The 61,989-nt window shown below is 42.4% G+C and overlaps 1 long non-coding RNA gene and 1 other non-coding gene across 3 annotated transcripts; one reads left to right on the top strand and one right to left on the bottom strand.

Moving 5' to 3' along the window:
• Window positions 1–33,658: 33,658 nt before the first annotated feature.
• Window positions 33,659–56,672, top strand: LOC106557137 (uncharacterized). 2 transcript variants are annotated; one of them, XR_015696035.1, is made up of 5 exons: window positions 33,659–33,785; window positions 38,315–38,398; window positions 40,876–42,260; window positions 53,676–53,831; window positions 56,299–56,672. It is a non-coding gene; the product is annotated as an uncharacterized LOC106557137 (long non-coding RNA). The 2 variants fall into 2 exon arrangements; XR_015696036.1 differs by lacking the exon at window positions 33,659–33,785 and adding an exon at window positions 35,101–35,590.
• A 3,463-nt stretch (window positions 56,673–60,135) lies between these two features.
• On the bottom strand, window positions 60,136–60,207 carry TRNAT-CGU (transfer RNA threonine (anticodon CGU)). The gene has a single exon. It is a non-coding gene; the product is annotated as a tRNA-Thr (tRNA).
• Between the last annotated feature and the right edge of the window lie 1,782 nt (window positions 60,208–61,989).

The following is a 61,989-nucleotide window of genomic DNA, read 5'->3' on the forward strand; positions in this document are numbered from 1 at the left end:
GAAGTACGGCCCTTTCAAGACTTGTGGATTTCAACTCCCAGAATTCCTGAGTCAGCCATGCTGGCTCAGGAATTCTGGGAGTTAAAGTCCGCAAATCATAAAAGGGCTACAACCCCTGCACTAAATTCGAATCCAATCTTCGTAAGTCTCCATCAGCATGAGCAACTAGCCAGAATGTATGACAAGATCCTGTGACAGTAGGAGGTTTTAGCTCCTCATTCTGGCAGAAGAATGCCTGAAGAAGTGGAAAGGGGCATGACATTCCCAGGGAAGCAAAACAATGATAGGAAATAGTATGCTGCTCCTTTGACTCACAAGATTGACAGCACAAATCATGAGGCGTATGTGTAACAAACCGGTACTTCTCTAAGTTTGGGGTGGGGGGGGGAGATGAAATTGGACAATTTTACCTTCTCTTCCAAGCAAGGCCCACCTATTCATTCAGTAGAACCACACAATACAATTTTTCCTATGCTATGTTATTTATACTGCATTATATGCTTATATAGGATTGCACACTGTTTTTCCATTTGGAGGGAATGTTTGGCACACCCAGCAATGCTGCATCGCCCCCAACACTTACTCTAGCATAATCCAGGAGGAGTTCCTGGCTAAAAGCTAGCCTTGCAAAAAACATTTTAATGAATTTAATTACTTTCCTATTTTTGAAGATTCTATTTGAATTCCACCAAGGATGACTCATCCTTTCACAGTTGTAGCATAATATTTTCTTTAGAGTTGTTCCAGATGAGACCAAGCGTAACTATCAGTTCCAACACATTCGAAGTGTGCGATATCATATCACATATGTCAGATAAAATGAGTTTTGGTCTCTGGCAATAGCAATGGCACTTAGGCTTATATACCGCTTCACAGTGCTTTACAGCCCTCTCTTAAGCAGTTTACAGAGTCAGCCTATTGCCCCCAACAATCTGGGTCCTCATTTTACTGACTTTGGAAAGGTGGAAGGCTGAGTCAGGCTTGAGTTGCTAAGAATGGAAGTTCTGGAGTGAGCAGTGAAGTTAGCCCTGCAGTACTGCATTTTAACCGTTGCACCACCACGGCTCTAACTTATGATTTGGTCTTCAAAATACTGACAGCATTTAAAATGCCTGCTCATACATTCAAACAAAGCAATTGTCAAGTTTTCAGTAGGCTCTGCAAGGTCTACTGAATAGAAGACAAATTGTTTTATTTAGTTGGATAGTTCTAAAGTTCAGATATGGGATTTCGCCCTTGCAATTTGACTTTGAAGCCTCTCTTTCAAAATGTTAGACCCTTTTCATCCACTTAAGATCAACTGTCTGTTTGTCTGCCTGCTTCCCTATCTATCATCATCATCTTTCTTTCTTTCTTTCTTTCTTTCTTTCTTTTTCTTCCTTCCTTCCTTCCTTACTGTCCTCTCTTTTACCCACCTACCCACCTACCCATATATCTATCTATCTATCTATCTATCTATCTATCTATCTATCTATCTATCTATCTATCTATCTCACATTTACAAACTGCTCACTTTCATCACAGAGAGACTGGGCAAATGTAGAAATAAAATTTTAAGACGTAAAAAAGTGAGTATTAAATAAAAAAATAAAAAAAGAGGGAAGGGGAGTTAAAATTGAACATTAATAACTAATCACATGGCAAGGGAGGGCATGTGGATGACATTCACTTTACTACTTTATCTCCTTGTTCATTTGGATGGCGTGGCTATCCAGAGCAATGACCAATTTAGATCAACAATTTATATAGCAGCTTGCCAATTTGCTCCTTCCCAGGTTTCCTTTTCCCCATCTCCCTGCCACAGTTAGAACATTTGACTGGGACTACTTTTTTTTAAATGCAACAGGAGGGGTTAGGAGTGCTATATTCAAGTTAGGTTGTTTGGCTTGAGATTTCCTCGCTGATATGTTTTAATCTGGATTTGTTTGCTGACTGACTTGTCCTTGTGAGAATTTTCAAAAGGGGCAGGGGAGACAAAGTGCATATTTTAAGGCAAACATATGAACAGACCTAAAATAGTAATGTGTGAAAAAAAATTCACAGACCCTCCTCTTTTAGAAAATAGGATTTTAGTCCCTCTCCCCTCGTGTTTCTCTTCTTTTAGTAAAATATATGTCTTTCTTACAAAGAACAGTATATATGTGTTGTAAATATTCATTTCACCAATTAATAGGAAATGAATCTGCATGGCACTCATGCCCCCTTTGTGGTCAACGGGAACATACCGAAGTAAATTACTCTGCAAGGCCCATTTAGAGTAGCGCCAAACAGGCTTCTTCAGGCATCTTTGTTTTCTTGCAAACTTTTCACTTTGGTTTTATATACAGTACAATGGAAACAGTACATCTGTGCTCTCCTATATATTTGGCATGACACAGCTTCCCCCAGACCATCCTTAATGGACATGCTGCTTGCACAGTATGAAACAGAGAATCCGGTAGTTTTAAAACAAGCAACCAAAATAGAACCCTAGATTGTGCTTAAAATCTTACCATTTGGTTTGCTAAGAGCATAATAGAGAAAACTATTGTTTGGATTGCTGTTGCAGTTAGTGGACAACATCCATGACAAATCCAGAGACGTTCAGGGGGATCATATGAAAATAAAATGTTTCCTTAGGAGCTGCTGCATCGGAAGAGGATGCTACTAATCCTACACTGAAGCTTCTGGGATCATGACCATTGCTGCAAAACTCCTTCATCCTGCACCAAAATCTCATCCCAGTGAGGAGAGGACAACCTCAAGAGGTCCAGAATGAGTTGGGTGGTGGCCACAGATCTATCTTCCCAACATCATCTTGTCATCCCCAGCTTGTTCTAAAACATCTCCTGCTAGAGGCTACCATCTCATTGTGCAGTGATTTGATTACCACAGAGCGTAATCTCCCTTCAGAATTACCACATAGATAGATACAATAGAGTGTGTGTGTGTGTGTGTGTGTGTGTGTGTGTGTGTGTAAACAGGAGATAGATGAAGTAAAACCAGTTTCCTATATCCATGAGTCTGTGCTCTCTTCTTTCAGTCCATCTCACTTGAAACCGAGTTCAGAGAAAAGAAACCCCGATTTTGGAATTTGTTTTGAGCTTGATACAACTGATTAAAGACTTCATTAAAATAAGTAAAGCCTAAAGCGCTTTTGAGCATGGGGAGATGAATGGGAAAAGGATTCAGCTCCCTTTCCAAAGTGCCTCAATTAAACGTGAGGGCAACAAAAGCATGAACAATTGGGACTGTTGCAATATACCTCATTTAGCTTTCGATTCATCACACGTGGCTTCATTTTCTTTTTTGTTAGTTTTTTTTAAAGGCAATATAGACGGCACTCCTTTCCCTAATCTTGTCCACTTGTGTTTGTACAATGCTGTGAGAAGAGGCCTCTTTCATCCTAACCTCTGAGATCAAGCAAGGCCAGAACAGGTTCCAGATTAGAGGCTCTCTAAAGCAAAGCTGCTTCTCACTCTGTGCTCTTGGAAAACACACACACACACACACACACACACACAGACCCTACGCCATCAATTTAGCAACTCCTTTTTGCTACACAACAATGCCCTACTATTTGCTCTGGCAACAGGGTTGCAATGGTAACCATCACATAGCTGGTTAAAAACTGAGCATGCAAGATAGATCTGATTTGGTCCACGCACTGTTTAGTAGCAACTGGAAGATACTGGATGCAGACATTGGATACAGCTTGTCTCTTTCCGACTCTATTCAACTCCCACTCTAGCTCACTCTCTTGGCATCCTTTTTTAAATAGCATTTCAGTGCTTTAATTTCTATCCAGTGCCAGAAATATTTACCATGCTAAGAACCTTTCAGCTGACAAGGTAGACTGGATTCCAGACTAGATAGAAATCAACTCCAAAGGAAGGCTAAAACTACTGTTACTGAGATAAGCTATAACAACATAATCTTGCACGTCTGATTATGCTGTATCTTCTCCTTCTGCTTACAGTTCAGTGAATTAGGAAGGCAGCTGCCTGAGAAACTTTTGAATGTCATTTCATTGTCCTAGAGCAGTGATAGTGAACCTACAACAGGTGAGGTCAAAGTGTCATGCCAACATTTTTAGCCACAGGTCAACATTCGCCAACACCTAACAACAATTATCCTTGAAAGCATGCCCCGTGCTCGCACAATTTTTGGAGGCTGCTGAAGCCATGCAAGGATGGGGTGTCTCTTGTGCAGCCTTCAGAGGTCGTACAAGAGGGCTGTGCTTTGATGTGGCCTCCAGAGCCTCTGAAAATTTTGTAAGAACAGGACGTGCTTTTCTGCAATTTTCAGAGGCTGCAAAGGCCACAGAAGAGCATTTTCCCAAACTTCGTTCAAGAACGAAGGTCTTGTGCAACATAAAGCAGCCTGGGGTAGGTTGCAGGGGCATCAACAGAAAAAGGGTACTGTCTGAAAGTAAGTGGAGGATGGCAGATCTTTGATCTTTTCAAAAAAATAAATTACTACCTATTCTGTGGGTGTGGCCTATTTTGAGGGTGTGGCTTGGTGGTCATGTGACCGGGTGGATGTGGCCAACTTGATGTCACTCACATCAAGCGGTGCCTTGCCTGGCCTCTCCTCACCTGAAAGGCCTCAACGAGATACAATTTCTCTGTCGATTTACTATTAAACATCCAAAATATTCTATTTAATCCTATGTACATATGCCATATGTGTACATACATATTACATAGTATAGTGTATATATACTGTATGCATATGTACACACACAAACACACACACATACAGAGCTCTTCTAAAACTATACACATTGAACCTCATTTACTGCATTTGGAAAAAAAACACCCAGAGTCCACTTTCTGCCACACATTAAACTATAACTTTTGTATATTAGAACACTACACATGCCTTCAGATGTTATTCTCTAGCTTGCACGTGACTATTATCTGGTGAAAATGTGGTGAAACTCACTTAACAACGCTCTTGCTTAGAAACCAAAATTTTGGGCTCAATTGTGGTCATAACTCAAGGACTATCTCTGCCTTCCTCTGAACGGCAGCCGTGTCCTACTAAACTCCTTCTCCTTTCTGGCAATTTTCCTCTTTGTTAGAGGCACCAAAATAATCCAGATAATATAGGATTTCCTGCTGAAGCAGGGGGTTGGACTAGATGACCTCCGAGATCCCTTCCAGCCCTAGATTGCTGTGTTGTTTCAAAGTGTCTTCTGAAGCCAAGTCTTGTGTCAGAGTTCCTGCTTGCCTGCCTGTCTCCCTGCTTCTCTCTCTCTCTCCCCCCCCCACTCTCCCTCTTCCTGGATTCACTCCCAAGTTTTTAAAATCTTCCCCTGCAAACACACACCTTCAGCCTCTTTCTCTCTCTCCCCTCTTCCTGGATTCACTCTGAAGTTTTTTAAAGCCTCCCTTCCTGTGCATACACACTACTTCAGCCTCTTTCTCTCTCTTCCCCAACATCCTCACTCACACACACCTCGCCTGGGTGCAGCCACTCATCGGTTCTTTCTTCTTCAGGTTCTTCTTCTGAGAACTTTTTGGCAGCAAAGGAAGTGGGTCGGCAGGGCAAGCATGGTGTGGACAGGCAGGCCGAGAGAGGGAGAGGGAGAGAGGGAGAGAGAGAGGGAGGGAAGGAGAGAGAGAGGGAGGGAGGGAGAGAGAGAGAGAGAGAGAGAGAGAGAGAGAGGGAGAGAGAGAGAGAGAGCGGCGACCGGGCGGGTGGGTGGGGGCAAGCGGGGGCAGGCCAGGGAACCATACCGGTACGGGGACGTGGCCAGGCCGCCACGCTACCGGTCCTCAAATGTACGGCCAATTTCCTCTAACAGTACAGCCGTACCGGTGCATACTGGGAGGAACTCTTCTCTGGTGCACATGCATAGAAAAGAACTGAGCTGAAATCCTGAAGATTTTACCTCCATTCTTGCAGCCAGCTGAAGGATTTCAGCCTCCCTTTGCTTGCAACATTCCATGCCAGCTTCCCCACTGACTTTCTGGGGAAGCTGGCAGAGAAGATTGCAAATAGCAATCATATGGCCACAGAATGCTTGGCAGTTGGTTGTAAATGCAAGCTGTTTGTCAGGCCCCTGAAATGTGGTCATGTGTCTGCAGGTAGGCAGCCCAACATTTTACCATCTAGAAATGCTTTACAGGCTATTAAGCATTCTCTCCAAGGTCACTGTAACTTTGAACTGTTGTTAAACAATGACCAATTATAAGTGAAGAACTCTGTGCACATGTACAAGAATTTCTTTTACGACCAAATGATCAGAAGTCTTATGTTCAAAATTATCATATTAGAGGCTAGGCTAGGCTTTTTCTTTAAGGCATGACTATGCAATTATACACTGTGAGTGTATACTTTATTTGTTGAAATTGTTGTGCTGCCAGTTACCAAAGGCTCCTGAGACAAAGATTGGATTTTCACCTGTAGTCCCAAGCTTCACATCAATAATAGGAAAATTAATTAAGGATTTCACACAGACAAAAAGAATACCTAAATAATAGAAAGTAAGGTAACACCAGGTCTTGTAGCAGCTCTCATCAGAGCCTCCTGGCATCCACATATTCAGAAGTAGAACGATGCACTTTCCAAATGGGATGTGGCTTCTGGTTGCATCAACAGTAGCCAAACTACACTAGCCCTACTTTTGGATTCAAGGCAGAGGTAGTATTCAGCAGGTTCTGATCAGTTCTGGAGAACCGGTAGTGGAAATTTTGAGTAGTTCGGAGAACCGGCAAATATCACCTCTGATTCCCGAGTCCCAGCTGATCGGGAGGAAATGGGGATTTTGCAGTAACCTTCCCCTGGAATGGAGAGGGAATGGAGTTTTTACGTATCCTTGCCCTGCCATGCCCACCAAGCCACACCCACAGAACTGGTGGTAAAAAAATTTGAATCCCACCATTGATTCAAGGCAAGGAGAAGACAAGAAACCCCCTTTAGCTTTGCTGTTGTCTGGTTTCAAAAAGAAGCCTTGTGTTGAGTCTAAGATCCCCCAATTGTTTGATTGTTTATTTATAGCATGTCTTTAATTCAGATGGTTGGGCTGGGAGACAGCAGCCCCAAATATCCCACTGAGCTTCTGGACAGAGGATGGACTACAAGCTGAGTGTCCCCAGTGCCCTTCCTTCTTCTTAAAGACCACACCACTAACTCTCTGGAAGCATTGAGGAAGAGAGTAGTAGAGCCACTATAAAAATTAAAGGGCCATCCTGAAACCATCTTTATACTGAAATGACACGCTAAGGGAAGTTTCAGCTTTGTGGATTATAAACAGCCCACAATTTCTTTTTCTGTTCTGATGTAATGGATGAAGTACCGGTAGCCAATGGTCAAATCCTGATGCACATCACGTTCATTCATCCTTGGGAGTCAATGTCAAATGATATGAACCCCATGCAGCTGAGACTCTGATATACTCACCAAGCTCTGCGCAATCTGATGTTCCTTCTCTCCTGCAAAAGTAATGTGGGCATTTCCCTTATGGTAGATATCCTTGGGAATCCCCCATCCCACCCGCACCGGGTTTACAAGAGATCATTGGAGGTTCTGGAACCAAATAATCCTGTTTCCCAGATATTACAGTCACAGCACTTTCTGACAAACAGGAACACACTCTGGGATTAGCTTCAGAATCAGTTCCTGGAGTTGCTGTACATAAATTCATTTCACTTTCATTTTGACAAGCGGGAATTGTAATCTTTCTCAAGCAGCATATACTGGTAGCAAATGATATACACCCAAACACTTTCAGGTTGCAACATTACCCTGTTACTTGGGGGATCAGGCCTCATGATATGTCCCAAGTGGCCAGATCATTTCACAACTTCAATAAAAACACTATCAGACTCTCTTTTTGCTCTCTTATAAACGCAGAGAGAACTTGAGAAAACTTTCCGTATTCACCTAGATCAGTGTTTCTCAACCGTGGCAAATTGAACATGTATGGACTTCAACTCCCAGAATTCCACTGCCAACACAGATGGCTGGGGAATTCTGGGAGTTGAAGTCCACATGTCTTCAAGTTGCCAAAGTTGAGAAACACTGATAGATGAAGTCCTGTTTGACCCTTTTACTTGGATAAGGCAGCTTGCAAGGTAGCAATATCTGGCACAATGGCATGTCAAATGTGGCAACAGACAACAGGCAATCGCCGGCACTATTGGCAATCCATGAATTTCTGCAACTGTTGGATTTGATTTCCCATTGCTTTTTTCTGTTATTGTTTGGTTGACTATTTAAAGCGGCTGGCCTTTAGCCCAGTGGTGAAATTCAATTTTTTTTACTACCAATTCTGTGGACATGGCTTGGTGGGCATGGTGTGGCTTGGTAGGCGTGGCTTGGTGGGTGTGGCAGGGGAAGGATACTGCAAAATCTCCATTACCACCCCACTCTGGGGCCAGCCAGAGCTGTTATTTGATGGTTCTCTGATCTTCTCAAAATTTCTGCTACTGGTTCTCTGAACTACTCAAAATTTCCGCTACTGGTTCTCCAGAACCTATCACAACCTGCTGGATTTCACCCCTGCTTTGGCCATATTTCAGAATTCATTCAATACTTTTGTAGATACACATCTGTATATTCAGATGTGAGTTACAGAGTATAACGTCTGATCACAAGTCCATACTATTCTTTGGCAGATTTTCCAGCCCAATTTAAGAGATGCCACAGATTGACAATCGAATCTTCTGTACGCAAACCATGGACCGGTAAGCCACCACACCGCACCATGCTTCTACTCTTCATCATCTGGAATGATCATGCTTTGCACATCCCACATGGTCACAAAGAAACCCACGCTTTCACACTGAAAAGTCAAAGTGGGGAAAAGCTACTCTTCCCATACAATTTCAGTTTCATGCTTGCTAATACAAGAGGATGATTAAAACACACTAAACTGAAACTGATACAGATGGGATGACCCAGAGCGGAGGTGGGCAACTTTATGACCTGTGTATGAACAATGGCTGGCTCAGGGATTCTGGGAGTTGAAGTCCACCAGTCATAAAGTTGCCATAGTTGCCCATTTCTTTGTCCAGCATATGGGTGGATATACAGTATGTGTCTATACACGCAAACATCCTTAATCTGATTAAATCAAAGTATTTAGATTAAATGGAGAATATATGAAAGCCTTACCCCTTAGCCCAGTGTTTCTCAACCTTAGCAATTGTAAGATGCGTGGACTTCAACTCCCAGAATTCCCCAGCCAGCACACCTGGCTACGGGATTCTGGTAGTTGGTCCACACATCTTAGATTTGTTACGGTTGAAAAATAGCCCATCATCCTTCTTTTTGAAGAAAATTCCTTCTGGTAGAAATTCAGTATGATTCCAGATGTCCTAGCACAAGGCAAACCCATCACAGTTCTGCAACAATGCCACAGCCTCAGCAGCTTCTGGAATTTGTTCCTTTCATTACTGTGCTTGCATACTTGGACTTAACCCTATAGTTAACTGCAAATTTAATGAAGACAACTTTTGTTTGCACACAGAATTGGTAACTTTGGATTTAAATAGTGTTTGTTATAATGGATATATAAAGAGAATGAAAAGGGACACGGTGGCTCAGTGACTAAGACACTGAGTTTGTCAATCAGGTCAGCAGTTCAAATCCCTAGTGCCCTGTAACAGAGTGAGCTCACGTTACTTGTCCCAGCTTCTGCCAACCTAGCAGTTCGAAAGCATGTAAAAATGCAAGTAGAAACGGAGACATCTTCGGACAGTGCCAGCTCTTCAACTTTGAAACGGAGGTGAGCACTGCTCCCTAGAGTCGGGAACGACTAGCACATATGTGTGAGGGGAACCTTTACATTTACCTAAAGAGAATGAAACATTGCTAAAAATTCATGTCTGTTGCTAGTTTTTACCAATTTCGTGCCTTCCAAGCTATGTTGGATTTCAACTCCCCCAAATCTCAGCTTATATGGCCAGGCTAAATGCCATTGCATCTGGACAAAGTTCTTTCACAAATTGGGTTTAATATTGAGTTTCCTTGAGCTGAACTCTAGAACTGGCTGGGGAATTCTGGGAGTTGAAGTCCAGACTTCTAAAAATGGCTAAGGTTGAGAAACACTGCTCTAGTGATTCCAAAGTTCGGCTGAAAGACAAGCGTTTCAACTTCTCATTTCAAAGTGCAGCTTTCAAGGGAGAATCTTATCTAAAACAAGCATTTGGGTACAGGGCTACAGTTTCAAGGATTTTCTTTTATAGATTAAACAGTCCTCTACTACTCAATGCTGAGACATTTGTTAGGTGACTTTTGCCCCATTTTACAACCTTTCATGCCACAGTTGTTAAGCGAAGCACATTTGTAACACAGATGTTAAGTAAACTTTACTTAACACCACTGACTTTGCTTGTCAGAAGGTTGCAAAAGATAGTCACATGACCCCAGGATACTGCAACCCTCATACATATCGTGTTTCCCCAAAAATAAGGCAGGGTTTATTTTCTTTTGACCCCTGAAATAAGAGCTTGGGCTTATTTTCAGGAAAGTCTTATAATGTTTGAGGTGCAGGTGGCCCCTTAACCTCGGCCCGCGGATTAGCTGATCCAGAGAGGGCTGGAACTTCTGTCTCTGTTTCTGGCACACTCAAACCAGCCCTAGCGTCACTGGGCCTGCCGCTCTTTTTGCGGCAGCCACTAAGAGAAGGAGCAAGGTAGCTATGGTTTGTGGGAGCGGCCTTCGCAGGTGCATGTGGGGCACATGGAGCATGTTATCCCCTCCCCCAGGAATTGGCAAGGACCGGCTGCGCATGCATTTAAATATTTTAGAGGAGGGCTTATTTTGGGAGTAAGGCTTACCATATTTTTCTGAGTATAAGATGCACCTTTTTCCCTCAAAAAAGAGGCTGAAAATCTGGGTGCGTCTTATACACTGAATACAGCATTTTTGCCTCCTGAAACCCCGCCCCTTCACCAAAATGGCCATGCCCAGCTTTTAGGAGGCCTTCAGAGAGCTCCTGGGGGCTGGGGAGGGCAGAAATGACTGAAAAAAGACCGTTTTTTTGCTCAATTTTGCCTCTCCCCAGCCCCCAGGAGCACTCTATCCATGCCCATTTTTTGCACATTTTTGGACCCCCCCAGGAGCATTCTACAAGCTTCCTAAAGGTTATTCATGCCTTGGGGGGGGGGAACGGGCCTGTTTCCGTGAAAAACAGGCCACTTTTGGGAGGTTTGCAGAGTGCAAAACCTTTTTTTTTAATTTGCCTCTTCAAAATTTCGGTGCATCTTATACTCCAAAAAATACTGTATTTTAGTGCATGCGCTCAAAAGCCCAATTGGGCTTATTATCTAGTGAGGCCTTATTTTGGGGGAAACAGGGTACAGTTGTCAAGTGCCCGATGAAATGACCATGGGAATTCTGCAACTATTGTAAGTGTGAAAAACAGTCATGTCACTTTTTTCAGGGCCGCAGTAACTTTGAATGGACACTAAACAAATTATTGTAAGTCGAGGAGTGCCTGTATTATTTGAGAGGATGGGGGAATACAAGGGCCTACAAGAAGCAATGTAACCAGGATGGAGATCCCAAAGACTTCAGATATTCAGAAATACACCTTTTGTAGCAACTTAGCTTGCGTTCTGTCAAATGAAAATATAGGAGGGTGTTTTGAAAAATAATGCCCATGTTTAAAATTCAGCATAGGCTGCCATTTGAGCAAAATGTTCCTAGTCATCTGTTCTGTCCTAAAAATGACAGGTTATCCTCAATTGTATTGGCAAGTTTCTCTCTTCACAGATTATTTATTCTCAAATAAAGAGCAAAGACAGGGAGGAAGAGGAGGAAATAAACTGTGGCTGAATGGTGCATTCAGCCTAAAGTTTTGTAAGCATTACTGTACTGACTTCAATTGGAAAGATATGTAGTTAACCAAGAGTAAATTCTCTAAAATTCTTTAGAACTTAAAAGGGAATTTCTGGAAAAGGGTCAACCTAGAGTTCCATATGATCCAGTATATGATGAATGATATGATATATATGATATTATATATGTATATATGATATGGTGTAGCCGTACAATGTTTCAAAACTCTTTATAAATCAAATTTCCCTCCAGTTCTTGAGCTTGGATAGGTGCTAAGTCTCTTTCATGATTTTACATATTAATCTGAAAGTTTATCTATTCAAGATAGACACTGCTCTTTTCTTCTCTCTCTTCTTTTTTTGGTTATAAATTGTTTCATGTTGTTTTAAGATTGTAAGCGGCCCAAAGTTTATATATGCCTTATAAATTTGACAAGTAAATAAACTTTCCTAATATCTGGGTGGCTATTATAAATCTAATGAAAGTGAGGGGAGGAGGGGGGAGTGTTGAAGGAGCCTAAAATACACACAACTTAGCCTATAATTAATTTCATTGCATCTTAACTTTGGGTGGAACATACTCCCTAATCTGTATTTTAAAATTCAATGTATGCTTCTTCTTGTTCGTTAACAAATCGGTGTAACTTAGCGATTCAAGCTACAATATAAAGGTCTGGTTTAAAAAACAAGTAAGTGTTAGCCTTCTCATGAGCTAAGCCAATTCTTTCCTTGCCCTAATTTTTCTCTAATAAAGTAGAAGCATATATTTTGCAGCCAGTTCGTTACAGAATTATACCATTAAGGTATAATGGTAAATCAAAGTTTCATAAAGTAACGGACACAATGGAGCTGGGTTCCACTGAAATAAGAAACATCTTTTATCACATGTCCAACAGAGATCTGAAGTCCTGGAATAAAGACGTCCTCTTTAAAATGTCTGCCAAATGCTAGCTATTGTAAAAGCCAACGAGATAATAATTCTCGAAGCTCTTTCCACGCAAAAGCCATTTTTATTGCAGTTCTGGAGCCAGGAGCTGTGACTTGTCTAAGATCTCCGCATATTGTCAAGATTCCAAGGGAGGCCTAAACTCCCCTCCCTCTCGAGGGAGCCATTTCGAGCCTTGTGACTTTTTCTTTCTTTCTCCAAATAACTGCACTGTTTTCATTTTTCTAAAAATCTGAACTTTGCACAGGAATACTCAAGGGTAGCCCAAAAGCTTTTTTAAAAAATGGAAGAAAAAGAGGAGGGAGAGGGAAAGAGAAGTAAATGCAAAGGGAGGGAGGGAGGGAGGGAAGGAAGGAGGGAAGGAAGGAAAGAAAGAAAGCAGAAAGAAGGAAAGAAGGAGGGAAGGAAGGAGGGAAGGAAGGAAAGAATGAAAGAAAGAAAGAAAGAAAGAGGGAGGGAGGGAAGCAAGGAAGAAAAAAGAAAGGAAGGAAAGAAGGAAGGAAGATTATTTTCAAGATTCTAAAAGTTCCAAAATGCTGCAACCCTCCTCCAATTCTTTGACGCTACAGGCGTATTCAGTTTTAATAAACCCAAATCTAAAGAAAGTTCCATTTTCTTCCCCTTTGTGCATTCTGACAGTCCTTTCTGTCCCTTCCCTCAAAGGGGAAAGTGGGTGAACAAGACATATCACAGGAAGTAGAAACTACCTTTTCCTTCAGGGCTCATCAATCTCCCCCTGAAAATGGCAACGCCTTCCCCAAACTTCCTCATCTGCCATCTGATTCAGCCCTCCTTTTTAGAGTCCAGCTGATTATGAGAAGAATATGACTTGAAGAAGGGGAAAGAGGAGGGGGGAAGGGAGGCGGGGAGAATTAACTTTCCTGGCCTGATCAATCTCTGCAAAAACTCCAGAATTCATGATGGAGAAAGGGGCAGAGGAAGGCTGTCAACTTCGCACAAGGCTTGGAGGACCGAGTTCCCAATCATTCCGCCAAAGCTTGCCTCGATAATGTTACAGAAAGCGGGAGGGAGTATCTGGTAGGGTAGGAAGGTTGCTCATTTAGTGGAGATGAAAGCCTCACACGAGGCTCGGGAATGGTGCAATTTGATGGATGGGCTGAGGATTGCTTCAAAGCCGCAGGGAAAGGAGCAGGGAGCCAAGAGGAGGAAGAGCTGATAGAGAAAGAGCCGAGAAGAGGGCCCTTTCTTGCCTGCCTCTAACCGCAGAAGGAACGTGCCCTGATAACTATTTCTTTTCATATCACGTCCTCTCCACGTTGCTTTCCTCTCACCCCCGCCTCCAGCAAGGCAATTTAAGGCTGTCTTGAGCTGTTCCATTTCCAAAGTAATATTTTTTCCCCCTTTCCTCCTATAACACAATTTTGGCTGTGGGTGCAATTTAGCATGCTTCATTGATGATGTGGCTGCTGATGTGGTGAAGAACAGGGTCTGTCCAGCTGTTGGCCACTACAGGCTGCTGTGGACATAGGCCTGCCTTTCCCGTTGCTGGGAAATGCCTTCCGTGGCCATTTTGGCTGGGGGTGTGGTGGGGGGAGAGGCTTTCTGAACTCTTGTGGAGCTTTGTCAAGAGTGAAATGCTCTTTTGCAACAATGCTAGATCTGCTTTTTAAACATGGGGTTGGCATCTCCAGAACATGGATCCTAAGAGATAGGCAGTCCTTTGCGGCACAGAAAGCCAATTTAAGCTAGGAAATGGAACCAGTTTTTAACCTATGAAAATTATGTTATTTCGGGTTTTCAGCTGCTTCAGTTAGCAAGAGGTTCTCCTTCTTCAATCTGCATTTGATTATGTTGAAGGTACCAGCTTTATCTGGCCTGCTTCATTACAGCTCCTTGGCAGTCCATGGGCTCCTTCCAGGTGGTGCTATGATCTGTGAGGTCAGACCAGGATTTGCTACTAATGGTCCTATTCCCTTACAGCAGGGGGTCTCCAAATTTGGCAACTTTAAGACTTGTGGACTTCAACTCCCAGAATTCCTCCGCCAGCCATGCTGAGGATAGAGTTGGTGTTATCATTTCCTTCCTTCCTTCCTCTCTCCCCCATCCCCTTAATCCATCTGTTGGATTACTTTGGGGCATGGATTTAATGCACAAGACCACTAGATATCTGTTCAGAAAAATTGTGACTGGCACATCACATTTATGGCACTTCCATGCCAGAAACCTCTAGTTGGGCAACTAAACACTATTCCAACCACCAGCCTCATGCCATCTTAAGGAGAGTGATTGGTGGCAAGAAGGGAAGCCAAACTGGGGGAATCCTTAATTTATTCCTCATAAAATAGTAGCATCAATTACTGGCATCATTAGTATGGCAGAATAACGATTGGTGATTGGGGAGCAAAAATGATGTCAGCCTACTTTTCTATTGGCTACGGGACAGCCAATTAATGTAATCAGGTGGTTAGAACACAAGACAGAAAGAATAGTCACATTTGGGCTGCCAAAATCTGTCCAGTCACTAGAGGACAGCAAAGAGGTACAAAAAACCCAGTGCTGCCCTCTAGTGGGCTGTACAGATTTTGAATGGTTGCAACCTAAATCGGGTTTCCCAATCAAAGAAAGGTAAATAAAAAGAAAGACTTTTGAGATTAGTGTGCAGAAGAGATGGTAAATGAAGGAAAGAATGACCCAATGAGTAGAGAATGAATCAGATAAAGAACAAATGTTCAAAGAGTTTGGAAATGTAGTCCAGAAGGCCAAAGCTTGGTAAATATAGTGCGGCTGTGTTCATAACAATTCCCATATAATTGTAGCAATAGTGGCTTTTACGGCCACTGGAGCACTGTGACCTAACAATCTTAAAGAGAGCAATAAGAAACCAAAAATAGTAGAGAGCTGGATTTCAGAAGCAGATACGATCCTTCCAATCTACCCACTTCTAGGTCTCATGCTCTCTTAATTATGAAAACAGGCACCGGAGCGGCTTAAGCTAACCTTGGCGCTCCTTGTTTTCAGAAGAATATAAACTGTGCACGGATGGATGGAAGGGCTGCATCTTATCATCTGGCTCTGGAAGCATTTAGTCATAGCAAGAGGAGATTTTTCATTGCCTCCAAGATTTCCCGTAAGCTCCAGACATTAGGAGAAAATTGGCAAGGCTGGAATCATCTCTGGAGGCACTTAAAACAAAGAAAGGTGGCCACAAATCCTCAAAAGCCAACATTCTTCTCAGATGATCCAAGCGCACTCAGAGAGGATGATGAGCTAGAGTTTCAATGATTCCTTTGGATCATTTGAAGTATTATGTTTAAAATCGTGATTGGAAACTTGTACTTTCTGACCTAGCAAAAGGATTACACCTGAGCAAGTAGAAGACTGAGGACATTTCCAAAGAGGTCATTTGTCTAGCAACCTTCTCTTCCTCATGTTTAAGTTCAAGTCCCACCTCTCCTTCAGGGGTGGTATGCACAATTTAGTGGGGGAAAATATGCCAGCTTAAAATTGGGTGTCCCTATTCCCTTATTCTACCATATTAAAGATGCTGGTGAACGGTGCGGTCCTTGGGGGAAGGGGTGAAGCTAAGAAAAGGACTGGTGGATTCCCCTTACCTAGTTTCCCTCCCACCAACAATACCTATCGGTAGAAAATCATTCTTTTTTTTAAATACAGGTGGTACTCAAGTTATGACCAGTCACTTAGCAAGTTTTGACAGAGACCCTTCCCCCACAAAAAAACTTATGACCTGGTGCCTAAATTCTAATTGCTTCCCTCCTCCAACACGGTCCCATGTCTGTACCTTGGGCACTCTGCGCCCAACCTGTAGTTAGAGCTGTTTGCTGTGTCCTATGATCACGTGTCTGTGGTTCACGTTGTTTTTGCTGAAAACCAACATTTATTTTCAGTTTTAAGCAAAAACAGCTCCTAGCAAACAATGGGTTTGCTTTATGACTGCAGCATTCCCTTAACAACCGCCACAAAAAAAGGTTGCCAAAAGAGGTCAGGTTACTTGGTGACCTGCTTTATGACCGTCATGACTTGCAACCATAATGGCAGTCTCCATTACAGTTGTAAGCCAAGGACTACTTATATGGGCTGGGGTGGGTTTAAGAAGCCTTTTTAAATTTGCAGATTTATTTGCAATTACCTAAAACATGAAAGGCGATATGGAAGGGTACAGAGTGAGTTGTCTCATTGCTTCTGCCCAGTGTCACTACTGCTTTGCACCTCTTTTGTGTCCAAGTGTGGGCCAAGCACTCTTTTAAGTAAGCACTAAACTTATGTTGGAAATATCTTGGTGGATAGGGAAAAGGCCTTCACCTCCCCTACCAACAGAAATGACATGCTGGTAGCAAATGGTCAAGGAGCCTAGATGTGGGGCAGGGGCAGGTAGACACTATAAGTACTGAACATGGAGAACAGACAGGTTAGAATGAACAGGACAATGAATCCAATTGTGACTAACACACATTCAGTAACAGCCATCCAGAGGTAGTATTCAGCCGGTTCGGGCCAGTTCACCTGAACCAGTAGTGGAAATTGCGGGTGGGCCCGTTCACATACCCTACCTCTATGCTGTCCTATTTAGGCACATTTTTGAGGCTGGATGCATGTGTGGAAGGTGTGCGTGCAAGCAAAGCGCATGTGTGGAAGACGTGTGTGCACTCGCAAAGTCGGCCCATGCATGCAAAGGAGGCATGTGTGGTAACAAAATGTGAAACCCACTGCGGCAGCCATCCCCACGGCACCTAGTGCTGACCAAATCCAAAATGAAGTGGACAAAATCCCAATTCCCCCTAGCCAAAGAGATCATAAATAATTACAGTGCACTGTATAAACAACCATTAAAAGTGCAGCTGCATTTATGCTACTCTCTGGTCAATACAATAGTTGTTAGGCCTCTTATACAAGTCCAAAAAAGTTCATGAAAATATTTTTTTAAAAAAAAGAAAAAGCAGAACAAATACAGGTACCGTAATCCCCAAGTTACAACCACAATTGAGCCCAAAATTTAGGTTGTTTGGTGAGAAATTTGTTAAGTGAGGTTGCTCCATTTTATGACTTTTCTGGCCAAATTTGTTAACTGAATCACTGCAGTTGTTAAATTAGTAACCCGGTTGTTACGTGAATCTGGCTTCCCCATTGATTTTGCTTGTCAGAAGGTCGCAAAAGGGGATCATGTGACCCCGGGATGGTGCAAAGTTCATAAATATGAGTCAGCTATCAAGCAGCCAAATGTAAATCACGTGACCATGGGGATACTACAATGGTCATTAAGTGTGAAAAGTAGTCCTAAATCACCTTTTTCAATGCTGTTGTAACTTCGAACTATCATTAAACAAAAGGTTCTAAGTCGAGGATTACCTGTAAAAACATGCCATTTCCCCTTCCCCATACCTTGTCAGCTGAAGCTGCAGAAACTGTTCTGCGGAGTGACAGAATTAGCAACATGGATTCTGACAGCAGGTCTCTTTCTCAGTTTAAATGGGTATTCTGAGCAGTGAGCACAGGACACTTTCAAGACTTACAGTATTTTTTGGAGTGTAAGATACACCTTTCCCCCCCCCAAAAGGCTGAAAATCTGGGTGTGTCTTATACACTGAATACAGCATTTTTGGCCTCCTGAAACCCTGCCCCCTTCACCAAAATGGATGTGCAGAGGGTTTGGGACACCTGCAAAGTGCTCCTGAGGGCTAGGGAGAGCAAAAACGAGCAAAAAACAGGCCGTTTTGGGTGTGTTTTCAGCCGCCAGGAGCACTCTACAAGGCTCCTAAAGGCTATGCATGCCTCCCACTTTTGCAAAAAATGGGCTGATTTTTGCTCATTTTTGCCCCCGCCCCAGCCCCCAGGAGCACTTTGCAAGCCTCTCAAACTCTCTGCATTTTACAAAAAATGAGGCGTGCAGAGGGTCCAGGAGGCCTGCAGAGTGCAAAAACTTTTTTAAAAAATTTACCTCTTCAAAATCTTGGTGCATCTTATACTCTGAAAAAATATGGTATATAACACTCTACCTGTCTTTCACAAGAGCAGGAGTCTGGGGTTTAAACCCAGATCTAGTGGTCTTTCTTAAAGTGAGCCAAACCTGTATTTGGCTTCACCCACGGATTATGCAAAGCCCAAGCCATCAGAGAACAGTGGTGAATGGCGAGAGGGGAGGAGGACGAGACTCCACACTAGATTAAAATAGTCAAGAGGAGCTGGGCCCTGCTATCAACCACCAAATTTATTCTTTTGATTTCTTCCTTCCTTCCTTCCTTAGGCTTTTATGCCACTCAGTTTCGGGAGGCTCCAGCCAGATTACAAACTGCCAACATTTTGGATGAAAGATATCAAATTGCTTCGGAGTTTTCTAACACAGCAAGAAAGTACCACCCACAAGCAGACCAGACTGTAACCACAGGCGAAATTGGGCTGGGAAAACACTACTTTCAACCTGGAACATTTGAATCTGCCTTTGCCAGACTACAGACAAGGCAAAGATAATGTAATGAGAATATGGAAGGAGGAGGTAGTCATCAGGGTGTGTTGTGCCATGGTTAGATACAAGCGAGGAAGAGATCAAAGATTTCTAAAGCAAAGGCTTGTGCCAATAAATGCTGCTTCAGCACTTTTACACTATACAGCAGGGGTGTCCAAGCTTGGCAACTTTTAAGACTTGTGGATTTCAACTCCCAGAATTCCCCAGCAAGCATTGACAGCCTCCAAAAAAAAACCTCCCCACCCTGAGAAGATGCGAATTTAATAAAGTCCCATCTCAAGGCCAGAAAATCAAAACCCAACCAAACCTAACCAAGATAAATAGGATTATAGCAGGGGTGAAATGCTACTGGTTCTGGTAGTAACAAATACTTCTAGTTCCCTGGTAGTAAAAAATGCTTTTAAAAAGTAAAAAAAAAGGTTCCCACAATTGCATGGCACAGCTGATGAACCTTTTTAAAAACTTTTTTAAAAGCATTTTTACTACCTATTCAGCCAACTGGTACTAAAAAAATGCTTCAAAAAGTTTTTTTTTTAAAGGTTCCGACTATCAGCTATTTGACAGTCAGCTGTGCTGGGTGATGCAAATCTTTTTTTTCTCCTTTTTTATGTTTTAAAAGCATTTTAACTACTTATTAGCTCTAACCATGACTCTGAGAGATTCCTGCTTGTTGCAGGGGCCATTCTGTGTAAAGTCCAGCTGCTTCTGCATTGTGTAGGAGTCAGTTGTGTAGGAGTCAGTTGTATAGCTTTTGTTTTGTGTGAAGTGTGATAGTTGATTTTTGAGCTCTCTGTGAGGTTCCTGCCTGTTGCAGGGGCCATTTTGTGTGAAGTCCAGCTGCTTTTGCATTGTGTGTGATTCAGTTGTGTAGCTTTTGTGTTATTTTTGTGTAACCTGTGAATGTTGGTTTTTGAGCTCACCCGGTCACATGACCATCAAGCCACGCCCACCAAGCTAGGCCCACAGAACCGGTAGGGAAAATTTTTAGATTTCACCACTGGATTATAGGGAACATCCAGAAAGGCCCAGTCGGGGTGGCATGACACAGCTTCATTAACTAGTTGTTTCAATTCAGTCAACCAGCTAGCAGGCTAGAATAACCCATCCTGGACTCTCCCGTCACCATGGAGAATGACTGTGACAATCTTTTATGAATGTTCAAGCCACCCACCCTCTCCTTCCTAATAGCCCCCTTGTGGTGGCACCTGCTTGTGTAAAGTTTTGCGTATCTAACCAGGGTAAGTTGAGAGAGTCATTCATTTGCCCTCTCCCCCACCGAGCGAGAAGCTTTACTTGTTTTAGGCCTTATCAGAGGTAAAAAGATTTTGCCTGCTATGTTGGCTGGCCAAATATTTACCCCTTCTTGCAGAATGCTGAAAATGTCACCTTTATTGCAGAATGAAATTTCAGAGGCTTTACATTGGCAGGAGGCAGCAGGATGGGAAAAGGGAACAAATTACCCCATCCTGGAGAAGGCCAATTTTTTTTGGGGGGGGGGGGGGATCAGTTGCCTTTCCTGGCTACTGACTTCCCTCAACCACAGCCCTTTATTGGAAGGGGGCAGTGTTTAAAGAGTAACAAAAATAGGATAAAATGTAGAAGACAAAGTAAAAGAAAACCTCCTTGATGAATGGCATCAAAATTTCTGAAGCGACAATCACTTTGGGCACAACTACAATGCTACTACCTCAAGATAAACCAGGAGCAACAGTGAAAGGGGAAACGGGGTTGCTGCCATGCAGCATTTAATCAAGGCTTGTGCCAGCTGTGAATTGTCAAGCCAAATGCAGCCTAATTAATGGTTTTGCCCCTATGGGATCAACATATATGTGCGCGAGGGATAAAGAAAGGGGGAGAATTTAAATCTCAGACAAGCTCTAGGCAGCAAAAATACTTGGATATGAAACATTTGCTTAGATGCGAGAAGGAAACAATGGTGAACATGTGTAGACATACCTGCTTGGCCAAGTGGGTGACCAGAGAGATGGGTAGAATAGCCATCCACATGGAAGCAAGTAAAAAAAAAGTGTGGTGGCATCATCAACCCAACGTAAACTTAGCCACAACAACATCCTATCAACAGCAATTGTCAGCAACCGAGTGTCACCTAGTGCAGGTTGTGACCACAATTGAGCCCAATATTTGTGTTGTTAAACAAGACAGAGGTTTGCCTCATTTTATGACTTTTCTTGCTACAATCGTTAAGTGAATCACTAACTGAATCTCGCTTTCTCACAGACTTTTACAACAGGTGATCCCATCACACACACACACACAGAGGACGGACAGTGTAACTGTCATAAATACATGCCAGTTCCTAAGCACCCAAAATTTGATCACATGACCATGGGGATGAAGCAACAGTCATAAGCGTGAAAAACGGTCGTGAGTCACCTTTTATCATTATCAATTTGAATAGTCACTAAAAGAATGATGGTAACTCGAGGAATACCTGCATCAAAGAGATGTAGGGAAAATGGAATTCAAACTGGACTAATTCATAATAAATTTCTCCCTTGGGACATCACCCAACTGAATCATTTTCTTATCAGATGGGTGATAAATAAATTCAATAAATAAATAAAATAAATAAACTATCCTGCCCAGGAACTGCATACTGTATAATATTAAAATCTATCAAAAAAATTAAACTAACATCATAAATCAGTAGCTCTAATGTCACAAATATTAAGTTGAAGAGGATTATAATTCTAAGGCTACGCAACATACCAAACAACTGAGTTGTTGTTGCCCAAAGTTTAACCATGATGGAGGGAAATTCCGCAATGAGAGAGCCATCCTTAGAAATTTTTTATTTCAAGTAACCACGTCACTGGGACCACAAACAGGACATAACCCTGTCGTGCCCAAAGCCTATTTTCAACCCTATAAGAGAAATATTAATTTATTGAAGACTTTGTACACTGATCCTGAAGCACTGGATTAGGGATGGCAATTAGTACCATAACCCGTGAGCGCAGTTAAGAAAAGTGCTGTTATCTTGCAAAAAACAAAAACAAAAAAAACCAGGAAGTCCCTGAGCCTCAGCAAGGAACCCCCACTTATACACAAAGACATCTTTCATCCCATCAAGTGCCAGAAAAAAATACTGCTCTTGAGACTCATTTCTATAACGATACTATATTTTGGCACAAACGCAAGAAAAGGCATGGGGCTGCCCTCAAAAGACCACCCGGAAACGTCAATGGATATAATCTGGCCCAGAATGCAACAGCACACATGGTATTGGTACTCCTCGACTTATGACAGTCATTTAGCAACCGTTCAAAGTTTCGACAGACCTCCCCAAGGCTACTTACAACTCAGAATCAAAATTCTGGCAGCCGCTCCCTCCTGGGGTCACATGATTGCATTTGTAGCTGTGTGCAGAGACTCCTGCAATCATGTGACTGTATTTTAACGTTCTTTTTTGCTGGACACTAGTGTTTATTTCCAGTTTTTGGCAAAACAAACCCTCCCATGAATTCATTTAACAACTGTGGTGATTCACTTAATGTCCTGTTTAACAAGCAGCATGACTTATGACTATATTTTCCAGGCTCAATTGTAGTTGTAAGTTGAGCACTACTTGTAATGGAGGCCCCCAGGTTTGCCCATGTAACACTTATGTTGTACGAACTGCACTGGCTTCCGGTTTCTTTTCAGGTGCGATTCAAAGAGCTAGTTGTCACCTCTAAAGCCCTATACAGCCCACAGGGCCAGGCTATCTTACAGGACCATCTTTCCCTAAGAACATCTACCCCTCCTACCTGATGAGATAGGATGGGCATCTTTTTAATTGCCTCCCCAAAATTATTGCCATCTGATGGGAGCTAGGAAGCAGGATGTTTCCAGGGCATCTCAGAATCCTCTGCCCCCTAAAGTTTGGCAGACCCCCTACCCTTCTACCCCTCCATAAAGTTTTAAAGATCTGGCACTTCCCCCAAGCGCTGGGATAAGACTGGATAATTGCACATTACAAGTTTGACTAGGCGCCAGTTTTTTTTAAAAAATGTGTTTAGTTTTTATAGCTTTAATAGGGGCTTTGATGCTCTTTTAACTTTTGATTGGGAGCCGCCCAGATTTGGTTATAAGATCGGCAGCTTTATAATTGTTTTAAATAAATAACAAAGTAAAATGTGATGCATGCAGGTAATTTCTTTCTTTTTTCTTTTTTTGCCAGTTCTATACCAACATGAAAGAACAGACTTAGCAATTGCTCTGATGAATCATTAATACTGAGGGTGCTGGGTTAGGCGCCTTAAAAACATAGGAGGACAGTTCACAAGCAGCCTTTTCTTACAGTATTTAAAGTTTCCCAGATCTGTAATCCAAACCTTTTATACCTAGTGACAACCAGTTTGATATATTGTAGCAGTTAAGGCACTTGTCTAGAAATGGGAGAGTGAGAGTTCTAGTCTTGCCTTAGGCACGAGGCCAGCTGAGTGATCCTAGGCCAGACCCTTTCTCTTAGTCCTAGGAAGCAGGCATGCGCAAACCACTTCCCAAAAACCTTGCCGTAAAAATTGCAGGGACGTGTCAAGGCAGTTGCCAAGCATTAACACAGATTCGAAGACACCAATAAATAAATACAAAAATTTCACCTAATGTACTAAAGTGCATGATTCACAAAAGGCTCATTTCAATTTTTCCACACTAGCAACCGCCCTAAAATACCACAAAGGCTATAAAAGCCTGTAGAGATTCTCAGTCATCTAAGTCATGGCTGTCCTAAAGGTGTTTTTATTTCAGGAGGCAACTGGATGATTGGATGACTTAGAATCCCTACAGACTTTTAGCTATGCCGGGGGTCGGCAACCTTAAACACTCAAAGAGATTCAAAAGTCCTAACCGGAAGCCCCCCATTCAATTCCGGAGCTGACTTGCAACCTGGTTTCCATACCATAGAGTCTCCTCCTAGGGCAGAATCCTTTTTCCTCCACCTGTCCTAACCTAAAGTCCTATCAATTGTGGAGCTTGCCATAGAGTCGCCTAAATCCCTATCAATTGTGGAGCCCGCCCCTTGCCATAGAATTTCCTCCTGGTGCGCCCTCCTTCCCCCTGCCTAACCAGAAGCTCTCAAAACTGTGGTGCCAACTGGTGACAGGGAGCCACAGCAGAGGGATGAAACAGCCGCATGCAGCTCCAGAGCTGCAGATTGCTGGCCTCTGAGCTACACAATTTGGTACAAAAACCCTTTGACTGGTGTGGGAGTGGGAATGGATTTCCAGAGGAAAAACTGTAGACTACAGGAACCAGGAGCGCTACTCAGGTGACTCTGAGGACACAGATAAACCTCCCAGTGCTTCAATGACCCTCTAAAAGGATGTACCATATTTTTCGGACTATAAAATGCACCGGAGTATAAAAAGGCACCATGATTTTGAAGAGGTGATTTTTTAAAAAAAAGGTTTTGGCACTCTGCAGGCCTCCCAAACCCTCTGCATGCCTCATTTTTTGCAAAAAAAAAAGGGGGGGGCATGCAGAGCTTTGGAAGGCTTGTAGAGTGTTCCTGGGAAAGGGCAAAAATGAGCAAAAAATGGTCAATTTTTCACAAAAACAGGATTTTTTGCAAAAAAAAAAAAGGGCATGCAAAGACTTTAGGAGGCTTGTATGGTGCTCCTGGAGGCTGAGGGGAGCAAAAACGGCTTTTTATTTGCCCTCCCCAGCCCTCAGGAGCACTTTGCAAGCCTCCCAAACCCTCTGCATGTCCACTTTTGCAAAGGGGGTGGGATTTCAGTAGGCCAAAAATGCTGTATTGTGTATAAGACGCATCCAGATTTTCACCCTCTTTTTTGAAGGAAAAAGGTGCTTCTTATACTCCAAAAATATGGCAAATGACCACCTGTCTGCAAGCAGTATAAATCCTTCCATTTCACACCATCCAGTCAGAGCTGAAGAAGTTTCTTGAATGAGAAGCAAAATGTCTTCAAAAGAAAAAACAAACAAGAAAGCCCAGTTGCCTCCTGGAAAAAAAAGCACCTTTATGACATAAATGCTCAAATTCAGTTTTACACACACACACATGTACAATCATTTGTATGTTTGGGGGAGAAGGCTATACTTCCACTCAATGCAAACTCTGCATTCAAAATCAAATGGAATGGAGCAACCAGAGGCAGTTTCTAATTCATTCGAAGGAGGACAGAAATATTTAACTTGCTCTGTCACTGATTCGAAATCTTCCATAGAGCTCCGCTTCAGATACTATCCATTTGCATGTCTCACATGGTGGAAAGACCAACACATTAAAAGGGGTAACGGGTTCATTCATAACAGAGAGGCTTTCCTAGAACATAGAAAAATAACAACCTCAATATGTTGGGTGAAAACAAAACATAGCCGTATACACACAAACACACACAAACAGAGGCACGTAAAAATGATAAAGGCAGGCAACTAAAAAAAAAACAACTTTCTGGAAAAATCATCAGGAATCAAGCCCAAAGTAAGAGAACATTTGATTATTTAATTAACACATCCCTGTATCAATTGATTGAAATAGGATTTGCACAGGGAGTCGTCAAGTTACAACCATTCATTTAGTGACCATTCAAAGTTACAACAGTCCTGAAAAAAGTGACTTACGACCATTTTTCACACAATCATTGCAGCATCTCGATGATTAAAATTAGGAGGCTTGGCAATTGCTTTATTTTTATGACGGTCGCAGTGTCCCGGGGTCATGGGATATCCCCTTTTGCGACCTTCTGACAAGCAAAGTCAAGGGGGAAGCTAAATTCATTTAACAAACCTGTTACTAACTTAACAACTGCAGCCATCCACTTAACAACTGTGGCAGGAAAAACGGCAAAATGAGGCAATGCTCACTTAATAATTGCCTCGCTTCGCCACATAAATTTTGGAGTCTACCTGTACTTGCAATATTCTGGGTTCCTTAACAATTTCATTCTGACCGTAAGGAAGAAAGAAAAAATGTTTCTTTACTTTTTTTTTGTCTTCCTAGACTTGATTTCCCAAATAATGTTCAAGAGCCAGGGAGAAACCTTCTCCAGGATCCTGGGAAGTAGTGTGAGACAAGATGGCTTGCGCTACTTCCCAGGATAAGGAAATTAGTTGGAGAAGCCCTGCACAGCCCTCCTATATCTCTATAAATGAATGCTTCCCATACTTCCAAACAAGGCAATGTTTCTAAAAAATGGCTTTTTAATATCCAAATCATTAGTACCTTCTGCTGGCATGCAAGAAGTCACACCCTAAAGGCTAAAATCTCCCCACCGTTCCATTGCGTATTGCTCCCAAGTAAAAATGTAAAATGTAAAAACTTTTTTTCTGAGTGCAAACAAGTTTTGCAATTCTGCAGAGAAACTCAACCTATGCCTTCCATTAGTCAGTCTCTAGTAATTGATGGACACAGGCAAGCAGAAGCCTTCCAACCAAGTTACTCAAAAGCTATGAAACTGGGGGTGGGTGGGTGAGGGAGATAATAGGATCACAAGGTTATTTATCTATCTGGATTTTCATTCCAATGCCATCCCAAGGACTGGGGAGGGGGGAGGGAGGGGGTAGAGCAACAATACTGCCTTATCTCCCCCAAAGAAGGAATCCTTTGTTGTTCCAAGATGGGCAGGATCCTTAATTTGTGATAGAGAAAACAAGGGCTTAACTTGAGCATTGGTTTAACAAATTGAACAACAACAATATGTTTGTGAACAAGGCAGCTAGGCCCTGGGGCAATCTCCTTCTGGGCTAGGCCTGGGATAGTCAGCCTAACCCAGAGGTCAGAGAGATTCTATGCAGCAATGACTTCATTGCTATTGTTTCATGGGTTGTTTTATGGCTTTATGGCTTTATAAACTGCCTCCCCCTTTATAAACTGCCTCCCCCTTCTGCCAAATCACTAGCTGAAATCCTAAAGGCCAATCTTTGGGGGTTCCCAAACTGAACAGACTCCTCTTGCTCGAGACAGAATTTCATTCTCTTCATTATGTCATAATATATGACATAAGATAGTCATAACTATGACTATCACTAAGTATTATATCTTATTCTATTCTTGATGAATGTATTCTATTTAATTTTTCTTTACGTACACTAAGAGCATATGCATGAAAGACAAATTCCTTGTGTGTTCAATCACAGTTTCTATTCTAATTCTATTACCGGGCAATGTATTAGGACAGAAAGTCCAAACTCCTTCATTCTTGTTCAGTCTGCAAGAAGACGCCTTTTAATAAAAATGAATGGGCAAGTTCAGACGCCAGAGAATGAATCCAGAAGACCCTGCCAAATGGCTGGCCAACCCATAATACCTTCCCGGAAGGATCCTTCGCACATCCCCAAGCAGTTTGCAAACGTGTGTATGTGCTCCGGCATCCACACGGGAAGCACAATCCTCCCATTCACACATCATAGGTTTCCTGCAGAAGAACACCAGTTGACCACTTGTTCAGCTACAAGCAAACATGACTGTCAGCTAAAACATGGAACAGGGCCTGGAGTACGTTGATAGGTTTGCTTTGGCACCTCCTCCCCCCCCCCCCATGTCAGCTTGTTAGCTTAAAAAAGAGAAGTCACATCAATCTTTTTTCTTTCTTTCTGTTTTTGCCCAAACATTTACAGGAAGGATGCACAATTCAAACACTGCTGGTAAGAACACATACTGTAGAACAGGAACAGATAACCTTGCACACGTCAAAATGTGAAAGTGCCAGCAGAAGAAGCGTGCAAATCCTGGAACTCCCACTGGGCAATTTCCTAGTATACCAAAGAGAAGGTTAGGTTAAGTTTCAAATACAAATATTTAAACCATTCCTAGGAAATCTGCACAAGGCAAAATATCAGGGCGAATCTTCAAACAGAATGACGTGTCTATTTAAAGGACAGTAAAACCCTTGAAGTATTCAATGAAAATGGAGGAGACAAGCAATGAAATCTGTACTCAAAAGCAGATGCCTGTTCTTTCCAAACAGAACTCCGTGTTTCTCTCCTAAAGTTATTGCGTTTGTCTGCTTTAAGCAATCTCTCTCCCCCTCCCACCAGAACCTGGGAAGAGTCTTAAGGGAAAAAAGGGAATTGCAAGACTAGAATTCCAGGAGGCAGAGCAGAAACCAGATTCTTGCTGGGAGTTCCTGATTTTTCTTACAGACACCATGAAACCCCTTAAGATAAACTCCCCTTTTGCTTAAAAAAAAGACAATAAACAATAGGTGTCCCCACTGTCCTAACTGGAAAATGATGGAGAAACTCCTAAAATAAGGAACATGACTTCAACTAAGGGGCAATCGTTAAGCTAAAGAACATGACGATCTTGTGTTGACTTTTTACATTATTGAATTGGAGGTAAGACATACTTGGACCTCTTTTGCGTTTGGATGGGAGGCCACAGGGAAATCCCTGGGCTATAGGCCAGACTGTTAAGTCATAAAGCTTCCCAGAAGAAGGTGGTGGCAAATCCCTTCCATATTCTTGCTACGAGAACTACAGAGATGCCTGAATGAATTCACTACGATGAGATTTTATGAATCATTCATGTTCTTGCGAGAACAAGTACAGATGCATGAATGAACTCACTAGGAGACTTTATTAATTGTAAAATAGCATTCCCTGGTTTTAATGGGATGCAATTTCCTGATCTAATAAGAGAAGCACATGAACATACACAAAGTTTATCACTCCAAATGAACTGGGTGTCTCCCATCCCTTTTAGGTTTTCTTCCCTTTTGCTTCAGGACTACTACAGCTTCATTGATTGTAGAAAACAAAAGAAAAAAGTTTAAAGAATAGTTTATGTGACATGGCACAAGGAAAAAAGTGGACTACTCTGTGGCTAGTATCTCCGGAGTTTCTTCAAAGGAAAGAATACAAGCGCAACTGCAATATAACAAAAGGCCACTGAAAGAAAACTGAAAGCATTCTTACTTTAAAAACTTTCCTATTAAAATCCAAAGGGCTGAGATCAGAGAATATTATCAACCAAAGACAAGCATCCAAATGAAATACTTTATGCATCATTATTAATCTTCTGGAGTTTCCAGCTAATATGTGAATTGAACTCATACAATTGTTGAAAAATGTTTGTCCTTTTGGCAAACTACTTTGAGGCTCTCGGAGTTTTACCAATATTAATATTCAGGGGATTTACAGCGTAACTCTATCCACCCTGTTTCTTACGGAAATGCTGCAGTGTAAATGCAGCCTATGGGCTTCAGAGAAGCACACAAAGGATGGCAGTCAAAGGACCTAAGCCCAGAGAATTATCTAGGAGTCCTTCTAAAGTCTTTCCACCCTTCTCATGTGTTTTAGGAATGCATTCTTAACCAAGGACTTTGCATTCACATCGCTTTCGATGGATCTCATGCACTCTTTCTCGAAACAAATCAATTTCAGCATATGCAGGAACACCTTCTAAAATGTTTGGAATCCAATCTAGTACAAATTTACATTTAATTTTAATAAATACTCCAGGACACGTCACTGTGGGCTAGATCATACTTTTGACGGGCGTTGGCCTAGTAAGAGGAGGACTTTCAAGATCTCCTTCCTTCCATAGCTGTGCTAAGGGCCTTTGCTCAAGAAGTGCTGCTCCTAAGAGAATTTAAGTAGAAAATTCAGTGATAATTGGACATAAGTGCCCCCAAAGGATGGCATTTCCTCTCTTCTTCCATTGAGCTCACACATCTACTTCATGTTAGGGTTAAGTGACAAAACTAACCCAGAAAAAGGTAATGGGAAATGTAATTTTCCTACTGAGTGCCTAAAATGCAAAGGCTGGAGAACAGGGATGGAAATTAAGTTTCCTACACAATAAGATGCATCCTTGTGTAGGCCACAGAGGAGGATAATAAACAGCAACACATTAAAAAATGGTTTGATTTGTTTCTCAAGGCAAACAGATTTTCCTTTAGTCAGATTTACTATATGATGAAAAATATTTAGGTCTGAAAATAAGGTATGTTTGCCTCCATGGAAAATGTGTCTATTAAATAATTAAGGTTTGCTAGTTTATATAGAATATGAATACACACACAAACACACATAAATATAAAGCATATTTCTTGCTCTGGCACTGATCTGGTTTAAACCTAGAAAAGTAGGATTTTTATTTAAATAAACATAACTACTATTTATTAGGCACCCAGGGCAATTAATAAGCTAATATGGGATTTAAAAAGATAAATAAAATAGTAATATATATGTTTTTAATATATTAAATGTATCCCTTTAGAACAGGAAAAAAGCTAGCAAAGTAACATTAAAAGTAAAGTCAAATCACATTTACCATGCAATCCTACCAAAGATGGGGGGGGGGGGTGTTACTAAAAAAAGTGACATTGACTTAAGTCTGAACACTTATTCTAGCAGTAAATCTCATGGATAGAATGGGATTAAGAGTTTTTTTCTCGGGACTACACCACAGACGTCTGATCCTATGCCTGTGAAATTTAAATTAGATCTAAATTTGCAGAGCAGAATTCATTCCTAAATAAAACGACATAGGATTGCACCATGCATATACTTCTTTACAGAAAAGGCTGGTCTGACATAGTTATTAAGAGTATACCTAAGAAAATAGAACAAGGCCCAAATGAACACAAGAAATTCTTAATGCATTCACTAGCAAATGGATCAGGTCTCACAGAATACACTTGGATTTCCAGTTTGCTGGAATGTACAGTCAGAGTTGCAGGTAATGAAGTAACACTGCCTAAAATCTATTCGAATTTTTGTGTATGAAAATTTTTACAATAGAAATACCAATAGTTCTGTTTCTTTCTAGAAATCATTTTGAAAAATATAGCAGCACTGCAAAATACCAAAACTGAAGCCTTTTGAAAAATAATGAATGGTATTAAAATTGTTCATATTTGTTTGGCTTTTATACCTTTGATATATTTCTATTAGTGAAATGTTAAATTCCAAACTATGGATTTAAATTTAGCACCATGGTCCTAAATGAACAATCACTTATAAATGTAAAATGTTTACGGAGTTCAATGGCATTTTCTCCCAAACGCATATATTTAGAACTACATGAATGATTTGTTCATTCAGAAGATATAGACATATATAATGAAAGCAGAGTTGCCTCTTCATCTTGATCTTAACTGAGATCTTGGTTGACATCTTTGGACCATAGAAGGTAAAATATTCCGCACCTCCCAGCTGGCTTTCAAAGTTTTTGTGCACTAATTAACTGTATTTATATTTATTTATATTTGTATTCCTAGTTAATACTAATGCCTCTTTAAACCTGAGTTGAACTACCGGTAGGCCCTCTTTTAATAATAGTTTTAATTAATGTTTACCAATATGTATGATCACGGCAAATAAATAGTTATGTTTTAGATGGAGAGAGAGAGTTTATTTTATTAATGAAATGGGGTGTAGGCTGCAAATGGAATATATTAGGCAGATAGATCGTGGTTGTTATATAGCCTGAACGAAAGTGTACAAAGCTGTGTTTTTCATTCTCTGTAAAGAAATTTTAAAATGGAAAGTTGTCAGACCGTTTTAAAATCCATCACCAGAAAGATTTACACACTGGTGAACCCTATAATGTGGTTTAATTCTTATGGGGATATAGGACATTTATACCATAAGGCTCACATTATTTATAGAAAGAATCATTAATGTATTTATTTATATCTTCCCCCCAGGTATTAACATTTGGATAAACTTTTAAAAGCCAGAGTCTTACACACAATTACTTAGAAATAATTTCTACTAAAGTCACTAGATTTATTACTGAGTATGTGTACACTGAAATTATACAGCCGTTATTTTTTCTTCTTTACCAAGAATTCTGCTTATAAAGCTTTTTTTATTTAAAGGGTTTCCACAGTGTGACATGTATGTAAAATCAAATACCTTCTATTATTCAGAATACAATATATTTAGTGTTTTCCCTCAGAACTGTGTCATTTCTATAAACCAAACAATCACAGCTGTTAGGAATACTGACCCTATATTTTCAAAAGCTGCCCCATTGCTTGATAAATAACTTTTTAAAAAGCATTCCTACAAACAATATGACAATCACTAATACTTATACTATTTCCAGTTATGATGATCTTTTTTTTCTTAGAAAAAAACTGCATTTCCTTTCTAAGGTAAAGAACATAAAGGGTGGAAAAGGGAAAATAAATATTGGCACTCTTTGACTTAAGGCCCCCGAACCAGACACGGTTACAATGACTTGCAAATTTGGGAGTCATAAAAATACATTTCATGTGAACATGGGAAAAGGAAAGGATGGAAAACTTCAATTCAAGCACAAAATAGTAATTCGCCAATATTATTCGGTTGCATTTGATATTATTTCCCACAGATCTAAATTTTAAAACCAATACTGGACTCCGTACTTATTCATCTGTTTAATATATTTTTTTAAATGTCAGTAACATTCTGCACGTTTGAAATAGCTATGAAGGCCTATCACAATTTAACAACCCAGAGAAAAATTAATTTCTGGTAGGAACCCGGGACTGTTCGCCAGCAAAAGTTAAGCACGTGCTTCCACTATAAGGGATGCGACCTTCCAGGGCTCCATTTGGACTGGATCGAGGGATCGACACCTTTCGTAGGGGAAAATTTCAAATCGCAGTGGGTGGGTGTTCACGGGTGAGGCAGGGCGACGTGTGGAAGGACAACCGCCTTCTTTTAAAGCTTATATCCCGAGACGGCAGGTCTTATTTCATCGACCCCAGACCCTTGTTTTGACCCTTCCTCGCACCCTGACAATAGAAACCCCTTTTCGGCGGCTGCCTCGCCCGCGTCCGTCCTCCTCTCCCATCATGGTAAGCGCCCAACCGCACCGCAAAGTTAAGAGCCGAGAACTGGGACTTTGTAGGCCAGTTGAATGCAGAAACTTCTCATCTCGCCCGCAAAGACCCAGCCCCAAACTCCCAGCTGCTCGTCCGGAGAAAACCTGGCCGAGGCTTCCAAAGAAACCGTTGCTTCTTTACAATGATCGGGGGGAAGAGGTTGAAGAGGGGGAGACGCACCCGTACAATCGGGGATCCAGCGATCCTTTTCAACAGCTCCTTTTTAATGCCGCCGTTCCATTTTTAGACCCCGTTTTGGGGTTTTAAAAGCCCCAAGCGCACCTTATAAACTGCCCACTAGCTTCTTGCCCTTTGGGCGGGGAAGGAGAGAGAAAAGGAAAGAATTATGCTGACCCGGGTGGATCTCCCAACGGGGGAAGGGTGGGGAGGATCTGCAGGAACATGTTGGAAAAGCAGCTTTGGGTCTACCCGAGGGAACCTACGCATGCCACCCGACCGCTTGACAAAACAGAACTCGCCCTGCCCATCGCACGACCATCGAACGGCTCCCCGGGAAAAGATGTCCGCGTGGAGAGCTCGATCAAACCCACCCGAGATTAATTCCCCCACCTCCACCCCGCAAAAAAAAAAACAACCCGGGGATTTAAAGGATCCCCGATTCACGCCAGCCCGTGAGCCCGCTGAAACTGACAAGAGCCTGGGCAAAGGAGCTCCGAGCACACGCCTGCGTAGTCGGCCGGTGGCTCTTTTTCCCCTCCCTGCTTACCTTCTGTCAAACGAGGGGGACAGCCAGCAGCCCTGGCGCGTTCCTGTGGATTTAACTTGTTCATCCTGGCCAGGTCTTCTTGAGTTACACCGGACGGCACAAAAACGAGGAGGTATGGCAGACACTGGGGGGGGGGGGGGCAGGGGGGGAGGAGGCTCCCGCCCCTTGGGGAAAACTAGAGCTAGCTTCATGGAAAAGGCTCGCCGGCCACATTTTTTGAAAAAAGGGAGCGGCGGCGATAGGGGGGCGACCGGCCAGACCCCCGGAAAGTCAGCCACGAAGGGGGCGGAATTCCAATCGCAGGGAAAAGGCAGAGAGAGAGAGAGAGAAGCACACGCGCATACAACGCCCTGGCCGAAAAGGAGCGCCCTGGATCCGCGTGGAGCTGCGATTCCACACCCGCAAAAGCCACGGCAGGAGTTCCACGCCGCTGTCACCGAGCGCGCGTGTCGTCTTAAGTTGGCAGCAAGTATCCCTCGAAAGTTTTCGCCGCGCAAAAAAGAAAAAGGAAAAAAAAAGAGCAGCCCCCACGTGTTAGGCTATAGATCCAGAAGCGCTGGGCTGGGCTGGGCTGGGCAAGAGGAGTAGCGGCGGCGGCGGCGGCGACACCACGAGCACCAGCAGCAGCAGCCGCCGCCCAGGAAGGAGAAGCGCGCCCCTAGCCGGTTCCCTCCGCTCTTCTCCTTCTCCGGGCTGTTTAAGGAAGCACCCTCGTCCCCACCCACTAAAGTTAGACCGCTCCGATGGTGCAATTTTTCGCTTGGCAGATTTACAGGGTTGAACGCCACCATCCAAAATAATGGCCCGCCTTCCCACCCACCCCCAAATATATATATTTATATATTTATATACATATCCCAGCTAGGAAAGGAAAAGGCTGGAGCCGCTCGCAAGCCTCCGCTTTGGCATTTCGGCCCGATCTTGACATGGCCGTTGGCTTTCCCGATGGTCTCTCTCTCTCTCTCTCTCCCCACCCCGCGTCCCGCCGCCCATATGCCGCCCCTCTCCCGCCGCTACCAGCTGAGCATTCAGAACAGGGCTCTGTTTTCTTTCTTCCTACCTTGCAGGCGCAAGCGAGGAGGAAGACGGCCCCCTAGTGGTTGTAGCCGGTTGTCCATAAAGAGCCAGACGATTAAATGTCTCACTGCGCCCCCCCCCCTTTCGATCTCCTGTCCGCGGCAAAACCCCGCTATGCTCGGTGCTGTAAAGGGAAGCCAAGCGCGGCGACGACCGTGCAAGTTTACCGTCGGGTCTCCCCTCCTGGCGCGATCATCTTGGGCGATTGCCCCGATGGTGCCCGTCGTCGTTCCTTCCTTCTCCGCGCCTTGCAAGGGAGCCTCGCGGTTGCCTTCTGCTGAGTCAGAGCCGCGCTGCTTCGAACTCGGGGGACCGTGACAGGTAGCGAATTTCCGGCAGCTTCGCGGCTTTTCCAAGGAGAGGCCCGAGCCAAGAATGACTTGGATTAGGAGGCAAACCCCAAAGACGCGTCGGCCCAGGGCTCCCAGGAGTTCGCTCGCTCGTTTCCTTGTCGGCACACGCAAAACGCAGGGCATGAGCAATCGTCCCCCACCCCAGCTAAATTAGCTAGACAACATTTCCCATAATCCACCCTGTGAGGCCCAGACAAGTCATGCCGCCGGCTCGTTGGCCTTCAGCTTCTTTAGGGCCAGCCTTACCTTTTGGGTGCCTTGGATTAGATCCCCTAGTCGGCTGGGAGTTGAAGTACAACATAGCCAGTTTGGCAAATACAACTTTGCTTAGGAGGCCAATTTGTTAAATATGTGTCAAGGTAAAGGTTCCCCTTGCACATGTGCTAGTCGTTCCCAACTCTAGGGGGCGATGCTCATCTCTGTTTCAAAGCCGAAGACGTCTCTGTGGTCATGTGGCCGGCATGACTAAACGCACTTCCTACCAAAGGTGGTCTCTATTTTTCTACTTGCATTATTTACATGCTTTCAAACTGATAGTTTGGCAGAAGCTGGGACAAGTAACAGGAGCTCACTTCGTTTGGCAGCACTAGGGATTCGAACCGCTGAACTGCCGACCTTTGTGATCAACAAGCTCAGCATCTTTAGCCAGATAAAATGATATAGTGGTTCAGCTGTTGGAATAAAATGGGGAAAGGCAAGGTTAGGTTCACAGTCAGCTATGGAGGCTCACTTTGCCCTTTCTCACAGGGTGATTGTTGTGGGAAATATGGAACTGAGAGAGTGCTTTAAATACTGATATAAACAGCTGGAAGGCTATAAGTATGAATAGTAAGAGCAATAACAATAATAGTAAGAAGAACAGTGAATTTTGTTGCGGTTGATTTTCACCTGGAAAATTGGTGGTTCTTCAGAAGTCACTGAATTCCCACTCCCAAGGGCCCTGCGGGGATGGTTGTTGATAATTTCTACAATATGGTACAGATAGTCCTTGACTTATGACCACAGTTGTGAGGAGAATTCTGTTGCTAAACAAGTCAGCTGTTAAGTGAGTGGTGCCTCAGTTTACAAAAGTTTTTTTAATCGTAATTGTTAAGTGAATCACTTTGAATGGCTCAAGGTTGACTCAGCCTTCCATCCTTGAGGTGGGTAAAATGAGGACCCAGATTGTTGGGGGCAATAGGCTGACTCTATAAACCCCTTAGAGAGGGCTGTTAAAGCACTATGAAGCAATATATAAGTCTAAGTGCTATTAAACTTCCCCCACTGACTTTGCTTGTGGGAAGCCAACCAGGAAGATATCAAATGTTGTTCACATGACTTCAGGATGCTGTAACCGGCATAAATACATGCCAGTTGTCAAATGCCTGAATTTTGATCATGTAACCTTGGGGAGGATGCAATAGTCATAAGTGCAATAGTCATTTTTTCAGTGCTGTTGTAACTTCGAACAATTGCTAAACAAATTGTTGTAAGTGAAGGACTACCTCTATGTGAAGGCCCATGGGTCTGTCCCAGGGGTGGGTTCCTATACTGGTTAGTACCGGTTCGCTGAGCATGCACTTTGCTTGCATATGCCCATTTGACTAAAAATTACTCTGCGCATGCGCAGAACCATACCAGCAACAGCAGAAGACACCAGAGAATTGGTTCGGGGGCGTGTTAGGCCTGGGCCGCTGCCGGTTGTGCAACCCAGGACTGAATTCTACTACCAGTTCGGCCGAACCGGGCCAAACCAGCAGCAACCCACCTCTGGTCTTTCCTTTATGCTCATGTAATCAGAATTATTGGTTATAGTACATTCAAACTAACTCTGTAATGTAACCAGCACAAGACATCTAAAATAAATTAACTGTAACCAGGTAAAGGCATCTAAATATCTATACATGTTCTCGAGAATCATTGTTAGTTATGCAACTAGATCTTCTTCTACTTTGCTGCATTGTTTTTTTCTCTTCATCTTTTTTAGCAAATAACATTTTGACCATTTTATTGTTAGCCTTTTCTCATTGCTGCTGATTGAGTATTTTAACTGTTGAGTTTATTGCACATTGTCATACATTTTTCAACCATCCCCCTTACTTGGGACATATCTCCACGTAAACTTTAAATTATATCTAAACATAAAATCAGTTGCTGCTTGAACCAGTCAAGTAATGCCAGTGCTCATGAATATGCATGCCCCGATTGCAGTGAGGTTGCCTAACCTAACAAAAAGGGGTAGGGATGTTGCACATGTTTGTTCACTTTAATTTATACACTCCTTTCCATCTCAGAGGTTTCATATGGATAACCAGAGCAGCACTTGTACCAAATAGATATTTCAGAAGAGCAATCCTTTATGTAAGAATCCAGTATCAAATTTGATTCAATTCTTTGACTATAACTTCTTCTCCCATATAAGAACGTCTATGGAATGAGAGCTTTTGGGGTCTAGTGCAGTGGTTCCCAAACTTGGCAACTTTAAGACTTGTGGACTTCAACTCCCAGAATTCTCCAGCCAGCAGAGCAGTCCACAAGTCTTAAAGTTGCCAAGTTTGGGAATCACTGGTCTAGTGGTTAAGACGGTAGTCTAGAAACCAGGAGACTTTTCCACTTCAGGTATGAAAGCTGACTAGATGACTTTAGGCCAGTCACTCTCTTCTAGCCCATGACTTCAGGCTCTGGTGACAAGTAGATCAGTCAATCCCTTTCGCACCCGATAGATCAACACTAGGTTGTTGAAGAAGGGGAAACCTTGAACTTGTGCCAAAATGCTAGGAAGGAAAAAAAAAAGAACAAATTCCTAAGATGTAATTTGTCCATTCTTATATTTTTTTTCTTTCTTAGCATTTTATTCAGATGTAATTTGTCACCAATTGAAGGTAACATCTCTGTTTAGCTGCCCTTGATTCCTGGTGATTAAGGAGTTGCAGTTTTAGTTGTAGTTTTCTTGGTAACAATACAGAAGTGATGTGCCATTACATTTTTCTTCAGAATATCTTTTTACTTCCTAGTTGAGACTAACATCCTGAGATTTCTGGTAGTTTCCTCTCATAAATATTATTTAACCTATACCGAGTTTTTCCATCACTTGCTATAGACATCAGTCAACATCACTGCCTTAATTACCTCTGTACTCAATTAAGTTTTACACTGAAATATTATTAACTATGCCTCATGCTTTTTGTGGGCATTTGATCTTATGTCTCTAATTGGTTTCTCTATATCCAAGGTATGATTAGGCAAAGGAGGGCAAAACTTCACCCATCTGAGACAGCCGACTGTGAAAACCAGCAGACAAGATATCTGCCTTTAGGTTAGTCTTGGTTATTTTGCTGTTTTGATCCAAGAGAGTAACCTGTTAAGATTGGCTTTTTTATTGTGCATAAATGTCACTTAAATATAGGTTGGATTCTAACCGAGGATGGCTAATGGAGGTATCCTGAATGTACAGCATAAAGTGAATCTGTAAGCTGAAGACTTATTGGTATCAGATGGCTTTTAGAACATGAGATTAGTGTTCCCCCTATTGGCATCCTGCAAATGCATTGGAACAGCTGTTTCTAACTTTCCAGCCAGAATGTTGATTGGGAATTAAGGAGCTACAAACTCAATGTATCCAAAGAAGCAAGCCCATCTATGCACTCCAAAAATCAACAAGTATCAACAAGATGTCACTGTATGTCACTTGATCTTTCTATCTAAGTTTACCATACAGATCCTTCTCTTAATATGATCACATTTGAGTGATGCTGCTTGATCTTTAGTGGTCAACTTGCACAGGCCATTCCTTGCAGCTCTAGTACTGAAGACATCCTTCAAGTATTCAACTTCTTAAATACTGAACATGCAAACATGTTTTCATAAAAAAATGTGCCTAAAAGCATTCACCTGCAAACATGTAGTATTTAATAGATTTGGGAGATACTATCACACATACTTGCATTACAGCCCTGACTGATGACTGGAGAACCAGATAAGCAGGCTTCCCAGACTCGGAGTGAGGATCTGTGCAAAGATCAGTACAGAAACTGTGCGTGGGAAAATTAGGGTGGGGCACGTTTACACACCCACATCCCCTAACCCTGTTGTGCCTGTTGTACCTGCACAGTGTTTGAGTCATACCAGTTAATCTATTTCTGGCAATGTTCTTGCCCAGTCCAGATATTCGGAGATCCAGTTGCAAGTGTGTGTGCATGTAGGAAAGTCAGGAGTAAAAATGAAGTGCAACTGAATAGAAATTAGCCTGTCATTCTGAATATGAATATTCAACTTGCAAGAAAGCTTATCCCCTGCACTTGTTCCAAGGGCATGTCATGTACAAATTAAATCACAGGTGCTTCTGAGCAAGTTTTCCAGGCAGAAGCCATATAACAATACTCTGAGTGCTGATCACACATGTTCTTTCACCACATGTCCAAGCTGACCAGAGTGTGACCAATTTAACAAAATTGCATGCTTTTTTTCTGCCTGGCAATCGTAACCATGAGGAGAAAATCATGCCATTTAAGCTTTATATGAAGGTTAATCTTGCCATTTACTGTGGGAGTTTGATCTGTGATAGCTCATTAACATGCATGTATACATGATCACTGAAGCCGCTGTTATTATGCCTATTATACGGGAGAGGCTGACAGTGATTGAAGGTTTTTTATTGAGGGTTTTTTTTTCCATACATATTTCAAAGCTATGTGAGATACTTTCTTTTATGTATATTTAAATGCCTGGGGTCCTTGGAATCTGATAAGTGAAATTGTTTAGAAATAGGGTGTGGTACAGGAACAGGGCTTCAGCAGCAGCCATTTGAAGAAAGTAAAAACAGGGAGGAAATGTTACTTGCTCAATTAGCATGTGTTTGTTGTTTAAACAAATCCAGTTCTTGAAGCAGAATCCCAGGCCCAGGATCTGAGGTGGAGAGACAAAGTTATAAACATTTGAATGTAGGGAACATGTAAACATCAGGTTTCCCAACCTTGGTCAGTTTAAGATGTGTGCACGTCACCTTCCAGAATTCCCTAGCCAACATGGCACCTTAGAATTCTGGGATTGAAGTCCACACATTTTAAACTTGCCAAGGTTGAGGAACCTGATGCATATGAAATGAACTGAAGGACTGTTTTCAACCTCCGGAAGGACTAGGTCCATGATGGCGAACCTATGGCACATGTGCCACAGATGGGACACGGAGCCATATCGGTGGGCACGCAAGCTCAGCTCCGGTGCGCATGTGTGTGCCGGCCAGCTGGTTTTGGGGCCTTCTGGGCCCACCAGCAGTCAAAAAACAGCTAGTTTCAGCCTCCGGTGGTCCGCCGGGTGGGGGGGAGGCCGTTACTCTGGAGCCTGGCGAGAGTGAAAAACTGACCTTCTAGTCCAACCGGAAGTCAGCAAATTGGCCGTTTTCAGCCACCAGGAGGGAGAGTGGCCTTTTTTGCCCTCCCCAGGCTCCTAGAATAGGTCTGGGCCTGGGGAGGGTGAAAAACGGGTCCCGCGTGCCATCGCGTGCCAAAAGCGGAGAGAGGGCGCATAGAATTATGGGTGTGGGCATCTCCCCACCCGTGCTCCCCTTGCTTTCGGCACGCGATGGCAAAAAGGTTAGCCGTCACTGGACTAGGTACTCAGTCTGCTAATCCCTAAAGACTGAGATCCTTTAAGAGTGAGTCAACCATATTTTAATATTAATTAATATGGTAAAGACAGCAGCCATGAATGTTAACATAAAGAATGGATGGAAAACTAGAGGACATTTCTCTGGCTGGAGCCTTCTGTTGCATATTGTCCTTTTACCCCCCACAGGACCTGTACTAGGGATTTCCAAATGCCAGGTGGTGGCCCAGACTCAGGATTAAGCTAAGTATATGGATATGGAGATATGTGGAACTTCTCCAAGCATCTGGAAGCTAATCCTTTGGGACTATGTGAATATTCCACTCTGGCTTCTTGGCTTATATGTGAGTGCATATGTGCTAGAACAAGGGGGGTGTAGAGGAGGAGGTGATAGAATAGATAGAAAGGATTAATTGCAACATTCAATTCAGATGTAATCACATGCCCAGCAGGTTGTGGCACATCCTTACTGTCACATTTCTAAAAATAAATGTAAAAGATACTATTCAGACTAGCTTGGCAATCAGAAGGCTATGTAAGAATGGTTTGTTTAAGACTGAAGGACCTAGAACAATGCATTAACCTGCTACTGAAAATAACAATTTGAGGAAAATACACCTAAATCCCAGGACATGATGTGACAACTTCACTACATTTCCACCTTTGATCTGTATGTATGAAGGAAAGTAACATTGGAGGCTTTATCCTTCCCTCTGAGTTCACAAAATAAATCAAGAGTAGATAAGGATATATGTTTGTTCACTTGGGGATTTCTGGGATAACTTTTAGGGCTGTGCATCAGAAGTGGTAAGTTCTGACCAGTTCTGGAGAACCGGTAGCGGAAATTTTGAGTAGTTCGGAGAACTGGTAAATACCACCTCTGACTGGCCTCGCCCCCATCTATTTTTATTTATTTATTTATTTCAATGCCTTTATTTATTTTAACACTTTTTTTTTGTAAATGTGTTTTTATTTTCCATTTTCATTTCGTACAGTCACATATATACTGTGCATAACCTGGGCCATATAACATTAAACAATAAACACAGCCATTCCTCTTGTCAACAATACCCCCAAAAATAGAAACCCAATGTACCTCTTCGACCCTCCATACACCCTTTCTTTCGCCCCCCTCCAACTTTCGCCCCCATCTATTCTCTGCCTCCCGAGTCCCAGCTGATCAGGAAGGAATGGGGATTTTGCAGTATCCTTCCCCTGCCATGCCAACCAAGCCACACCCACCAAGCCACGCCCACAGAACCAGTGGGAAAAAAATTTGAATCCCACCCTTGCTGTGCATATTTTCAAAATGATTGGGAAGAAATGCTTTAAAATGTAAAGATTTACAAGCACAGCACCTCTTTAAAACAGCCGTGTCTTCTGACAGTCTGAAAAAAGACTTGAAGTCCATATGTAACTACAATCTATATCCTTTCTCTATAAATGTGCAGACTAATTCTGTTTAATCCCTCCCGCTCCTTTTCCCAGGCCCACTGACAGAACCACATCTTCAGGGCAAATAGACTTGACTTACTTCAAGATACTTTCGGAAAGCCAGAATTCACACAAAAGAGGTGGGTTGTTAAGCTCTGCTGTGAGGTTGACCCCCTTTGTCCAATCTAAAAAGATAGAGGGTAAGATTTTAGGATGCTTGTAACCAAATAGGCTTCGTTGTGACACCACCCTGTGGTGAGAATACCCCTTCCCCTGAAACTTTCATTGTAACTTATTTTTAGTGACAGCAAAAAGATGACCTTTAACTTGATGATCAAGCCGCACAAACCTGTTGTGCTCTATTCTGTTGCAACTGGATAATCGGTTCCTTTCAGAGTTGGTGTATTGTGTTGTTATTAGACGTATTTTCAACTCATTTTATGCAAATCTTTTTATTAAAAAAGAGTGTTTGGGCCTCAAGATTAGCCAAGGCTAGTTTTGAGGCCCAAAGTCTAACGTATCATTACCAATGGGTACCCAAATAGGCAAGCTGCAAATGATGTGAGAAGCAGCGTTTGGATTGATAAGATGTATGCAGAGTCCTGTTCGTGCTAATTATTATGGCACCAGGTGTATTAAAGGAGAGACTTCATGCAACACTAGGTTTGGTAACCCCTCCATATACACACTTCTCTAGATGAACATTGCAGGTAGATTCTTGCAAACTGAAGTACACCAGTGTTTTCCAAATGGGACATTAACAGAATCTGAACTAAAAAAAATTAAAGATTTATCCAATTTAATATTGGATACAAAATCTAACTATACTTTTACTTTTCAGAGTTTTCAAATTCTTTAGAAGGAGAGATACCTTTTTTATTGGAGAAAGTTGCTTTTGAAATGATATTTTCTTATTTTCTGCAATATGCAACGTTTATAGAACTGCTGTAGGCACTGCCTATTTCAGTGACAAAAAGAAAACAGAATGATTAGAAATCAATCACCCATGAGAGTCTTCTTATTTCTCAAAGTAATAGCTTATTGCCCATTGATTCCTACCATCTTTCCTATCCTTCAGCTAGTTGTCTACGGATGGCAAGAGAAACTGACAATTCCTCAGCTAACTCAAAAATGCCATTGTCAAAATGAGGGACATTGTTACAAAAAAAAAACCATTTGGAAAGCCTTAATACTCAGTCTCAATGGGTTCAACTCTAGCCATATGCCTGATCCCATTCTCCCCTGCCACTTTTCAGATGAGGCAGGCAGGAAACAGGATAGGAAGAAACTGTTGACTAGGTTGGGATGATAGATTGCCCAGTAGTGGGGTGTCCCATTCTAGGCAGTGATGCATGGCCCTGGGCAGCCCCACCCCAGGAATCTGGGGGTCTACCCTGGAAGTGGGATAGCTGGGGCTAAGGCTGGTTGCCCTGAACTGCAAAGTAGAATTTGCTTAATTAGGCAGCCTTTCTTCTATCCAAATTGTTTTTCATCTGCCAACCAGTTCTAAGATTTAAAATCCGAAGTAGGCAGACAGTATTTTATGAAGAGTTCTGTTTCCCTAGGACATATCTGTTGGGGTCCCTGTTGTGGAGCTGTAGCAAGCAGGGCCAGGGCTGGAGTCAAATAGATAAGATTCACTGTCTTCTTAAAACAGGGCAAGTAAGCTCTCTTCCCTCATTCTAGGTGTTTGGTTCCCTGTGATGATGTCAGAGGGATTAGGAAGGGCCCAAACCGGGCCCCTCAGTTTCCCCCCTCAAAAGAGAGAGTTGTATCTGGAGGAGAAGGAGGAGGGAGAACTAACCAAATGGACTAAAGCTGACCCCCCCCCCTTGTTTTTAACACTACCAGAGAGCAAAGAGCAACAGAAGTACACAATCACATGATGCTGCCCTGTTGTGAAACTTTCATTGCAGGTTATGGCTATTAATGGCAAATTGCTTGTAGGGATCAACTTGTAGCTTCAAATGTAAATTACAATTGGCATACTGACCAAGTGCTTTTGAAATATTACAAGAGGATTAGCAACTTGCATATATAAATAATATGCACAGACAAGAACACCTGTTACTGGGGAAGGGCATTATCCTATAATAATCCCAACATCCTGGAAAGCAACAAAACATGAAGAGGTCATTCACACTGAGATTTTCTCTGCTGGGGATTTGGTTCTGTGAGTTTGTTTCTTTAAGTACTCAGAGACAAAAGTAGTGAAAATTGGAATGCATTTCCCTAAAAGTCAGCATAACACATCTTGATTGACATCTACAAAAGACTAGTGGCATTAAGTATTTATACAACTGTGTAAAAGCTTCCCTTTCATGTATATATTTCTGGGGGAGACTATTTTAACATGTTAGTGATTTCTCCAAGTAAACTGGTGTATGAGCATAGAAAAGCTTCCAGATCTTTTAATTTCCAATTGAAATGTACATTGAGGAGATCACAGTTAAAATCAGAATAAGCACCCTAATAGGAACAGGAGACGATCAAAGAATTTGATTTCAGATTTCTCTTAAATTACTCCAAGCCAGAATATTCCCATCCATGTTATCGTCAGGCTGCAAATCTTGCATCTTTGTGGGAATGGGTTCCTTAATTTCAGTGGTATTAACTTTTGAGATGGCTAGAGCGCTTCTTGGGTGAGATGTAGGTTCCAAACAACTTCATCACCCATAGCTTCTGAGCTGAAGCAGAACTCCGAGGAAAGCAATTTGCCTCATTTCTCTCCAAGCTTAATTGGAATTTTGAAACCCGCCAGGGTCCCTATCATATAGAGCTGCAGGGCCAGCCAAGTATCTCTCCATGGTGTGTGAAGTGTGTGTGTGTGAGAAAGAGAGAGGGGAGGGTGGGGTGTGTGTGTGAAACTAAAATAAAAAAGGAAGAGATTTAAAATTAAAATTCATTTTATTCAAACTTTAATAGAATCAAATGAAAGCAATATGATTATTCCACATGTATTTCATACTATTCCTCCTCAGTCACATTAAAAGTTACAACCTAGTGGCTGTTTTTGACCCAACAACTGTGTCTAGTTTTTTTCTTTTTTTTTTAGTAACATTTATTCAAGAACTATATTTTAAAGTCATAGATAATAATTAAAACTGAAACAAAAATAAAAAGGCTGACCTTTCCAAAGTGCCCGATTCTTGGCTTGCGATTAGCCTTACTGATTAACTGGATTTTTTTTTCATAATTGTTAATCAGACTTTTAAATGAATAGTTGTCCTTCTTAAATCAATTACAGATTTGCAAGCCTGATTATGAAGCACATTTAGAGCCTTTACCCAAACTTGACTCTTGCAGTCTAAGAGTGACAGCAATTTGAGCCTACTCTGATCCCTCACCTGTCCTTGCCAATCCATTCTGGTGCTGGTGGAAGGCTTCCTGGAGGAAGGTAGCAGAGAAACACTTTGAGCAGTTTTTGTTAAGTATTTGCCCTTGTGAGACTGGCTTCACTTGGGAATTAGGAGTCCTCAATATTTATTATTGCAATATTCTACAACTTTGCGTTTTGTGTATTCTTGACATAGAAATATTTTAAAACATTGTAAACTGCTGGCTTCCCCTCCATGGAGGATAGGCTGTTATTTTAGTCCTTCCTCGTGTAATCAGATCAAATCTGTTAAACTTGTTCAAAGTTTTAACATCCAAGAATCTACCTAAAAACCTGCAAGTGTCATGCATAGGATTCAAAATAATGGGGTACTTTGGTAAGGTTTTTTTGGGGGGGGGGAGAAGTGTGCCCAGTCGATTCGGCTTCAATCCAGATTTGGACATTCCTTGACAATCTGGTCCTTTCCTCTATTTTTGTAAACTGGGGGGTTACTGAAGGAGGCAGGTGTAATTGGTCAGATTTCAGGGGCTGGTAGCACTTCAATGCTCCTTGCAGGGCCACTGGGAACTCGCATGATATCCTCTGCAGTGGTTTCTTCCTTCTGCAGTTTGGCATATTGTTCAGGTTATGGCCTGTTTTGGCTCACTGAGTTCAATGGTTTTTATAAAAATATTATGAAATGGACTGCTGTTTCCTCCAGAAAATCTCCCCTAATTCACTTGATTCTTTATTCATGGAAGACCTACTAATATTGGATATTTTAGCCTTCCTTAGCCAACTTCTTGTTTTATTAATATTATTATTGGCAACCCTCCCCTTGACTTAATTATTTAGATTTATTGATAATTTCACCCATACAATCTCTTTTCTGTGTTGCCTTATATATTTCTGTGAAAACCATCGCCATCGTGTTTATGTTGGTGCTTAATCTCCCAGGAAGAGTTTTATCCTCACCTTACAGCTTCATGTGAATTGGAATAAACATTCAAATGATTCAGACTGTATTTTCCTTTTTATGGTACCCAGGCATAAGATTTTTTTTTGCTTCTAACCTGGCTGCAAGATTGAAAATCTCTGACAGTAAAAGTCCAGGCCCTCTGGTTATCTGTTGCTTGCAGGGCTGGATAAGGATATAATGAAAGAGAACATCTTTCAGTACAAGTCCTTCTATTACACAAGTGATGAGTCATTAATAAACATTGATATAATCACTTCCATTTGCACCAAAATCCATCTGTCTGAAATTTGGCAGTGGTTCCCCACAGGAAAGACTACATTTGCTACATTTTAAAAACAAATTATATCCCCAAATAACAGCTACAGGCACATCCCCCTCACACACACACAAAAGCCAGATATTAAAGAAGAGTTACTGGAAACGTCCTACATCAATTTCACTGAAATTTGGTGGGCTGGATTCCGCCCAAGAGGTGTAATGTGTCTTTACATTTCTTCCCATTCAGCTGAATCTTTAAAAAGTAACCGTGTTCATTTCCTTCATATTCAACAATGACACAATTTGGTTAAGGCATCAGGCTAGAAACTAGGAGACCATGAGTTCTAGTCCTGGCTTTAAGCATGACAAACTGGCTGGGGGATGTTGGAAAAAGTGTCCACCTAGATTCAGTTCCAAGTGGGGAGAAAGACGTTGGAAATATGGAGGCTATTTGGAAAGATGGTTTAATGGTGGACAGGACCACATGGTTTGAGGTCCTGGGCAAAGTGAGCACATGGGTAAGAGAGAGATTTATAGCCTCTCTGGGGCTTTGAACTTGCTTCCTGCTCCTGTGAAAGAAATGTATTCTGATTGGTTGTCAGACTCCCATGGGGCCATGCAGGGGTAACTTTGTATGTTGTCTTGAGTCCCAGGCTTGGTTGAATCTTGCTGGGTGATGATGTAATAAAGAGGGTTTGGGGCAATTACTATTATGGCTGAGGGCTAACACTACCTTTGTTGGTTCTTGGGTGAGGGCATTTGCTTATGAATAGACCTAGCTATATCTTTATCTCTTAAGTGCTGACATGGTTGTGGGCTATTGAGGAGAGTGGGGGCTATTAAGAATGAGTCTGCTTCCTGCCTACAAAAAAATAAGTTTCTCCATTTCTCACCCAGGGAAATATAATATTCTGCCTTTTTAATATTTCCTAGAATATTTCCTTCTTGTAGGAGATCTGTGAGTGCTAACTTTCTTACAGAGATTTTGGGCCAGTGATTCTCTCTCAGCCAAACCTATCTCACAGGGTGGTGGTTGTGAGGAAAACAGGAAGAGGAAGGAGGGTATGTTCCTTAGATATGTTCACAGCTTTGAGTTATTTATAAGCAATAATAAGAGTGGGATGCAAATAAAATAAATGAAACTCCGTTCCAGGTTTGGCTACAAGATCAAACAAGAAAGCCTGCAGTTGATATATACTATGGGACTCAGCTGTAAGAGACTGTCCGCTCTTCCTTTTCTTGTAGATGCAGATTTACGTGTATTAGCAGAATTGAGAGTAGGATTCCCTTTGAGAAATAACAAAGTAATAGGCAAAGGAGAAAACCCTAAGGGCATCCTTAAAAGTAAAGTTTTGATACTGCCAGTAGAACACCAGCTGTTGCCCTGTTTGAGTCAACCAATACCATATAACATTACCATAAATAGAAGGTGCTTCTTATCCATTCTTGAACAAAACCAATGAGGTCAAATTCCTGGAGTTTTGCAAAAGTCCAAGAAATCTTGCGCAAGAGTAGAGGGCTTATTTTACCCTCTCCTCCATTTGCTTTAGTTGTTAAAAAATTTGGTAGATTTGAGATAGCCAAATAGCAATAGCAAAAAGACATATATTGCTTCACAGTGCTTTACCTCCCTCTTCAAGCATTTTACAGAGTCAGCATATTGCCCCCCCCCCCTCAACAACCTGGGTCCTCATTTTACCAATCTAGGAAGGATGATAGGCTGAGTCAACCTTGAGCTAGTCAGGATCAAACTCTTGTCAGTCGGCAAAATTAGCTTGCAATATTGCATTCTAACCATTGCGCCACTACGGCTCTTGGTCTAGTGTAAGACCCATCTCCTCACCGAGTAAAAAAGGTCAAGCCTACTTGTACTCTTCCCGCTATCATTCTGATTTGCAGTTTCATCAAGAACATGACATCTTGACTACAAAGGGCATTTGTTTCCTTTCCTAATCCCAGAATGATCTAGAAATTAAGAACGCAACTGCAACTTCAATTAGGTGTTCAGTACTTCCTTAATTATTCCAAATATTTTTATCCTGCCTTTCTACAAATAGCACTGAAAGTAGCTAACAAACCTTATTAAAATCCTTAATCTGCAGTGGCACCTTAGGGTCTATTCCTTGGACCGCAAAGGTAACTAACAAACAAATACTGGAATGCGTAACACCAGACATGTCACTAGGAAGGCAAAATCACGAAACTCTCTCACTTACTTTGAACATGTCAAAGAAGGGAAATTCACTCAAGAAAGCTTGGAAATTAGGCCATCAAAGAACTTGGTGGCTGGACATCAGCAAAGCTGATAGAGAAACTTGAAGTGCAAGATCGAAGGATGTGCAAAGACCTGACCCATAGAATCGCCAAGAGCCAGACTTGATTCATCATCACCCTAGGGCAGTGATGGAGAACCTTTTTGGCACTGAGTGCCTAAACTGGAATGCACGTGCATGTGCACTCTGTAGCACCAGAAATCCAAAGACCAGCTGGCCAGCACGCATATGCCTGTTTTCTGGGCCAAAATGGCCTCAAAATGGCCTGGTTTTTGGCCTTTTTTCAGGCCATTTTCTATTGCTCCAGCACCCACACAAACCAGCTGGCCAGAAACCAGAAGAGCAGCTGGCGACGGCGCCTGTGCCCACAGAGAGGGCTCTGTGTGCCACCTCTGGCATGCATGCCATAGGTTCTCCATCACGGTCCTATGGTTACAGAGTCAGGACAGCTTGAATCTCTGGGGAGATGCTATTCCAAAGAGCAGGCATTACAAAAGGGAAAGAGCCCTTCCTGAGTCCCATCAGATAACACTATTTGACGCACAGAACACAAAGCATGCCTGCTCTGCTGAAACTTATGCAACAAGAAGAAATGATGGGAGAGAGGTCCTATAGATATTTTTATTTATTTATCTTTTTTTAAAAACTGCCCATCTTACTCACAGAGGGACTCTGGGTGGTATACAAACAAAATATTAAAAATATAAAAACTGCATACAAAATTTAAAAAGACACAAGCAATGTTAAAATTAAAGGTGGGAGAGGGCTTTCAGGCACTAATCAACCCTTCAGACACATGCTTCTCTGCACCCCAAGCAAGATGGCAGAGTCACATTTTAATGCCTTTCCTGAAGGCCAAGAGTACAGCCCCCCCTCACTCCAGGCAATGAATGTTCCACAAAGTGGGGGCACTGCCAGAGAAGGCTCTATTCCTGGATCCTACCAATTGGAATTCTTTGGCTGACAAGGTCCACAACATACCTTTCTTGCCAAATATCCAAGCCCTGTGCCATGAAGGGCTTTATAGGTGGTAACCAGCATCTTGAACTGCATTCAGAATACTTCCAATTCCACAGTGTCCAGAGGGACACTGTGATGGGCTCATGATTGCTCACCCCACTGCATTCTGAATTGGCCAAAGCTTCCAAGTGATCTTCAACAGCAGACTCATGTAGAGCACATTGCAATACTCTATGCACAAGGTGACTGTGGCATAAATAACTGAGAAATTTTCATTCTGGGAAAGGGTTCCATTTATATGTAACATAACCTGTGCAAAAGCCTTGTCAAGGTTCCTCCCCCTGCTTCAGACTCAACAGTTTCCAATTGCTGGGGAAAGATCTTGACTACAACACCAAGGGTTGAGAAATACAGCTGAATATCATCATCATACTGACCAAACCTGGCCTCAATGGATGATTTTGCCCAGAGGTTTCATATAAGTGTTTGCTGTAGCCCACCAGCAGCCAGTACAGCTGGCAGCAGATTTGGAAAGTGAAGAGGTTGGGGAAGAACAAGGGCCAGTCCTGGAATCTGGGGAAGGCTCTGATGAGGGCTCTGCATCGGAGGCAGAGATGGGGCCAGGGCCGTCTAACAGTTATCAGCTGCCTTCGGAGTCGGATATCAGTGGGGCAGAAGAACAACTGGAGCCTGTTCCTGATGTGCGCATGTGCAAAGGTGCCAGGAGAAGGGAACAGCTAAGAAACAAAGGCCGACTTGGGAGTAAGGCCACAGGTGGATGGTGAATGGCCCCTCCCATAGGGAAAAAAGAAGGGCGAAAGGGGAGGGGAGTTTGCAGGAGACAATTGGTTCATTCCTGCATTCTTGCCAAGTATTGCGGCATTTGAAAGATATCGGCCTGGCCACTCTCCAAGCCTGATAAAGATAGGTAATTATGAACTATCTTGAAAGACTGTGGGAGAGGAAAGACTGCTGGAGAGGAATTCACTGTAAATTAAATCAAAGGGGTTTATGAGGACTCGGCTTCATGCTGCTGGGGAAGCCTAAGTCAGAACAGTGTTAAACCAGAGTCAAAATTATTATAATTTTGATTATATTTTTTCTTACTAGGACAATTAGAAAAAACTCAAGAACGGTTGATTTTATATATGTAATGACAGTGAGATTATTATAGGCACAAAAATGGAAGAACACAAAAATAGCCACAACCGAATAGACTGTGTAGATCAGTGTTTCTCAACCTTGACAACTTGAAGTCCTGTGGACTTCAACTCCCAGAATCCCCCAGCCAGCATAGCTGGCTGGGGAATTCTGGGAGTTGAAGTCCACAGGACTTCAAGTTGCCAAGGTTGAGAAACACTGGTCTAGATTTTGGAATTTGCAGAAATGGCTAAATTGACTTGTTTGATTGGAGTGAGAGCAACAATTTTTTTTTTAAAAAAAAGAAGCACTATGGCCTTTTTTTGCTGAAAATTGATAAAAAATTATTTTATTTAAAAAGTGATTTCTATATCTGTATCGATTAAAAAGGGTTGTGTATGGGATGAATTGAAAGAGGGATACATTATTAGGTGTATAACTGCTGTAGAGAAGGTTGGGAGTTGATTCTTTCTCTTTCTCAACACACTTTATATTACTTTTCTTCTATATTTTTCATGTTTATCTTTTAACTTTGTAAAAAATACCTTAAGTAAAAATTATTATTTTTTACAAAAAAAGAAAAAAGAAAACCGAGAGAGTCGAGCCTTGTGGCACCCTGCAGGTTAGGGAGCCCAGGCTCCAGCTCTCTACTGTCAACATTGACTGGAATCGGCGGTAATGAAAAAAGAACTACCGCAACCCTGGGCCTCTTGTTCCCAAGCCCTGTAGCCAGTTATGGTCAATAGTATCAAAGGTCATTGAGAAATCAAGAAAAACAAGAACAGTTATACCAACCCTATCCTGGCCCCACCAGAAGTCATCCACAAGCGCAATCAATGCCCTTTTGGTACTATGCCCTGGCCTGAAACTCAAATGAAATTGATCCAAATAATCCATTTCTTCCAGTCTGACCACCTTTTCAACAATCCTGCCCTAAAATGGAAGGCTGGAGACAAGCTTCCCTTCTTTTTCTTTGCTGCTTTAACTATATTATTAATTTATTCCATTTTAATGGTACCAGTTTTATATATGCAGACACTCAATAAAATATTACTAAATAAACTTCAAATTGAAAGGAAGATTGTCGACTATTTTTTTCCTGGCACAAAACTTAAACACCTGCTAGGTGATAGAAATGTATACAAAATGTCCCTTCTCTATGTCACCATAGAAAGACCTTTTCTCTTGTCCTTCCATTTGTTTCTAAAACAGGCATAGAAAGAAGGACTTCTTTAACCTTCTAAGAAGCCTCTAACGCATGGGTCACCATTAAAAAATGTCCTTTAAATGATTTCTCCTATCCTTCATTTTTCCAAGATTACTTGTGTTTGCAAAGTTTTGAGTTTTTCCAGGGTTGTATCTTGATTTCGCCACAAGGAGGCAGGTTTACAAACAACAATACATTTGGAAGATTAACAGGATAATGTCCCACACAATATTTCTTTATGAAAGTTGATTGAATATAGCCATTGTAAACCCACCAAAATCTCTATCCAAGCAATTGGGGTAAATTAGCTTCTCTAGATTTGGAAGAATTACCAATTTCATCCTTCCCAATTTTCTTTGTTTTAAGCTACTGGACTATATATACTAAAAGGGACGTGGTGGCTCAGTGGCTAAGACGCTGAGCTTGTTGATCAGAAAGGTTGGCAGTTCGGCAGTTCAAATCCCTAGTGCTGCGTAACAGAGTGAGCTCCCGTTACTTGTCCCAGCCAAGGTGGCGCAGTGGTTAAATGCAGCACTGCAGGCTACTGCTAGATCAGCAGGTCAGCGGTTCAAATCTCACCGGCTCAGGGTTGACTCAGCCTTCCATCCTTCCGAGGTGGGTAAAATGAGGACCCAGATTGTTGGGGGCAATATGCTGACTCTCTGTAAACTGCTTAGAGAGGCCTGAAAGGCCTATGAAGCGGTATATAAGTCTACTGCTATTGCTATTGCTATTGCTATTGCTATTCTGCCAACCTAGCAGTTCAAAAGCATGTAAAATGCAAGTAGAAAAATAGGAACCACCTTTGGTGGGAAGGTAATAGCGTTCCGTGGGCCTGCAGTGTTTAGTCATGCCAGCCACATGACTATGGAGATGTCTTCGGACAGTGCTGGCTCTTCGGCTTTGAAATGAAGATGAGCACTGCCCCCTAGAGTCAAGAATGACTAACACATATGTGCGAGGGGAACCTTTACCTTACTTATGTACTTCCAAGGCTTTGGCCAACGGTGGCTGAACTGGGGGAAAAAATAGTGACAAGTTATACTTGGATGGAGTACAATCCAGCTGTTTGCTAGACTGGAAATTTTTATAAAATCCTGGAAGAAGAAAATAAGGATCACTTCAATAATGGCTGTGAAGAAAACATTAACAATCCCAAACCTCTATATGGGCACCATCACTAGGAATCAGATTCTTTATTTTTTTATCCCTTTAACTCTTCTTTCACTCAAGCCAATGTTTTTCCACATTTGCATAATGAAGACAGAAATGGCAGCTAGAAAATGCTTAATACATTTGATTAAGTCGATATTTTTCCACTAAAGCTTTGGGCCACAACATCATGTAACTTCTATTCGAACTACACCCCACAGAGGTATGCAAGAGAAGATAATTTGTCTCCCTCCTAATTTGAATTCCCAGAAGATCCAGCCAGTAGAAACTGGGCTACAACATCAAGAGAGTCACAGGTTCCCATCTGGCCTGGCAGCCTCCACTGTCTATTAAGACCTCAGCTTAGCTCAAAGGCAATTTACCTCGAAGAAAGTCCTCTGGATCAAGCATGTTTCTATACAACAGGTACATAAAGCTTTTCACTTGTGATTCATCTTAAAAATGACAGACATTTCTGTCACTACATGATGTGTTTGTAAAACGCAGCAACATGTGACCGCATCGCTTAGCAATGGCAATCACAGCAATCCTTGTTGCTATTGTTAACTAAATCCCACAAGTGTTTAGATGAGGACCCTCCCAGATCCAAGTCATTCCTGGCTTCTCCCTCCCAGCCTCAAACCTTGGTAAGACAAGGAACTGCCTCCTCTTGAACTCCCCCTCCCAATTTCAGTCATTTTGGCCACCCTGCACTGTGGCACTCTGTGGCAGTGCCATCACTAGCTCTAAAGTAGAGGCCCAGAGCCTTCAGCAGTCTCAGCTAACCACCTCTGCATCCCTTGCTCGTATTTGGGGATGCTTGCCTGGGCTCCGCTGAAGGCCTATCGTTTCACTCAGGACTTCCATGAGTAAATGCTAAGATTTTATTTTTCTCCCTGTCATGTAGATAGGTGCAAACTGTTACTGCAGTGGTTCCCAAACTTGGCAACTTTAAGACTTGTGGACTTCAACTCCCAGAATTCTCCAGCCAGTTGAAGTCCACAAGTCTTAAAGTTGCCAAGTTTGGGAACCACTGCTGTACTGTATATGCTTATTTATTTATCAATATAACTAAAATCATGGCTATGTTTTTGTTGATTGCGGTATATTTAAACATTTTTCTTCTTCCAACTTTTTTTTGCTGTACTGCCATGTGCTGTGGGAATTCAGTATAGAAAAAATAATTGAACAAGGAACAGTAATAAGTCACGCTTACAGATTCTGCTCAGTCATCTCTATTTGAACAAAGAAGTAGCCCTAAGTATGTATTTGCATGACTGTACACTTCTGTATGTTTTAACATCCAAACAGTTTCTCAATCGAATTTAACAGAGCGGTTATATAAATAGTATTTGGGGCAGGGTGGGGGAGCCTGAGCTTCCTTGAGATTGAATAAAAAAGTAATATATTTGTTGAGCAGTTTAAATCATAATCCCTGAGCTTTTTATATCTTCTCCACATTAACCTTTTGCTTCGTGTGTGAAGGCTGCAGTTTGGTTGCTACTGGGCAGGCAAGACTGCTCTTTATTAATCGGTGATGGGGCAAAGAAGAGGAAGAGGGGAGGCCCAGATCACTGGATTGGAAACTACAGGCAAGTTCTAGGCTGCTTTCCAGATTCTCTGCCTTGTCGGTGTTTGTAGATTGAGCTCGGTCTGCTGAGTCATCCGGTCAGAACATGGTTGGGTTGCAGAGCACAAGGAACAAGGCACCCCACTATCTCTTTCCCCCTTTATTCAGCCCTTACTATAACATTTCATCCCGAATAAAACTGTCTCTCCAAGCTGATTAAAAACAGGTTACTAACCTGAGGTGGGATATCATCCTTGTTCATCCAATTATGCCAATTCAGTGGCATAATGAGAAACTTTCAATGGCAATCTTTGGGCATTTCAGGGACTTCTTAAGACTGGCTTTCTGAGTCTCTTCCTCCATGTCCACATTTAACCCCTCCCTTAAAAGAAAACAGAACCCCAGAACTGAAATTTTACACACAAATACTTTCAGAGACATTTCTAGATTACAAAGTCCCCAGCTGACTTGCAGGTTATGGATTTTCTAATTGTCCCCTATTTTGAATGTAACCTGAAGCCGGTGAATGACAGCCCCACTGTGTTTGTCTTGTTTACTATTTTGCCTATTTGGGGCTGGATTTGCCCCCCCCCCCCGGGCCTTAAGTTTGAGACCCTTGGTATAGAGTCTCTTGCTTGAGCAGGCAGTTGGACTAGAAGACCTCCAAAGTCCCTCCAAAGTCTGTTATTCTTTTCTGTTCTGAATTGGCCTAATGAAGACAGCATTCTAGTAGGGCTTTGAAATTCTGGAGATCACGCTACCCCTTAAGGCCATAAATGCTGGTTGGGAGATTCCTTCTTTACACAAACACCTATTATAAATATTGCAAAACTAGGGCTGGATGCCTAATACAGAAGCAAGGGAATGTGCCAGCAAAGATCGTGTCTCCTTCCATAATATGAGAGAATTAAAGCAAGAGGTTGCCTCTATGGCCAAGCTGTGTTCAGGATAGAAATCCAAATGAAAGTATCCCAAAATATGGCTGTCTACCATGCTCTTGAACAAATCAACCCTGTGTGTTATAATGTAGGCCCCAACTATATGATCAAAGTTGTGATGCATGTAAAAGGGGCGAGGCATTGACTGCAGGGTGCTCACCATCTTGACTTTTCTGACCCCCCCCCTGAAGGGATGTCCACTCCCTTCCTTTACAATTTATTTCACTGCTCTTATTCATAGGTATTCCCCCTCCCCTTTAATATTAATGAAGTCCTCTTTGTAACTGTAATAAGACACATGTCATTAAGGAATATCATTCTAATAGACAACACTGTCAATTAAAGTTGATTTTTCCACTGATAATTTTTGACCTCTTTTCCCCAGAGTCCTCTCACTTCCATAATAATGAAACTGAAAGCAAGCAAGTCATTGCTTTATTTTGAAACCTCCAACTCTTAATGACTATATCGAAACCCAGGAGAAAAACCAAACCTCAAGTGACCTTATGAACCTTCAACCCTCAACCTTATGAACAAGATTTCGGTACTACCTTGAGAGACCAAAGCAACTCCTTTCCTAACTCTGTTTTATTTTTATCCCTTTATCTTTATAAGTAACTCAAGGTGTCCCAAAGTTGTTTGTCAAGAAGCAGCTGGACTTTCTTGGTTTTTGTTTTCTTTGAAGACAATTTTGCTTCTCATCCAAGAAGACTCTTCAGTTCTGGCTGAAACTTCTTCAGTTCTGACCAGTCAGAACAGAAGAACCTTCCTAGATGAGAAGCGAAACATCTTCAAGGAAACCCAAAGATACTTTTTCAAGAGGCAACTGGACTTTCTTGTTTTTCTTTGAAGACATTTCACTTCTTATCCAAGAAGCTTCTTCCGTTCTGACTGAAGTCAGAAGCGAAGAAACTTCAACTAGAACTGAAGAGGCTTCTTGGATGAGAAGCAAAGCGTCTTCAAAGAAGAACCAGAAAGTCCAGTTGCCTCTTGAAAAAACACCTTTGGGACAACCTTGACCTGGATGACTGAGGACCTCCATAGACATGTAACTCCAGCTGGTGGATATGCTCCTCCCTCTTCCTATTTTCCCCACAACAACCCTGTGAGGAGGGTTGGGCTGAGGCTGAGTGGTCATTACCCAACCGGCTTTCATGGTTTAACTATGAACTATGACTAGAAGTCACAGTCTCCTGGTTTCTGAGCCACCACCCTTCCCCACTAGACCGAATTGGCTCACTTATTCCACGGCTCCCACGCCGAATTCTGACTGGTGTCTCCCTTTTGCATGCCTGGAAGCACAACTCACGTCCAAAGCATCCTCCTAACCCACTTTTTTAAGCTAATGGCACCCGAGGGCAGAGGGGCTTTCCCCGAAACCGGCAATGAAAGGCACGCTGGTTCATTGGTTGGTGGAAACCGGTTACAGCATTAATGACCTCGCAGACGCTTCGGGAGAGGTGGGAGGCGCTTTTCTTCCTTCTTAGTGCCTCAGTTACGGGCAAGACCGCCCCAAGTTTAGCATGTGGGGAACTGTCCCCCATCGGTTCAAGGGCACTTTCCCTTAAAGGTTGAGTTTGTCATCTGCACCTCTATAACTCTCTGGTTTGGTTCCGCTACCCAACAAGACAGACACAGACTTCGGAGGATAATCAGAACTGCAGAAAAAACAATTGCTACCAACCTGCCTTCCATTGAGGACCTGCATACTTAAGGTGACCAGACGTCCCGATTTCAGCGGGATGGTCACGCTTTATAACAATCTGTCCCGTGTCCCGGTCCGTTTTTCTGGCTTCATGTTGAAAGCCCGGTGGATTTGCTTAAGAAATCCTAACCGGGGCAAGACAAAAGACACCCTGTCTAATCCCTCTCTCTCTCTGTCTCAGGACTTTCATTGAAGATATTAAAACATTAAAGCAACAAAACAGACACCCCCCCCCGCGCCCCTTTTATTCACTTTTATAAGAAAAAATGACCAAGTACCATAGAGCTCCAGGAAACACATGGCTAGGGAGGTAGGGAGTGTTACTTCCTGGATTTTCCGGAGGGGAGGGGCACGGAGGTTGGAGGTCTGCTCCAAAATGGTGGCAAAGTTTCTTTGAAAAATATTTCCCTGACTAATTTCACCATTTCAATTTGCTCAGTTCTTTGTATTAACATCTACATCATTCTGGGTTGACTTGTAGTGCAAGCCTGCTGGTAAGTGAGCTGGGTTTTTTTCTTTTATTTTTTTAATGTATTTTAAAATAATATTTTATTTATTGTGCATAGGATTTTTTAAAATTCTGTGTAGATTCTTTTTTTAAATTGTCTTAGATTATTTAAAAAAAGATTCTATCCAAAATAAATTGAAGTGAAACCATGTTTAAAAATTCTATGCACAATACTTTGAAATATATTGTGCATAGAAAGAATAGTTTGAAATGTTTTACTTCAATTTATTCTGTGTGGATTCTTTTTTTAAATTGTCTTAGGCTATTTAAAAAAAGATTCTATCCAAAATACGAAATACCAGCTGCAGTTATTCACTTAAGAACTGTGGCAAGAAAGGTGATATAGTGACCAAAGTTACAATGGCATTGAAAAAAGTGACTGAAGACCATTTTTCACACTTAGCAACCATTTTCACACTTAGCGACCATTGCAGCATCCTCATGGTCATGTGATCAAAATGTTGATGTTTGGCAACAGTTACAATTTATATTTGTAAATTGTAGTTATGTTGAAATAAAAAAAATATTACAATACTATTTTTGCGTTGTATGAAAATTTTTGTTGCTCCGTATAAAATTTTTAATCACCCCCCCCCCCAGGTCAAAGGTGTCCCTCTTTACCAATCTGAAAATCTGGTCACCTTATGCATACTGCACGAGTCCAAAAGAGGGCCATGAAAATATTTACAGATGTCTGGCATCCTAGACATATATTGTTTCAACTCCTACCCACAAAATGACACTATAAAGCACAGCACACCAAGACAACTAGACACAAGGACACTTTTTTCCCAAATGCCATCACTCTGCTAAACAATCCCCTCACCAGTGTCAAACTATTCACTAAGGCTGCATTACTGTTTCTATTAGTTTCTCATAGTTCCTATCACCCATCTCCTCCCACTTATAACTGCAGGACTGTAACTTTGTTGCTTGTATCCTTACGATTTATATTGATATTGTTTCCTGATTGCTTATTTGTACCCTATGACTATCATTAAGTGCTGTACCTTATGATTCTTGATGAATGTATTCTATTTTATTTTTCTTTATGTACACTGAGAGCATTTGCACCAAAGACAAATTCCTTGTGTGTCCAATCCCACTTGACCAATAAAGAATTCTACTCTATAATCAATCCCTTAATGCAAGAGGCGCTTGTAGTTTTCCACGTTCCCTTACATTTGGAGGGGGAGGGGGGAGAAATGACGGCATTCATCACGACCCAAGTTCTTTCGGACTGAGAAGTCGGCTTTCCTCTTCTTTAGGGCAATATGACATGTCTCCCCCCGGAAAGAGCGATGCAATGTTGTGCTTATTTGCCTGAAGATCCCGCAGCCCCGCCGTTAGGAAATCCTAATCCCCTTGGCAGAGCAACTCAGGCAGCAATGTGCCCGGCTGTTCTCCTTTCAGATGCAAAGAGGAGAAGGCTGAGCTGCTGAGGCTTTTCATTTGCAAATCTTGCGCCGCCACTAAAGGAAAACTGGAAGCGAAGGCCATTTCCCGTGCACCGCCGCACCACGGAGGAAACACGGTGCAAGTGACGGTTCCCTTTTTGGTAACTGCCTCATTTAAAATCGTCGGTAAGAAATTGTTCCTCCGCCACCCGTCCTGACATTCTGGCAGTTCTGGAAATTTAACAGATTTACGCTGGAAATACGCGGACGGCCACTAGATGGCAGTCACGGCGTCCGTTATCTTTTTTTTGGGACTTCTGCAATTCAGGCCCGACAGCACTAGTTTCCCCATAGGAAACGCGTTTCAGTTTCCTCTTCTCGGGATTGTTAATCCCTGTTTCTGCAAGGGGAATCCTCTTCTGTCTTCAATTTACCCAATCTCGCATTCCCTCCCCTCCTCCTCCTTCACAGGCTAAGGCCCGTCTTCCTTCTCCATTTCCGCTTGGTATTTTTTCCTCCATTAGGGAACCTGAGTAAAAAGTGGCCCGAGAAAGGAAATCCCACTTCATTCCCTTTCATAACAAGCCCCGAGACGCTGCGCCGTCCAACGTGAGGCACGGACGGGGTTCGAACCCGCGATCTTCGGTTTACGAGACCGACGCCTTACCACTTGGCCACCGCGCCTGACGGGCTAGCAGCAGGGAAAAGCAGCCAGTGGAAGGAAGGTTCCGGATTCGCGGTTCCACGCGCCTCGTGCTCGGGATCCAGCAAAGCGGGGGGGGGGGGTCCAATCCAAGCAGGCCGACGTTCTTCTGTTTTTTTTTTTCCTTACGCCCACTTTACCCCCCGTTTCGCAATCCTAAATCCAAAAAGAGCAGCGTCCGGCGCCTTTCCCCGCCAACCAGCGCGGCGATTTTATTGCAAACCCAAGCAGAAGAAACAAGAAGTGCAGCCCGCGCACGCCGAGCGATTGCGATCCTCAGTTCACTCCGGTCCCCTTGACCGCGCACGAGTTCCTCCAGAGCCCCAAATTGGCGCAGAAGCGAGTCCCGGGAGCCTTTCTCGGTTTCTCTTGAGGATTACGGAATAATCCGCCGAGGCGAAGGAGCCCGGGCGTCCTTCGCACCGCCGGATTTCCCACCGTGCAAATGCAAAAGGGTAGCCTGCTTTCGATTTCTCGGGGATTTCTCGGCTTCCTCCGGCCGCTCGGAGTCGACGTAGCGAGGCGGATTAGTTTTTAGGACCGGGGTGGGGGTGGGGGGTAAAGGACGGGGTGGGGGGAACAGCCATTTTTAACCCCGCCATGCAATGGCGGGAGATGGGCTGCAGCGGGAGCGGCGGAATTGCTGCGCTTGCACTTCACGGGGAGCGACGTGCTTCCCTCACCAGGCAGGGCAAATGGGGTGTTTTTTAAAAAAAAATAATGTTTTTTTTTTAAAGCTGGTCTTCGGTGAATTGTTGCTTCTAGAAGCCGAGATGGGGCTCTCTTCAGACGAAATGTATTCTCCACACGGGAGCCCTGGCAAAGAAGACACACACACACGAAAAAAGATGGCTCGGTCTCTTCTCGTCAGAGACGTTGCTCGTTCTTTGCGTTATCGCAATACCAGGGATCCCCCAACCTTGACAACTTTAAGACTTGTGGACTTCAACTCCCAGAATTCCCCAGCCAGCTATGAGAATTCTGGGAGTTGAAGTCCACAAGTCTTAAAGTTGCCAAGTTTGAAGACCTCTGCAGTATATCATCTTCTTTGAATTCGCCACATGTTTTATATGTTTAGTTGATTTGGGTTGCACAGTTTGATTTGCTTCGTGGGCAGGAGTTTCAAACACGATTGCTGCCTTGGGTTGGGTATCTCCGAGCATATGCAGAGTGCATTCCCTTTCCCCTTTAGGGAAGAGAGTGCTAAATAAAGATTTTTGTTGTTGTGAATTCTTTCTCTCCCCCCCCCCCTTCTTCTCCCTTCTCAATTTATATTGGCCTTTTTATTCTTTTCATTTATAAAAATTACTCAATTAAAAGCAGTTCTAAAGCATGTTTTGCAGTGGTTATTTATTCCTTTTCTGAAGAAAATAGCTTGAACTTTTAACATGTCACAAAACAGCATATCTGAACAGTTGCTGTTCAGTCTTTCTACCGCTAGATCGATAAACTTTTTTCTCAAAAGTCCCTTCCCACTTTTAAAAGTTACTGAGGAACTCCCCCCCCCTCCAATATTTACCATATTAAAAGCTGGTCTTTTTGCTGCTGCCACTGCTCAAGAGTGTTGGGTGGGGTATTAATATTGTATTATTTTTCAACATAAGTTGGAAAGATCGATAGACTTTTTTCTCAAAAATCCCTTCCCACTTTTAAAAGTTACTGAGGAACTCCCCCCCTCCAATGTTTACCATATTAAAAGCTGGTCTTTTTGCTGCTGCCACTGCTCAAGAGTGTTGGGTGGGGTATTAATATTGTATTATTTT

The sequence above is a fragment of the Thamnophis sirtalis genome, unplaced genomic scaffold (assembly GCF_051295495.1).
Source record: "Thamnophis sirtalis isolate CommonGarterSnake01/CBP01778 unplaced genomic scaffold, rThaSir2_p1.2 scaffold_3, whole genome shotgun sequence".
Classification (NCBI taxonomy): domain Eukaryota; kingdom Metazoa; phylum Chordata; class Lepidosauria; order Squamata; family Natricidae; genus Thamnophis; species Thamnophis sirtalis.